The 72,089-nt window shown below is 39.8% G+C and overlaps 2 pseudogenes; one reads left to right on the forward strand and one right to left on the reverse strand.

Moving 5' to 3' along the window:
• The first annotated feature begins 27,507 nt into the window (after window positions 1-27,507).
• LOC123649015 lies at window positions 27,508-33,822 on the forward strand (annotated as a pseudogene).
• A 29,353-nt stretch (window positions 33,823-63,175) lies between these two features.
• LOC123649017 lies at window positions 63,176-69,357 on the reverse strand (annotated as a pseudogene).
• Between the last annotated feature and the right edge of the window lie 2,732 nt (window positions 69,358-72,089).

Genomic DNA, 72,089 nt, shown 5'->3' on the forward strand with positions numbered 1-72,089 from the left:
TGAAATATCATTAGATGTTCTTAGGTTTAGGAAGACGCCATGCATTTGTATAAAATTAATGAGTCTGAATTTCTGTAGGATCACCTCTGAAACCTTAGAATTGGAAATCATGAGGCAGAAAATGTGAAAATCTGTCCCTAGTGTTTCTAGCATTACTGAAGCAAATCATAATATCTCCACTATTGCCTTTTACACGTTTCAAAAATGAGGGAACAAAAGGAACTTAAAAAATGGAGCTGGGTATGGTGGATCACAACTATAATCCCAGCACTTTGGGAAGCCAAGAAAGGAGGATCAGTTGAGGTCAGGATCTTGAAACCAGCCCCAGCCACATAATGAGACTGCATTTTAACAATAATAATAATAATATGAATAAATCAGCTGGCCATTGTGGCTCATACCCATAGTCCTAGGTACATGAAAGATTGAGGTAGTAGGATCCCTGGAGCACAGAAGTTTCAGTTTGCAGGGAGGTATGATCAACCACTGTACTCCAGATGGAGAAGCAAAGCAAAATGCTGTCAAAAGATGCTTTAAGGTAGAGGTCTTCAAAATATGTACAGATATTCCCATATCTCCCCGAACAATAGAAGTGTTTACAGATAATATAGTCTCTTATAAGCCATGACAAGAACTTTGGCTCTCACTGAATTCAAAGGAATATCACTGTAGGGGTACAGGTCTTAGAGAGTTTAAGACCATGGGACAGAAGATGTCCTTCTGGAAGAGAAAGAAAAACATACACAGGCTTCTCAAAAAACATTTCCAATAGAATGGAGCATTCCAAACCACGTTTTTATATTTGCCTTTCTCCTTGAGCTTTGGCTTTCTGACACTTGTTACCTGCTTTAGTGAATCTCACTTACTTGTATATTTAGCTGTTTCCTCTTTCTTCATAATCCAGGGCTCTATCCTTTGCTCCAGACATGTGATCAGCTCTGGCTTTGAGACAGCAAGACCTGTTTTATTAGAAAGAATTCACATAACTCTTGCTGAAGACTCTCTAGTTACTAATCTTATAAGTATTATACTTATGGACAGAATATTATGGAAGATTATAGAAAACTGTTTTCCAAAATATTGTTTTCTCACAGACAATGTAGAATGATAAGAAATTATTCCAAATTTATGGCCCCAGAGCAACAATTCCCACTAGCACCAAATAAAAAATAAGGGCTGGAAATTGTAGTCTAAGGTGCAGGCAACAATGATATATCCTGATTTCTAGAGGAAGCACTAATCTAGAGTGAAGTATACAAATCAGCTCAAGAAAGGAAAAAGTTCATAAGAGGAGACATCTAGTGATTTTATTTTCTACACCAAAATCCTTCAAATTTTCTTTAAAAGCAGGGACATAAAATTCATTCATGTAAAGTAGAAACTTCCAAGAAACAATCTACAAAAATAAAATCACGTCCTTAGTGTGGAATAGGAATTGTGTATTGAAGTGATCCTCACCAAGGGAGACCAGGTTTCCGTAGTTCTCTAACATCACATCCCTATACACATTGCGCTGAGCATTGTCAAGGCATGCCCACTCCTCTGGAGAGAATTCTATGGCCACATCCCTGAATGTCACCAGTTCCTGAAAAAAGACACATATTTCCCAAGTTGCCAAGGAAAGAGTTCTTAATTTGACTACAAGGAAAATGAAAGTTATGAGAACTGCTTCTGACATATGGGTGACCGGAATTATCCAAAAAGCTATTTTTTAGCACAGTGGAATTCTTGAACATATTCTCTAATTCTCAGTTATGAAGATCGTATAACATGTATGAAACTAGTGTGCATATGATACTGTTTTGTATGATAAAGTATTTAATATAAAATTAAGGGCCTCAGCCAGGCGTGGTGGCTCAAGTCTGTAATCCTAGCACTCTGGGAGGCTCAGGCGGGCAGATTTTTTGAGCTCAGGAGTTTGAGAACAGCCTGACAAGACCGATACCCCATCTCTACTAAAAATAGAAAGAAAAGGAGAGGAAGATGGCGGAGTGGAGGTGACCTCCTAGATGCGTGCTCCCGGAGAGGAAGGCATGGATCTCGACCTGCCACAACGCTAGAGGATCACTCCCCCGCAGGAACAGCGGTGTGAACCCACGGAGAATCACCGTGGGTCACAGAGAACAAGAAAAAACAGAGGCGAGTGGGAAATCAGACCGAGATAATTTGGAGAGTGCGGGACAGAAAATAGACAGCAGAGTGCGGGACAGCTGTACCCGCATCACCAATGAGTGAGGCGAGTTCAGCCCCACCGCAAAGCGGCTTGTTTTCCCCACTGACCTCCACACCCACTCAATCAGGGATCTGACTGAAGTTGGGGCAGAATCACCGTGGGAGACATGGAGCTCTGAGGACAGGTGACATAAGCAGGAAGGAGCTTAGACTCTGGGGGGTTTCCGCGGCAATGCAACTCTTAAAGGAACAGGTGTGGAACTGCGCTGAGGCGAGGGACTGCAATCGTGAAATTATAAAGTGGGTTTTTTTTTTCTCTTTTTCTTCTTCGGCGGCCCCCCCGGCCGGGGAGCTGCTGTGGGCTCTGGCGCCTGCGAGGCTCTGAACGTTCTCCCCCAGAACCGGCGACCGGCGGGTGCACGGTAGGCATCTTAGGACCCACAGAGTAGCCGCTGCGGATACACAGGGGGCCACGCGGGTCCCTGTGCAGCTCCCTTTTTATAGTCCGTGACCCCACGCCAAGAGCTGTGACTTTATATGAACTCTGTGGACAGGAGACATCAGCAAGAAAGAGCTAAGATTCTTGGTCGCGGAATAACAGGGTTTTTTTTTTCTTTTCTTTTCTTTTCTCTTTTTCTTTTTATTTTTATTCATATTGATTTTTTTAAATATTATTATTATTATTTTTTTTTAATTTCAGCTCTTCATGGGGGTACAAAAGCTCAGGTGATATACATTGTCCATGTCCCGCCCATCCCCCTGAGTCAGAGCCTCAGGCATGTCCATTCTCCAGACAGTGCGCCTGGCATTCACCATGTAGTCATACCTCGATCCCCTCCTGACCCCACCTCCCCGAGTCAGCACCTTCAAGTATGACCATTCCCCAGACGGTGCGCAATGCACTCATCCTGTAGGCACACATCCATCCCCTCCCCTCACCCCGCTACCCCACATGTTAATCTGATATCCAATTGGTATCTTTCCCCAATGTGCATTTAGGTGATCATCAGGGAAACCAGTTTTCTGGTGAGTATATGTGATGCTTGTTTTTCCATTCTTCGGATACTTCACTTAATAAAATGGGTTCTAACTCTCTCCAGGAGAACCAAAGAGATGTTGTATCATCGTTATTTCTTATAGCTGAGTAATACACCATACTATACATATACCACAGTTTACTAATCCATTCGTGGATTTATGGGCACTTGGGTTGTTTCCACATCTTTGCAATTGTGAAGAGTGCTGCTATAAACATTCGGGTACAGGTGTCTTTGTTATAGAATGACTTTTGTTCTTCGGGACATATGCCTAATAATGGGATTGCTGGATCGAATGGTAGGTCTACTTGAATGTGTTTAAAGTATCTCCATATTGATTTCCACAGGGGTTGCACTAGTTAGCATTCGCACCAACAGTGTATGAGTGTTTCTGTCTCTCCGCATCCTCGCCAACCTGCATTGTTTGGGGATTTTTTGATAAAGGCCAATCTCACCGGAGTTAAGTGGTATCTCATTGCGGTTTTGATTTGCATTTCCCTGATGATTAGGGATGTTGAGCATTTTTTCATACGTTTTTTAGCCATTCTTATATCTTCTTTTGAAAAATTTCTTTTTTTTTTTTTTGGTTATATCTGTTTTTTTTTTTTTTTTATTTCAGCTCATCATGGGGGTACATAAGTTCAGGTCATATACATTGTCCTTGTCCTGCCCATCCCCCCGAGTCAGAGTCCCAAGCGCGTCCATTCTCATTCTCCAGACACTGCGCCTGGCACTCATCATGTATTCATACCTCCATCCCCTCCCCCCCCCACCTCCCCGGGTCTGCACCTTCAAGCATGACCATTCCCCAGAGGGTGCGCAACGCACTCGTCATGTAGGCATACACCCATCCCCTCCCCCCACCCCACATCCCAGTCTGATATCCAATTGGTATCCTTCCCCGATGTACATTTAGGTGATGATCAGGGAAACCAGTTTTCTGGTGAGTACATGTGTTGCTTGTTTTTCCATTCTTTGGATACTTCACTTAGTATAATGGGTTCCAGCTCTCTCCAGGAGAACCAAAGAGATGTCGTATCATCGTTATTTCTTATAGCTGAGTAGTACTCCATGGTATACATATACCACAGTTTACTAATCCATTCGTGGATTGATGGGCACTTGAGTTGTTTCCACATCTTTGCGATTGTGAATTGTGCTGCTATAAACATTCGGGTACAGGTGTCTTTGTTAAAGAATGACTTTTGTTCTTCTGGGTATATGCCCAATAATGGGACTGCTGGATCAAATGGTAGGTCTACTTGAATCTGTTTAAGGTATCTCCATATTGCTTTCCATAGGGGTTGCACTAGTTTGCATTCCCACCAGCAGTGTATGAGTGTTCCTGTCTCTCCGCATCCACGCCAACATGTGTTGTTTTGGGATTTTTTGATAAAGGCCATTCTCACCGGAGTTAAGTGGTATCTCATTGTGGTTTTGATTTGCATTTCCTTGATGATTAGGGATGTTGAGCATTTTTTGATATGTTTTTTGGCCATTCTTATGTCTTCTGTTGAAAAATTTCTATTCATGTCCTTTGCCCATTTTTTGATAGGATTGTTTGATTTTTTCTTGCTGATTTTCCTGAGTTCTAAATAGATTCTTGTTATCAGTCTTTTATCTGATGTGTAGCATGCGAAAATTTCTTCCCATTGTATAGGCTGTCTGTTTATTTTCATGACTGTTTCTTTGGCTGTGCAGAAGCCTTTTAATTTAATCAGGTCCCATTCATTTATTTTTGTTGTTGCTGTGATTGCCTTAGGGTTTTCTTCATAAATTCTTTGCCTAGACCAATGTCTGTAAGAGTCTTTCCTACATTTTCCTCTAGAATTCTAATCCTTTCCCATTTAAGGTTTAAATCTGTTATCCACCATGATTTGATTTTTGTGAGAGGTGAAATCTGTGGGTCCTGTTTCAGTCTTCTGCATGTGGCTATCCAGTTTTCCGAGCACCATTTTTTGAATAGGGATTCTTGTCGTCAGAGTATGTTTTTGTTTATTTTGTCAAAGATTAGATGGCTATATGAGGATGGTTTTATATTTCGGTTTTCTGTTCTGTCCCACTGGTCTGTGTCCCTGCCCTTGTGCCAATACCAGGCAGTTTTAAGGACCTCAGCTTTGTAGTATAGTTTGAAGTCTGGCAAATCAATACCTCCCATTTGGTTTTTATTGCTTAAAGTTTCTTTTGCTATACAGGCTCTTCTCTGATTCCATCCAAAGTGCATAATTATTATTTCTAAATCTGTGAAAAATGATGTTGGTAATTTAATAGGAATTGCATTGAATCTATAGATTACTTTGGGTAGTATAGACATTTTAACAATGTTGATTCTTCCAATCCACGAGCATGGTATGGATTTCCTCCTATTTACGTGTTCTGCAATTTCTTTCCTTAGTGTTTCATAATTCTCACTATAGAGGTCTTTTACCTCTGTAGTTAAACATATTCCTAGATATTTTATTTTCTTTGTTGCTATTTTGAAGGGTATTGAGTCCTTAATTTTGTTCTCCAATTGAACGTTATTGGCAAATATGAATGCCTCTGATTTGTGTGTATTGATTTTGTAACCTAAGACTTTACTGAATTTATTAATTAATTCCAGGTGTCTCTTGGTTGAGTCCTTGGGGTTTTCCGGATACAACATCACATCATCAGCAAAGAGTGAGTGTTTGATCTCTTCTGTCCCTATTTGGACACCCTTGATTCTGCTCTCTTGCCTGATAGCTCTCGCAAGGACTTCCAATACTATGTTGAAAAGTAATGGGGACTTTGGGCAGCCTTGTTTGGTTCCAGTTCTGAGTGGGAATGCTTTCCTTTTTTCCCCGTTCAGTATGATGTTGGCTGTGGGTTTGTCATATATGGCTTGTATCATGTTTAGGTAGGTGCCGTTTATGCCTATTTAGTTAAGCGTTCTTATCATAAAAACGTGTTGAATTTTTTCAAATGCTTTTCTGCATCTATTGAGAGGATCATATGGTCTTTATTTTGCTTCTATTTATGTGGTGAATTACATTTATAGATTTTCGTATGTTGAACCCCCCTGCATCTCTGGGATGAAACCTACTTGGTCGTGATGAATTATTTCTTTAATAAGCGCTTGGATACGATTTGCTAGGATTTTGTTGAGAATTTTTGCATCTATGTTCATGAGAGAAATTGGTCTCTTGTTTTCTTTTTTTGTTCTGCCCTTTCCTGGTTTTGGTATAAATGTTATATTGGCTTGGTAATATGTACTGGGGAGAATTCCATCCTTCTCGATATTGGAGAATAGTTTATGTAGGTTGGGCACCAGTTCATCTTTGTATGTGTGGTAAAATTCAGGTGTGAAACCATCTGGACAAGGGCTTTACTTTTTTGGAAGGTTTCCTATTGCTGTTTCAATTTCAGTTCTTGATATTGGTCTATTCAGGAATTCTGTTTCTTCCTGATTGAGCTTGGGAAGGCTGTGTGTTTCTAAATATTTGTCCATTTCCTCTTCATTTTCCAAATTGTGTGCATAAAGATTTTTGTAAAATTCATAGATGATGTCATGTACCTCTGTGGCATCGATCGTAATTTCTCTTCTCATGATCCTGATGGAAGTTATTAGAGATTTTTCTTTTCTGCTCTTGGTTAGTCTAGCCAGTGGTGTGTCTATTTAATTTATCTTTTCAATGAAGCAACGTTTTGTTTTATTAATTTCCCTTATAGTATTTTTGTTGTCCTTTTCATTTAATTCTGATTTGATCTTAATAATTTCTCACCTTCTGCTGGGTTTGGAGTCAGTCTGTTCTTCTTTCTGTAGCTCTTTGAGTCTATTCATTAAGTTCTCTATTTGTAAGTTGTCTGTCTCTTTGAAATAGGCATTTATGGAAATGAATTTTCCTCTCACGACTGCTTTCGCTGCATCCCATAGATTTTGATAAGTTGTGTCTCCTTTGTCATTTAATTCAAAGAATGTTTTGATTTCTGACTTGATTTCTTTCTTTACAAAATAGTTATTCAGGAGAAGGTTGTTTAGCTTCCAGGACTTTGAGTAGGAATGAGAGTTCCTGTTAGGGTTCATTATTACTTTTATTCCACTGTGATCTGAGAAGATCCATCATATGATTTCTAATTTTTTAAATTTTTTAAGACATGCTTTATGTCCTAGGATATGATCAATCTTAGAAAATGTCCCGTGAGCTGATGAAAAGAATGTATATTCAGTGGATGTCGGGTAGAATGTCCTGTAGATGTCAGTCAGGCCCATTTGTTCTAGCATTCTGATTAAGTCTACTATTTCTTTGCTTATTTTCTGCTTGGAGGATCTGTCCTGTGCTGTTAGTAGGGTGTCAAAGTCTCTAGCTATTAAAGTATTGTTGTCTATCATTTGGTTCAGCTCAAGTAGGGTTTGCTTCATGAATCTGGGTGCGCCTAGGTTGGGTGCATATATATTAATTATGGTTATGTCTTCTTGTTGAATTGTGCCTTTCACCAGCATGTGGTAAACGTCTTTGTCTTTTGTTACTTTTGTTGGTTTAAAGACTAAGTTATTGGAAATTAAAACTGCCACACCAGCTTTCTTTTGCCTACCGTTTGCTTGAAATATCGATTTCCATCCTTTTATTTTCAGTCTAAATGCATCTTTGGAAGTTAGGTGAGTTTCCTGAAGGCAGCAGATACTTGGTTTGTGTTTTTTTATCCATTGGCCCAGTCTATGTCTCTTGAGTGGGGAATTCAGGCCATTGAGATTTAGTGAGAGAACTGATAAGTGGGACAGATTTCTGTTCATCTTATTGAGTAGAACTTCATTGCTATGTTTTCTCTCTTGAGCCCTTGTGGTGGCTGGAATTTGATCTTTAGCTCTTGAGTGGTTTTACATTCGTGGGTCTTTGTTGTGATCATCTGTGTGTAACTCTCTTTTGAGTACTTCTTGGAGGGGTGGTCTTGTCTTGGTGAATTCCCTCAGTCCTTGTTTATCTGAGAATGTCTTAATTTCTCTTTCATATAGAAAGCTTAGCTTAGCTGGGTACAAGATTCTAGGCTGGGCATTATTCTGTTTCAGAAGAGTGAGAATGGGGCCCCAACTTCTTCTTGCTTGTAAAGTTTCAGTTGAGAAATCTGGCATAATTCTAATGGGCCTCCCTTTGTATGTTACTTGTTTCTTTCTCCTTACAGCTCGAAGAAGTTTCTCTTTAGTGGATATTTTGGTCAGTCTGATGACTACGTGGCGTGATGTTTTCCTATTTGCTATGAATCTCCCAGGGGTTCTTTGAGCTTCTTGAACCTTTATATCTAGAGTTTTAGGAAGGGCTGGAAAATTTTCCTCTATTATGTCTTCAAATAGTTTATCCAGCCCTAACTTATTATCTTCTTCACCCTCAGGGATGCCGATAACTCTCACGTTAGGCTTCTTCACATAATCCCACATTTCTTGAAGACTCTGATCTTTTCTCTTATTTCTTTGCTCTATCTCTGTGACTGACTTATTTAATTGGAAAGAGTTACCTTCAATCTCTGAGATTCTTTCTTCTGTTTGATCTACCCTGTTCTTGAGACTTTCCACTGTGTTTTGTAGCTCCTTGAATAAATTCTTCATTTCTAGGAGTTCAGTTTGGTTTTTCTTCAATATTTCTATTTCCTTAGTGAATTTTTCTTCCAAATCCTGGATTTTTTTGTGGTTTCTTTGTGTTGGTTATTCATTTTTTCTTGTATATTATTCAGCTTATTTATAATCCATAACTGAAATTCTTCTGGTAACATGTTGGTATTTTGAATCTGGTTTGTGCCAATTGGAGGAGAACTGGTATTTCTCTTTGGGGGCAAGGTTTCCATTTTGTTTTTTGTGCTCCCCATATTTTTCCCCTGAGCCCTTCCCATCTGGCTCTATTGTTAGATCTTTTCTCACAGCTTTAGTCTGTCTAACAGCACGCCTTTTACTCTGTTCTTAGGCTGTGAAACAATCTAGGTATGTTGCTTCCTTTGTCCAGAGGGGGAGACTGTTGTGTGTTGTTTAGAGTTTTTTCTATCCCAGGTGGGGGACTGCTTCTGATGGGTCCACCCCCAGAGGATTGGCTTTACCTAAGAGCGGTTTGGCAAGTTAAGACACTGTGTTGTGGACTTTCAGGTAGCAGGCAGGATTCACAGTATTTGTAAGCAGAAAGTCTCTCTCTCTCTCTCTCTCTTTTTTTTTTTCCTGTCTTTTGATTCTTCCTCTAGATGTGTCGTTTCTCTCTCTTACTGCAGGAAAGACACTGGCTAGGGGGAGCAGGTGGTGCCCTCACTCACTCAGTGCCCCAGTTCCTGCAGCTCCCACGGGCAAATTTCTACCCTGTCCCAATGTCCCCAAGGTCCACGGTCTACACTCTTGCATCTGGGGAAGCACTCAGTGTTCACTCCTGGGAAGGGGACCTGGAGAGGGTCCATGGACCAGGGGATGGAGCCTCCCGGGGAGCCGCCTGGCACCCTATGTCTCTGCAGCAGCTAGACCTTGGACTGCACAGTGGCGTCTGCCCTCCTGCAGATCACTGGCACTGGGGGGCAATTTTCAGGGTCCGGTAGGAACCAGAGCTGGGGCCCTGGAGAGCTCAGGAGTATACAGTAGCTCCTGGGCTAGAGGGCCACCAAAAAGGAGAAAAGAAATAGAAAGAAAGGAAATATAAATTAAACACTAATAATAATAATAATAAATAATAATAATGTTTTAAAAAACCAATATGAATAAAAATAAAAAGAGAAAACAAGAAAGAGAAGAAAAAGAAAGAATGAAAAAAAGAAAAAAAAAAAACCTGTTATTCTGCAACCAAGAGTCTTAGCTCTTTCCCACTGATGTCTCCTGTCCACTGAGTTCATATAAAGCCACAATTCTTGTCATGGGTTCATGGACTATAAAAAGGAGCTGCACAGGAACCCCCGCGGCCCCCTATGGATCCGCAGCAGGTACGCTGTTGGACCCAAGATGGCGATTGTGTGCCCGCTGGTCACTGTCCCTGGGGGGGAATGTTCAGATCTTGGCAGGCGCCAGAGTCCACAGCAGCTCCCCGGCCGGTGTGCCGCCAAAGAAGAAAAAGAGAAAGAAAAGGAAATGAAAAGAAAAAAGAAAAAATAAACAACCAAACAACAACAACAAAAAACCTCCACTTTATAATTTCACGAGCACGGTCCCTCACCTTGGTGCAGCTCGGCCCCTCTTCCTTCAATCTCTTTGTTCCCGCTGGGATCCCCCAGGGTCCAAGCTCTTTCCTGCTGATGTCTCCTATCCACAGAGTTCACACAGAGCCACAGCTCTTGGCGTGGGGTCACGGACTATAAGAGGGAGCTGTGCGGGGACTCGCGTGGCCCCCTATGGATCCGCAGTGACTTCGCTGTGGGACCTAAGATGGTGACTGCGCACCCGCCGGTAGCCGGCGATGGGGGAGAATGTTCAGAGCTCGGCAGGCCCCAGAACTGAGGGCTCGTCGAGCACCACAGCCCACAGCAGCTGCCTGGCCAGGGGGCTGCTGAAGAAGAAAAAGAGAAAGAAAAGAGAAAAAGAAAAAAGAAAAAAATATCCACTTTATAATTTCATGATCACGGTCCCTCGCCTTTGCGTAGCTCCACCCTTTTTCACGTTAATTGCTGCATACTGCGCGGATCCCCCAGAGTCCAAGCTCTTTCCCGCTGATGTCCCCTGTCCATAGAGTTCATACAGAGCCACAGCTCTTGGCGTGGGGTCACGGACTATAAAAGGGAGCTGCTGGGGACCCACGTGGCCCCCTATGGATCCGTAGCAGGTAGGCTGTGGTGCCCAGATGACGACCGGGCGCCCGCTGGTCGCCGGAGCTGGGGGAGAATGTTCAGAGCTCGGCAGGTGCCAGAGCCTACAGCAGCTCCCTGGCCGGGGGCTGCCGAAGAAGAAAGAGAGAAAAAAGGAAAGAAAAGAAAAAAAAAGACCCACTTTATAATTTCACGATCGCACAGCCCCACCCCTTTTCCCTTTAATCACTTCATTCCTGCAGGGATCCCTCAGAGCCCAAGCTCTTTCCCGCTGATGTCTCCCATCCACAGAGTTCACATAGAGCCACAGCTCTTGGCGTGGGGTCATGGACTATATAAGGGAGCCACGCGGTGACCCGCGCGGCCCCCTATGGATCCGCAGTGGCTACGCTGTGGGACCCAAGATGGCGACCGCGCGCCCATCGGTCACCGGTGCTGGGGGAGAATGTTCAGAGCTTGGCAGGCACCAGAGCCCACAGCAGCTCCCTGGCCAGGGGGCCGCCAAGGAAGAAAAAAAAGAACCAAAAACCCAGCTTTAATATTTCACTATCGCGGTCCCTCACCTCAGTGCAGCTCCATGCCTGTTCCTTTAAGTGGTAGGTCGCTGCGGAAACCTGCCAGAGTCTGAGCTCCTTCCCGCTTAGTTCACCTGTCCTCGGAGCTGCACGTCTCCCGTGGTGATTCTGCACCAATTTCAGTCAGCTCTCTCATTGAGTGGTGTGGAAGTCAGCCGCTTTGCTGTGGGGCTGAACCCGCCTCACTCATCGGTGAGGTGGGTACAGGCGTCCCGCACTCTCCAAATTATCTTGGTTTGAATTCCCACTTGCCTCTGTTTTTCTTGTTCTCTGTGTCCCACAGTGATTCTCCTTGGGTTCACACCGCCGTTCCTACGGGGAAACAATCCTCTAGCATTGTGGCAGGTTGAGATCCATGCCTTCCTCTCCAGGAGCACGAATCCAGGAGGTCACCTCCACTCTGCCATCTTCCCAGCTGCTATTATTATTTTATTATTATTATGATGTGTTTTTTTGTTTGTTTTTTGTTTCTTTTTTCTTTTTTGGTTTCTCTTTTACTTTTTCTTTTTATTCCTATTTTTATTGTTATTTTACTTATTTATTTATTTTTCTTTCTCTTTCTTTCTTTTTCTTTTCTCCTTTTCGGTGGCCCTCTAGCCCGGGAGATACTGGATACTCCTGAGCTCTCCAGGACCCCAGCTCTGGTTCTTACCAGACCCTGAACATTCCCCCCCATTGCTGGTGATCTGTGGGTGGGAAGTCGCCATTGTGCGGTCCAAGGCCTAGCTGCTGCAGAGCCATAGGGTGCCAGGCAGCTCCCCAGGGGGTTCCATACCCTGGTCCATGGGCCCTCTCCAGGTCCCCTTCCCAGGAGTGAACACTGAGTGCTTCCCCAGATGCAAGAGTGCGGAGCCTGGACCTTGGGGACATTGGGACAGGGTAGACCTTTGCCCGTAGGAGCTGCAGCAGCTGGGGCACTGAGCGAGAGAGGGCACCGCCTCCTCCCCATAGCCAGTGTCTTTCCTGCAGTAAGAGAGAGAAACGACACATCTAGAGGAAGAATCAAAAGACAGGAAAAAAAAAAAGAGAGAGAGAGACTTTCTGCTTGCAAATACTGTGAATCCTGCCTGCTACCTGAAAGTCCACAACACAGTGTCTTAACTTGCCAAACCGCTCTTAGGTAAAGCCAATCCTCTGGGGGTGGACCCATCAGAAGCAGTCCCCCACCTGGGATAGAAAAAACTCTAAACAACACACAACAGTCTCCCCCTCTGGACAAAGGAAGCAACATACCTAGATTGTTTCACAGCCTAAGAACAGAGTAAAAGGCATGCTGTTAGACAGACTAAAGCTGTGAGAAAAGATCTAACAATAGAGCCAGATGGGAAGGGCTCAGGGGAAAAATATGGGGAGCACAAAAAACAAAATGGAAACCTTGCCCCCAAAGAGAAATACCAGTTCTCCTCCAATTGGCACAAACCAGATTCAAAATACCAACATGTTACCAGAAGAATTTCAGTTATGGATTATAAATAAGCTGAATAATATACAAGAAAAAATGAATAACCAACACAAAGAAACCACAAAAAAATCCAGGATTTGGAAGAAAAATTCACTAAGGAAATAGAAATATTGAAGAAAAACCAAACTGAACTCCTAGAAATGAAGAATTTATTCAAGGAGCTACAAAACACAGTGGAAAGTCTCAAGAACAGGGTAGATCAAACAGAAGAAAGAATCTCAGAGATTGAAGGTAACTCTTTCCAATTAAATAAGTCAGTCACAGAGATAGAGCAAAGAAATAAGAGAAAAGATCAGAGTCTTCAAGAAATGTGGGATTATGTGAAGAAGCCTAACGTGAGAGTTATCGGCATCCCTGAGGGTGAAGAAGATAATAAGTTAGGGCTGGATAAACTATTTGAAGACATAATAGAGGAAAATTTTCCAGCCCTTCCTAAAACTCTAGATATAAAGGTTCAAGAAGCTCAAAGAACCCCTGGGAGATTCATAGCAAATAGGAAAACATCACGCCACGTAGTCATCAGACTGACCAAAATATTCACTAAAGAGAAACTTCTTCGAGCTGTAAGGAGAAAGAAACAAGTAACATACAAAGGGAGGCCCATTAGAATTATGCCAGATTTCTCAACTGAAACTTTACAAGCAAGAAGAAGTTGGGGCCCCATTCTCACTCTTCTGAAACAGAATAATGCCCAGCCTAGAATCTTGTACCCAGCTAAGCTAAGCTTTCTATATGAAAGAGAAATTAAGACATTCTCAGATAAACAAGGACTGAGGGAATTCACCAAGACAAGACCACCCCTCCAAGAAGTACTCAAAAGAGAGTTACACACAGATGATCACAACAAAGACCCACGAATGTAAAACCACTCAAGAGCTAAAGATCAAATTCCAGCCACCACAAGGGCTCAAGAGAGAAAACATAGCAATGAAGTTCTACTCAATAAGATGAACAGAAATCTGTCCCACTTATCAGTTCTCTCACTAAATCTCAATGGCCTGAATTCCCCACTCAAGAGACATAGACTGGGCCAATGGATAAAAAAACACAAACCAAGTATCTGCTGCCTTCAGGAAACTCACCTAACTTCCAAAGATGCATTTAGACTGAAAATAAAAGGATGGAAATCGATATTTCAAGCAAACGGTAGGCAAAAGAAAGCTGGTGTGGCAGTTTTAATTTCCAATAACTTAGTCTTTAAACCAACAAAAGTAACAAAAGACAAAGACGTTTACCACATGCTGGTGAAAGGCACAATTCAACAAGAAGACATAACCATAATTAATATATGTGCACCCAACCTAGGCGCACCCAGATTCATGAAGCAAACCCTACTTGAGCTGAACCAAATGATAGACAACAATACTTTAATAGCTGGAGTCTTTAACACCCCACTGACGGCACAGGACAGATCCTCCAAGCAGAAAATAAGCAAAGAAATAGTAGACTTAATCAGAATGCTAGAACGAATGGGCCTGACTGACATCTACAGGACATTCTACCCGACATCCACTGAATATACATTCTTCTCATCAGCTCACGGGACTTTCTCTAAGATTGATCATATCCTAGGACATAAAGCATGTCTTAAAAAATTTAAAAAATTAGAAATCATATGATGGATCTTCTGAGATCACAGTGGAATAAAAGTAATAATGAACCCTAACAGGAACTCTCATTCCTACTCAAAGTCATGGAATCTAAACAACCTTCTCTTGAATAACTATTTTGTAAAGGAAGAAATCAAGTCAGAAATCAGAACATTCTTTGAATTAAATGACAAAGGAGACACAACTTATCAAAATCTATGGGATGCAGCGAAAGCAGTCCTGAGAGGAAAATTCATTTCCATAAATGCCTATTTCAAAAAGACAGAAAACTTACAAATAGACAACGTATTGAATAGACTCAAAGAGCTAGAGAAAGAACAACAGACTGACCCCAAACTCAGCAGAAGGTGAGAAATTATTAGATCAAATCAGAATTAAATGAAAAGGACAACAAAAACACTATAAGGGAAATTAATAAAACAAAAAGTTGCTTCTTTGAAAAGATATACAAAATAGACACACCACTGGCTAGACTAACCAAGAGCAGAAAAGAAAAACTTCTAATAATTTCCATCAGGAACATGAAAGAGAAATCATGACCAATGCCACAGAGGTACATGACATCATCTATGAATTTTACAAAAACCTTTATGCACACAAATTGGAAAATGAGGAGGAAATGGACAAATTTTTAGAAACACACAGCCTTCCCAAGCTCAATCAGGAAGAAATAGAATTCCTGAATAGACCAATATCAAGAACTGAAATTGAAACAGCAATAAAAAACCTTCCCAAAAAGAAAAGCCCTGGTCCAGATGGGTTCACACCTGAATTTTACGACACATACAAAGATGAACTGGGGCCCATCCTACATAAACTATTCTCCAATATCGAGAAGGATGGAATTCTCCCCAACACATTTTACCAAGCCAATATAAAATTGATACCAAAACCAGGAAAGGATGCAACAAAAAGAGAAAACTACAGAGCAATTTCTCTCATTAACATAGATGCAAAAATTCTCAATAGAATCCTAGCAAATCGTATCCAAGTGCTTATTAAAAAAATAATTCATCATGACAAAGTAGGCTTCATCTCAGAGATGCAGGGTTGGTTCAACATACGAAAATCTATAAATGTAATTCACCACATAAATAGAAGCAAAATAAAGACCATATGGTCCTCTCAATAGATGCAGAAAAAGCATTTGAGAAAATTCAACACCCTTTTCTGATAAGAACACTTAAAAAAATAGGCATAAACGGAATCTACCTAAACATGATACAAGCCATATATGACAAACCCACAGCCAACATCATATTGAACAGGGAAAAATTGAAAGCATTCCCACTCAGAACTGGAACCAAACAAGGGTGCCCAAAGTCCCCATTACTTTTCAACATAGTATTGGAAGTCCTTGCGAGAGCTATCAGGCAAGAGAGCAGAATCAAGGGTGTCCAAATAGGGACAGAAGAGATCAAACTCTCACTCTTTGCTGATGATATGATATTGTATCTGGAAAACCCCAAGGACTCAACCAAGAGACTCCTGGAATTAATTAATGAATTCAGTAAAGTCTCAGGTTACAAACTCAATACACGCAAATCAGAGGCATTCATATATGCCAATAACATGCAATTGGAGAACCAAATTAAGGACTCAATACCCATTAAAATAGCAACAAAGAAAATAAAATATCTAGGAATATATTTAACTGCAGAGGTAAAGGACCTCTATAGAGAGAACTATGAAACACTAACGAAGGAAATTGCAGAACACGTAAATAGGTGGAAATCCATACCATGCTCATGGATTGGAAGAATCAACATTGTTAAAATGTCTATACTACCCAAAGTAATCTATAGATTCAATGCAATTCCTATTAAATTACCAACATCATTTTTCACAGATTTAGAAAAAATAATTATACACTTTGTATGGAATCAGAGAAGACCCTGTATAGCAAAAGCAATTTTAAGCCATAAAAACAAAATGGGAGGTATTAATTTACCAGACTCAAACTATAATACATGGCTGTGGTTCTTAAAACTGCCTGGTATTGGCACAAGGGCAGGGACACAGACCAGTGGAACAGAACAGAAAACCCAAATATAAAACTATCCTCATATAGCCATTTAATCTTTGACAAAATAGACAAAAACATACTCTGGGGACAAGAATCCCTACTCAATAAATGGTGCTGGGAAAACTGCATAGCCACATGTAGAAGACTGAAACAGGACCCACAGATTTCACCTCTCACAAAAATCAAATCACGGTGGATAACAGATTAAACCTTAAATGGGAAACGATTAGAATTCTAGAAGAAAACGTAAGAAAGACTCTTACAGACATTGGTCTAGGCAAAGAATTTATGAAGAAAACCCCTAATCACAGCAATCACAGCAGCAACAAAAATAAATGAATGGGATCTGATTAAATTAAAAAGCTTCTGCACAGCCAAAGAAACAGTCATGAAAATAAACAGACAGCCTACAGAATGGGAAGAAATTTTCACATACTACACATCAGATAAAAGACTGATAACAAGAATCTATTTAGAACTCAGGAAAATCAGCAAGAAAAAATGAAACAATCCTATCAAAAAGTGGGCAAATGACATAAATAGAAATTTTTCAAAAGAAGATATAAGAAAGGTTAACAAACATATGAAAAAATGCTCAACATCCCTAATCATCAGGGAAATGCAAATCAAAACCACAATGAGATACCACTTAACTCTGGTGAGAATAGCCTTTATCAAAAAATCCCCAAACAACACATGTTGGCGTGGATGCGCAGAGACAGGAACACTCATACACTGCTGGTGGGAATGCAAACTAGTGCAACCCCTGTGGAAAGCATTATGGTGATACCTTAAACAGATTCACGTAGACCTACCATTCGATCCAGCAATCCCATTATTGGGCATATACCCAGAAGAACAAAAGTCATTCTATAACAAAGACACCTGTACCTGAATGTTTATAGCAACACAATTCACAATCGCAAAGATGTGGAAACAACCCAAGTGCCCATCAATACACGAATTTATTAGTAAACTGTGGTATATGTATACCATGGAGTATTACTCAGCTACAACATCTCTTTGGTTCTCCTGGAGAGAGTTGGAACCCATTATATTAAGTGAAGTATCCAAAGAATGGAAAAACAAGCATCACATATACTCACCAGAAAATTGGTTTCCCTGATCATCACTTAAATGCACATCAGGGAAGGATACCAATTGGATATCAGACTGAGAAGCGGGGTGGGGGGAGGGCATGGGTGTATACCTACATGATGAGTGCGTTGAGCACCGTCTGGGGAATGGTCATGCTTGAAGGTGCTGACTCGGGGAGGTGGGGGGGAGGGGATGGAGGTATGACTACATGGTGAATTCCAGGAGCACTGGCTGGAGAATGGACACGCTTGAGGCTCTGACTCAGGGGGATGGGCGGGACATGGACAATGTATATAACCTGAGCTTTTGTACCCCCATGAAGAGCTGAAATTAAAAAAATATAGAAAGAAATTATATGGACAGCTAAAAATATATACACCAAAGTTAGCCAGGCATAGTGGCACATGCCTGTAGTCCCAGCTACTCTGGAAGCTGAGGCAGAAGTATCACTTGAGCCCAGGAGTTTGAGGTTGCTGTGAGCTACGCTGATGCCACAACACCCTAACCTGGGCAACAGAGTGAGACTCTGTCTCCAAAAAAATAAAAAATAAATAAATAAAATAAAATTAAGGGCCTCAACACAGCAATATAATTTTATGTGTGCTATATTTACATCATATGAAATAAGTTGTGCATATTTCTCACACAGAAAAACAGTGAGTTAGAAGGTATCACCCAATTTTCATGTGTACAATAATGAACTGGAGATCTTGTTAAAACACAGATTCTAATTCAGGAGATCTGGGGTGGGGTCTGAGTCTCTGCATTTCACAGAATATGACCAGTGAAGCTGGTCCTTCTAACCTAAGGACAGTATTTTGTCAACATCCAGTAACTGGTAGACTTTCAATTTATTTCAGTTCATCTGACCAGAAGACACAGATAAGAGCCTTCATTTTCCAAAGCAAGCTATAAGAAGAAAGGGGAGCTTCCAATGTAAATATGATGGTTCATGCACATCAGTCAGTAAATCTCCAAAAGACAGTTAATAACAAAGAAAAAAGCAATTAACTTTACATTGGATGAATCTGTTAGAGAGCACCTTAACCAAGTGAATGAAATTAACATCAACTGTAGTGGGACAAATTGGTATTAGACACCATTGCACAGAGGATAAAAATATCAGTGCTGGGATGGTAGTGCCTAACAATATGTAACCATGAACAATCATCATTTTTATGCAAAGTTCAAGTTATAGATATTTCCCATGTTTTGTCATCTTTAATAATGTATGTAAATACTTTTGCATTATACAGAGAAAGTCTTCTATTTTTTATTTTTCCATAGTTTTCTTGTTATCCTAGGCAATCAATGCTATCCTCTTTCTACATTTTCCAAATACTATTTCACATACAGATGATGAAAACATCCAGATCAAACCTTGAGAGTACATGTTCCCCTTCTTCACTCAAATACAAAGACCCTATCCCATCCCCAATAGGAATCTCAGATATCCACACTATTGTAAGCTGACCTGTCACAATGGGAACATTTTCAATATTACATATCACACATTTATTATGAAACTTGATTATTTTATTAAGAAGCTTGGGTGAAGAGAATGTAGAGCAGGTTTTTTTACATAGGGAGGAAGGATTTTCCAGGGCTCCTTGACTATCATAAGAAGAAATGAAAAAAAAATGTAGTGGGAAAAAACTCATTAGGCATAAAGATCAGAAGTAAAGAAGTAAAGGTTTACAAGTTCTAAAAATTGAAGCTCTGAATGACATTCCAGGAGGAATAGTGGACGCAGCCCCTAACCTGGGACACACTTACCTGAAAACCAGCCATTTCTCCTTCTCCTCCTCCTCTGAAATTTCTTTTCAGGTGAGATTGAGTAGAACCATTAGAATTACATCTTGAGACTATGCCCTAGGAGTCAGCACAATTTCTTCACCTGTTTACACAGCATCCACAAGCAGGAGGACCACAAAATGCAGAAAAGGCTACACTCACTGGTTCTTAGTCACAGGAAACAGTCAGGTATGATGTCTCCTCATGGAGACTAAAATGTGAGGTTCTCCTGTCTTTCCCTTGGTGACCTCCCCCTGCCCCATGTGCCAGGACTTTCTGCTACAGCAGTGGGAATCTGGACCACACTGATATGCCCCTACCAAACCCTAAACAGCAGGCCCTGTGACTTCTCTATGGAAAAAGTCTAAACTTAATTTCATGAATGTATTTGGGAGTTCTAATGCTTGACCCTGGTATCAAATTAGAATTATTTGGGGCACAATTAAAACCACATGGATGTTCCCACCCAGCCCAATAGACAGGTGATGGTGTTTCTTTCAAGCTAGCCAGGTGATCCTAATTGAAAGCCTGGGCTGAGAGGCAATTACTTAAAAATTATCTCTGAACCATCAGTGTGAATATAAATCATGTCATATTGTGGGCCTCAATCTAAGAAATGTGATCTGCTGGTGTGGAAGGGATACCTTAATTGGCTTCTTTATCAAGTCCGGTTTTAGTGCTGATGTTGCTCAACCTAGATCCATTATTAGTAGCACTCAGCTAGAGACAGCAAGCACAGCATACAGAGTGTCTTATGCCCAACAGTCATCACAACACAGATACTTATTTTCCAAAGTGAAGACCAGCATAATGCAATGTCTACTGAGCATGTACTGTGTGCTCATAAGTATGGTATGCTGCACTGGGAAGAAGCCTTTACATTGTGTGACTTAATCCTTATAATGCCAGAAAAGGTGAGTACTAAAAAGGTGATTACAGAAAAATTTAGATGTGGTGCTAGCCTTTCTATTCTTCTTTTCACACAACTATAATAGGATTCAAGAATGGAAACTATATAGCATAAAATACAGAAAGAATTATATCCTGAATTGTTTCAGAAGTTACCCAAGCCTGTAGGTACATACACATGAGAGAACTGAGGAAGACAGACACTGTGAGTATATAAGAGGCATGGGTGAAAAAAGGCCTTTCTTCACTTTCTGGTTGGAAATTTGAGCACATTAGAAAATGTGCAAATATATAACATGGGCATTAAGGTAAAGCAGCCACCACAAACTGCTATGGCAGAGGCAATAAGTAAGAGCACATTGCTGAAGGGGTCACAGCAAGAGAGCCTCAACAGAGGGGGGACATCACAGGAGAATTGATGAACCACAGAAGGGCAACTGGAAGGTGTTGACAGTGTGCATGTCTGCATAGAAGAGACCACAGAATATGGAAGCCAGTGTTATTCAGACACAAAAGTGGTGGTATATGAGGACTGGGGAATGGATGGGCTGGCAGATGGCCACACAGTGGTTGTGGGCCATGATGGTGAGGAAAAGAAACTACATACACACAACAAATGTCCAAGAAGATCTGAGTTGTACACCCATCCCCTGAGAGGGCCCTGTTTTCAGTGACAGAGTTAACACAGGCATTGGAGGCAGTGATAGAAATATAGCACATATTCACAATGCACAAATTCCTCAGGAATACATGGGCCTGTGGAAGGTTCTGGTTGACAGGGGTGAAAATGATGATGAAAAGATTCCAAAACAGGTTGCCAAGTACTTCATAGGAATAGCATGGAGTGCAAGAACCTCAGTTTCCAGCCTTTAGCAAAGCCCACGAAGAGGAACTGAGAAATCATGGTGGAATTGACCATTTGCTAGAAATTCTGGTTGACTGGGAAGGCAGAAAGATAAAAAGTAGGAAACATAAAATGATAAAATCCACTTCATATATTTTTCTTGAAAGTTTTTATTTCTGTCTTACACAATTGGTTTTTGTGTATAGGTCTACTATTGGTCTTTTGATTTGCATAACCACACCTGAGTTGATAATATATCAAACTGCTAAGGATAAAGTATTTCAATTAGTTATCTGAGCAAGACCTACAGAAGTGTAATTCACTTACTTCTATCATATTCAGCCTATGATATTTATTGTTTTAATGAAGATTGAATTACTTGATATGTGTAAAATCCCTGTAAGGGAGTAAATTTCAGTAACAGTTAAGTTTTATTAGGAGTCGGACAACACATTCAGCCTGGATATTGATATGTAGCAGAGATCTAACAGTTGTCTTCATTAGGTGGTCTGTTGTTATCATGAACAGTCATGTCTTAACATTTCTCTTCTTCAGATACGTGCAGATATTGAGATCAATAGTTTCCACATCTTTATAACACTTGACAATGTCATACCATCCAAGCATGAGATCAGTAAAGCATATTGTCTTGAGTGGCACAAGTTCAGACATAACCGGCTCTATGTATGGTTGTGTCTTTCCGCAAGTCCAGACTTTTACTGATGCTATTTTAATGATAAAAGCCGTGAGCTACATGGAGTTTCCAAAAAGAATATTCTCTTTAGTACAACTGGCTCTCTCAGTAGTCAGAGCCATTGGTACACAGGTGCAAGTGAATCCACAAGTCTGTGAATATTGCAAACCATACATAGTAGTATACTTAATCAATATGTACATGTTATAGATTAAAATTTTCATATCCAACCAAGTGACATTTAACATCAAAAGAAAGAGGACATGAAAAGGAGTTAATGAACCAGTCCAAGGAGAGCAATATGGACAAGAAGAGTATCTTGGGCCAATCTGCATGATCATCAACATCTTTCAAGGCAGAGTCCTTGACTTAGGCATGCCTCTGGCAGAAAATGCCAGGTGCTGACCACAAGTGACAGCAAGATGGTGTCTATAGAGATGACCTCACCTAGCTGGTGAAGCCCTGCTCTTTTTATGGCCCTTCAGTCCTCTGGTGAGGACTGGTAGTAAAGGGTTACATCCTTATCTGGTTGGGTGTAGTCTCTGAACATCTGGTCCCTGCTGACATTATACCCTTTGATATACTAGATGAAGTCTTTTTCTTAGATTGGTGCAAAAATAATTGCAGTTTTGGGCCATGAATTTTAAATCATTATAACACATTTATTGATCAAAATAGTAACCATCACAATCAACACGTTTTTGCCAGTGAGGAATAAGTTTGTTTTTTCCTGTAGTGTAAAAAGCCATGTTTTGGGATTCCACAAACTCTTGGAAAGTATTTTCTGCATCCTGCTGGTTGTGGAAGCATTTTTCCTGCAAATAGTTGTTGAGATGCTTGAAGAGGTGGTAGTCAATTGGCAAGAAGTTAGGTGAATATGGCAGATGAGACAAAACTTCGTAGCCCACTTAATTCAACTTTTGAAGTGTTGGTTGTGCCATGTGTGGTCAGGTGTTGTCGTGGAGAAGAATTGGGCCCTTACTGTTGGCCAGTGCTGGCTGCAGGCATTGCAGTTTTTGGTGCCTCAACTTGAATCTGACTTATTTATAGCTTAAAACATTTTCCACAATTCCACATTTGCCTCCCATGATTCCACTTCAATCCTTCTCAATACTAATATTTCATGACCCTTGCCCTGTCCATCATTGCCCAGGTCATCTCCACTTACTTTTTTTTTTTTTAATTTTTTTTTTAAATTTTTTTGAGACAGAGTCTTGCTTTATTGCCTGGGCTAGAATCAGTGCTGTGGTGTCAGCCTAGCTCACAGCAACCTCAAATTCCTGGGCTCAAGCAACCCTCCTGCCTCAGCCTCCCCAGTAGCAGGGTCTACAGGCAAGAGCCACCACACCCAGCTAATTTTTTGTTGCTATTTTTAGTTGCCTGGCTAATCTTTTCTACTTTTAGTAGAGACAGGGTCTCTCTCTTGCTCAGGCTGGCCTCAAACTCCTTGGCCTCCCAGAGTGCTAGGATTACAGGCATGAGCCACGTGCCCAGACTCCATTTACTTATTTATTTGCCTTTTCCAGCAGATTATTACAAAATCCTTAAAAGCCTCCAGCAAGGATCGATTCTGATTCTATTTTTTTGTTCTGTTTTGTTTTCCTAAAGCTCTGCTTGTCATAATGTTTCTTACTTCATGCTTTTACCTGCATAAAGTTTAAGATTCCTCTGTCTGTAAAATGGTTTTTCTTAGTCCTGACCATTCTTTTCATTACATTTTCTTTTTCTTAAAGGTATCATCTATATATCATAATAATATTAATATAATAGATTTTTGGCACTACTGATCATACCACTTTTGAAAGAGCTCTTACCAGTTAAATCCCATGAGTGACATAAATGGTTATATCCCCCACCTTATCCAACCTTTTTCCTCTTCAGCATCTTCTCACATTAACCACAATCTCCCTAAGGAAAGTCCCTTTTCTTATCAGCTCTCTAGATCATCTCTGAAAATGCATGCATTCCACAAGGCTCTATGTGTGAGTAGACAGCCCAAGTTCTTTATAAGTTACATTTCACGAGACTGGAATATTTTTTGTCTTGCAAAATCTATATGCAATATATTTTTCTATCCCTAATTCTCATTCTTCTCTATACAAACCTGAAGTCCTCACCTGAGTACACTCATTCTCAAAATAAACCTAAACTGGTCTCTGACTGTGCCACTTTCCTTCTTTGTCCGTAATATCATGCTCTTCCCTTACCTTCTATCTAGTCTTTAAATCCAACTCAAATACCGCTTTTGCTTTGAACCTTCCTAGTAATTTCAGATTTATTCTTCTACCTACATTTTGTTTAAAATTTAAATTTTGTATTGAATTACAGGAATTTTGTATGTGTTTATCACCCACACATTTGTGTAAATTCTTTGAATTTTTGACTGTATTTTTTTTAACTTTTAGTACCAAGTACATGTCTACACATGTGACAGTTAAATAAATGCCTTTTAATGTAACTGATTGGCCACTAAAATTCTTCCTTATCCTACTTATTTACAAATGACTAGGTCCAAAATAAGGTATGTTCTTTCCCAATCTCCATAAATCAATATATTGAATGTAGGTTTGAAATAATAAAACTCACATCCTTTGTGAGAAGTACAGGCTAAAGTCTTAGTTTTTCAAAAGATATTTACTGATTACACACAACCATCTAAAAGCTGTTCTGACAGTGAGGTTTCAGTGGAAGAAGAAAATTATTACTATTTTTAATTGCTTGTTTTCTGTGAGGGAGAAAATACTACAATATATAACACAAATAAATGTAAAAACTTTGGTTAGTAATGGGTGACAAGAAAAGCAAATATGTTTAAGAACCTGCAAGACTTTTTACTCTATCAAAAATATTACATGGAAAGGTCAGATATGTCTTTAAAACCCAGGTGGTAGCATAGAGCTATGGAGACATTTTCTTTTTTTACACTGAACTGCCTACAACTTTTTTGTTTCACTAACAGAACTTAGTAAATTGTCCACTAGCTAGTTTGAATTAATTAAACATAATTGATGTACTTTTTTGTTTATACGAGCAAGTTACAACTTGGAATTGCTTTTTTTATTTATTTGACTTTGTTTTCCATGTATCATTCTTACAGGGAAACTCTAGCTTACAAAGCAACAAACTAAAGTCATATGTAAAAACCAATTTGCAAATTACCATCCAATTCTTGCACAGGACCTCCAATAATTTTGACAAATAAAAATATAACTACTTTATGAACATGTATTTTTTTTAATAAAAATATACTGACTTTTGAAAATTCTTAAAATTTTGACCATGATATTTTTAGAGAGACTTATGGAACTTAAACCATCTTAGGTATAAGGCATGACAGATATTTATTGAAAATTTCCTAGCACAAGCAGTAAGGAGGAGTTACAAATAAAACAAAGATTAAATAGAAATGAAAGAAAGATAGCAATAAGGAGAGGATAGCGTATTCCTGAATGCCACAAAGATTCGAAGGGATTTTTAAAAATGTTTTCCTCTGTACTTGGTAAGAGTGGAAGGTTTACACTTTTCCTGTTGTTGTTATTGGTATTTGTAAATAAGAAAATATTCAATATTCTTTACAAAAATTAAAAAGGATTATTTTAGTTGTGATATTAAAGATTGCAACAATTTTCTAAATTAGATTTGCCACATTAAAAATATTAACTAGTGTTATCCATAAACCTTTTGTTAGAGCCGGTTTCCCTCAGCCCCGGGAACAGAAAGACAGAGTCACTGAGGCTGCAAAGGCAAAGGAGTTTTATTTTGACTAGCTCGAGCTAGGGTCCAGGTCCCAGAGCACCAACGCAGTGGTCTCTTTACGAACCAGGACCCCGCCCTGGGGTAAAAACAAAGCTTTTATACTTTTTTTTTGCTGGAGTCTGTTGCTAGTTATTTTTGATAAGAGACTCTTTCCCAAGAGAGTCCCTCCCAGGACATTCTCTCCCCAAGGACACTCGCCCTGCACAGCCGCCTCCCTATCAGGAAGCCACCTGCGGTGCGGGTTTTTTTTCTTTTTTTAACTGCATTTGAGCATGGTTTTAGCTCTTTATCGTAATCAAGCAATAAGCAAGCAAGCTTTGTGTACAGAAGTGGAATTTGGCTGTTAGCTAAGAGCAAAAACAAGTCACCATCAAACAAACTAAAATATTGTTTTAGTCCTACTCTACACTTTGAGAAATATTTAGGTACACTTCATTACATACTGACACTATTATTCTCAAATATTTATAAATTGTACACACTTTCATGCCCACACACCCACATAATACACTTTTAGTATAAAAATATTAAAATGGTTGGAAAATACAAAAGGATAGTGATCAAAACTAAAAAGTGAAATTGATTCATTACATTTCAATAAATTTTTATAAAATATAAAAATGTTTTTATTTATTATATCTGTATCTACCTACAAACTGTTTTTCAGGTTTTTTTTGCTTTAATATGGGTGTTCTTGTCTTTCTGGAACTTCTACATACATAGTTCTGTGTGCTTTTCAAGTTGATGTTAAGTAAAGTTTTCTTTAAAAAATAAGAATTGTTAATCAGTAGAGGCAGCATAAAACAATCGTCAGCCATGATTTATTTTTATATAAAAATAAAAATATTATAAGAATTCTGCCTACTTGCTATTTGCTTCAAAGAATTAACTATTTCCTTACTAGTTTGACCTACTCCCTTAATGAAATTTTTTAATTGTTTCACAGAATAAAATAAATCTGTGACATTGCATTGAGACTCTAACCACAAAGTATTTCCTGGTGAGTAATGTATGTTCTTAACCTGGGGAAGAGAACAAAGTTTCTCTTTGTAGCTTCTCCAAGTCAAGGTCTGATTAATGGTTTAAACAAATTTTCTACGTAGCCATTTTTAAGAATGTCTTCAGATGAAAAACGTACCATTCTTATGTTGTCTTAAAAGGTCAATTATGTTGTGCTTTATATAAAACGTGGCATGTCCATGCCATCACCTGCAAAGCCTCTGGGAACAAAGCCTTGAACATCCAGTGACAGGAATATGCCCAAGGATCATCTCAGACAGAAAAATGTTTGTCAGAGTACAGGTGATAGGGGACCCAATTAAAACACAAGTGGGGTTGAACACACAGAAATACATTTACCTTTGCATGAGTGTAAATGATTCATTTTGAGTCAATTTTGTACAGGTTTGTGCTGGGAGTCCAGCTTCATTCGTTCTGCATGGTTGATACCCAGTTTTTCTAGCACTATTTGTTGACAACTCTTCCCCCCTCCCACTGAAATGTATCTACACCCTTGTTCACAATCAGTTTTTATCTCGGGCTCCCAGCGGAGCCGCTGTGACCCTTGCTCTGCTGGCCGGATGCTGCTGCTGCCTCTTCGCGCCGCAGTGGGACTCAGCTAGCGTCCAGCAGGAACATAGTGAAAAATATAAAACGACAAAAATATAAAACCTGCTAAATACCTCTCCGAATTGGAAAAGAGCCTCTTGCTTGCTTTAGTAGAAAATTCTGAATATGTGCTGGAACGTAAGAAAAGTGATGCGATATCGGAAATATTGCCCTCAAGCAACGCACCTGGCCAGCGCTTGCCACGCATGCAACTCTTAGCTAAATGCGAGGAGGGTACCACGGCGGGATTCCACACAGCTGAAGTGCTGGAGAACTTCAAGCCTGGCACCAAAACAATTACAGGGTGTGAAAGGAAACAAAGTGAAGCGCAGTGTCAGCCCACTTCCGAGTACCCACATCCTGGGGAAGGAGAAGATTGCCAGCACGATGCCCTTGAGCAGCTCTACTTCCTGCAGAGTCAGGGATGGGGGGAGGAAGAGGCCAAATACCGCCCCATGCTACAGCCCAGAATCATTTGCTGCATCTTATAGAGCACTGTGCAATGACGAGAAAGAGTTCGTTGCTTCCCAGTATGTGAGGGGACTGCTCCACCTGAAATTCAGCTGTTAGAATAACTTCCAATAAAAACCACAGGAGCAAAATCTCTCAGGAACGTGCTTTTAAAAAGATGCGTGAGGAAGAACCCCATCAACCAATTTCCATCTCACAACTGATACAAATGAATGAGGTGCGGGTGGGCAAAATACAGCAGGTAGAGCCAGAGTGTGAGATGGCAGAGGAGGAACACAGGATAAAAAAATAGAAGTTCTCAATAAAAAGACACATTGGGAAAGGAAACGATGAGCTTTTACCAGGGAATGATAGCCTGTTTCCTCATTTAAGCAGCCCTTTCCCAATTCACCCTAAGACTTTGGAGGTGCCTCTTTTGTAAGTAACCTGTTGGCAAAGAAACTCTGGAACATGAACTAGCAGTCAGTAACCTGGATCAGAGCTACAGCTAGGCAAATTAGAGTGGTGCAGTCTCTTATTTAAGAATACATTCACGTAAACACCTGCACCCTATGTACCCCTTAAATGGTAAAGAAGCTCTTAGAGTCTTCTGAAAATTATCACCGAGTATTATTATTCTGAAAGTAATGTTTCTTAATTAGAATTCATACAGGAAACGTGTGCATATTTTTGTATTTTTTTAAATCAAATGCAAGTGTGAGTATAAAAAAATCAATTGACAATAACTATATGGGTTTATTTGTGGACTCTCAGTTGTATTCCATATATTTATTTTTCTACCCATTTGCCATTACCACAGTTTTGATTCTGCAGTTTTGTAATATATTTTAAAACTGGAAAGTGTGAGTTCTCCTACTTTTTTCTATTTTTCAGTATTTTTTTTGGCTATTAAGTGTACAATTCCATATGTCTTTGAGAATATGCTTTCCCACTTCTGAAAAGACAGGCACTTTTAAAAATAGAGAATACATTGACTATATAGATCACTTTGTAGAGTATCACCATCTTAACAATATGAATTTTTTAATCCATGAACACTGGGTGCATTTTCATTTATTAGGCTGTTCTTTAAGTTTTAGAAATATTTTGTACTTTTCAGCATTCAATTATTTCACCTCCTTGATTAAAATTATTCCATAGTTAAAGAGTATTTTCTATTCTGTGGAATTGTTTTCTTAATTTTTGCTTCAGGTTGATTATTGCTGGTATATAGAAACATCATGGATCTTTGTGAGTTAATTTTGTGTCCTCTAATTCTACTTAATTGTTCATTAGCTCTGATAAGTTTTTTATGGATTATTTGAATTTTTCTAAAGGCAGTATCATGCCATATGTAAATAGCAATAATTTTACTTTTTCTTTCTCAATTTGAATGGGTTTTATTATTTTTCCTGCCTAATTTCCCTGATTATGTCTTCTAGTGCAATGTTGAATAAAAGTGGTGAAAAGTGAACATCCTTCTCTTATTCCTAATCTTAGGTGGTGTGGAGAAATTTTACCCTTTACCCATTGACTTATTAATTTTTTTTAAATAAATGCTCTTTTTCGTATTTCTAGTTTGTTGACTGCTTTGATCAAAAATGGTTTTTTTGTATACCATGGAGTACTACTCAGCAATAAGAAACAATGGTGATATAGCACCTCTTGTATTTTCCTGTATTTTGCTCCCCTAGACTCAAGTAATCCTCCTCCCTCAGCCACCTCAGTAGCAGGGACTACAGGTGTGTGCAATCGTACTGGCTAAGAGATTTTGTTGTTATTTAAATGCTTTTTCTGCATTTGCTGATTTGCTGTGTTTTCTTCCTCAATTCTATTATTGTGTTATTAAATTAATTGATTTTCTTATATTGAATTAATCTTGCATTCCTGAAATAATTCCACTTACTTTTTGTGTATCCTTTAAATATACTGTTTGATTCAATTAGCTAGTATTTTGTTCAGGCTCTTTTGCATCTATGAGCATAAGGAATATTGATCTCTAATTTTCTTTTCGTGTCTTTATCTGTATTTCAGATCAGGGCAATTCTGGCTCCACAGAATATATTTGGAAGTGACCTTACCTCTTCTATTTTTTGTAAGAGTCTGAGGAGGATTTTTAAAAATTCTTAAATATTTGGTAGACTTAACCAGGAAAGCCATCTGGTACTGGGTTTTTCTTTGTTGGGAGTTGCTTTAATATGTTTGATTGATTTTTTTCTGATTCAATCTCTTTATATTTTATAGGTTTGTTCCTATTTTCTGTTTCCTCGTCAGTCATTTTCAGTAATGTATGTGTTTATAGAAGTTTGTTCATTTTATTCAGGTTATCTCTTTGTGCAACTGCTGATAACATTCTTCTATAATCCATTTTATTTCTGTAAGGTATTTATTAGTGTCTCCACCTTCGTTTATGATTGTAAATGTTCCTCTCCTCTCTGTTATTTTCTTAGTCAGTGTATCTACATATTTATCAATTTTGTTAATCCTATCGGAGAACTAACTTTTCGTTTTGTTCATTTTCTCTAATGTTGTTCTCCTCTCAATTTTATTTGTCTTCACTGTAATATTTATTAGTCCTTTGTTCTATTAGGCTTGGGTTTCATTTGCCTTTATTTTTCTAAGCCCTTCTATTGTAATGTAGGGTTATTTGAGACATTTCTTCTTGTTTCATATAGGCATTCACTGCTTTAATCATCCCTCTTAGCACTGCATTCACTGAATCTATGTTCTGTTATATTGTGTTTTCATTTTTATTTCCCTCTCAGTATTTTCCAATTTCTTTTGTATTCTTTGTTTCATTGATTGCTTATGACTGTGCTGTTTAATTTCCTATTTACGAAGTTTGCATTTTTCCTTTTGTTATTGATGTCTGGCTTCATTCTATTGTGATCAGAGAAGATACTTTTTATAACTTCAGTCTTCTTACATTTATTGTCACTTGTTTTCTGCTCTAATATGTGGTCTAACCTGGAGAATTTTCCATGTGGGCTTGATAGAAATTGCATTATGCTCTGTGGAGGAATTTCTTTATGTCTGCTCTATTTGGCTGGTTTATAGCACTTTTAAAATCTTCCTTTCCTTACTGATCTTCTGTCCAGATCATCTATCCATTACAGAAAATGGGGTATTAAAGTTTCCAACCTGTATTGTAGAATGATTTCTCCTTTTCATTTTGTCAATACTTGTCTCATATATTTTGGTGTTCTGTTGCTTGGTGCATAAATGTTTGTATCTTTTTGATGAATCAATTGTTTTTTCAATAAATAATGGCCTTTATCTTTTATAAAAGGTTTTGGCTTAGAGTTTATTGCGTCTGATAATAACATAGACACCTAATGTTGCATGGAATATGTTTTTCTATCCTTTCAACATATATACATATATATATCTTTGAATATAAAATGTAGCTTTTGTAGATAATGCATACTTGGATCCTTCTGTTGTTTTGTTGTTTTATTTTTTAAAATATCTTCCTCCAATTTCTGCCTTTTCATTGTAGAGTTTCATACGTTTACACTTAATTAATTACTGATAAGGAGGAACTTATCTATGCTATTTTACTATTTGTTTCCTGTGTACCTCTTAGCTTTTTTTTCTTTATTCCCTCCATCAATTCCTTCTTCGCATTTAATACAGTTTTGTAGCGTACATTTTGATTTCCTTCTCATTGGCTTTTATTTGTATTCTGTTGAAATTTCTTAGTGGTTTATATGTGCTTGAATTTAACATTATAAATTTATTAAATCGAGATTGAGGCCACTAGCCGCTGCTAATTGGCTCGTTCCCTGTCAAACCGGAGGCCTCTGCTCTGGCTCCTAGCTCCCAGTGAGTGGTGGTGGACTCCCACTCAGGCCGATGGCAGTGGCTTCAGCAGCGCCCCATCACGGCCGCGGAGCCAGGGGTGGTGGTCCCAGCCAGGCTGCGGGGAAGTGGCTCAGCTGGAGGGCTGCAAGTTCGAGTACCTAATTACCAAGCGCTGGGTGACCATCAAGTGCATCTCGTGGCAGGGCTCAGTGGACGTGAGCATGGGCCACTCGAGTTTCATCTCCCAGTGCCACCTCGAGATCTTGATGACCCCCAGCGGCAGTGCTGGCAATGACTGGACAGCTCAGGCCCCACCGCCTGCACAGCCCAGGCCCAAAGTGGTGATTTCCAGTGGCATTGCCTTGGCCAGAACAGCGTGTTTGTGGACAGGTGTTGCAGAGGCACTGGGTGCCGCTGCTGCAGCTACCAAGCTTCATGCACCAGGCTTCCAAGCACAACCTTCAAAGTAACTTTCACTGCCCTATCCAGCCAGAAGAGGAAGAAGCAACAGGCGCCTGAGTCCCCAGCGAAGGCTGTGCAGCCGCACCTCTCGCCTCTGACCATCAACATTCCAAACACCATGGCCCACCTCATCATCCCCCTTCCCTCCCCAGCGGGAACCGTCAGTGCTGCCAACTCCTGCCCATCCAGCCCCGGGGAAGTGGAGTCTTCAGGTTTCAAAATGGGCCCACTAATGCCATCTGACCTCAATTTAGTGGCTGAAAACTCGCACCCAGAAAATGAAAAGGAAGCTTCCGGTGGAGGAAGCCCAAAGGCTGATTCAAAGCCACCTTATTCCTATGCACAATAGTACAAGCAATTACAATGGCTCCCAGTAAACAACTCATGCTAAATGGAGTTTATATGCACATTACTAAAAATTATCCATGCTACAAGACTGACAAGGAGTGGCAGAATTCAGTTCCCGGCAATCTCTGTCTGAATTGTTATTTCATCCAAGTACCACATTCCCAGGAAGAACCAGGCAAAGGCTCATTCTGGAAGGTAGAGATCCTGCCTCTGAAAGCAAATTAACAGAGCAGGCTTTCAGGAAACGGCAGCCTAGGAGTGTACCTTGCCTTAGAACCTCTCTGTGACCACTGTCTTCTAGGAGCTCTCCCAGTCACGCTGGAGTACTGTCTGCTCACTGCAGTGGCCCCGGAGCCCTGAGAGCCTGTGGAGGGAACTTTGCCGGCCCATCGGGAGCCTGAGCCTGGCAACTCACACCCCAGACTTGCCATCATCCAAGAAGCCTGGTTTGCCCAAAGCTCACCAGAGTCACCTCTGTCCAGCCAGCCGGTCTTAATCAGCATTCACTGGCAGTTACTACAGGCGGTTAAGCCTGTTGCCTACATTGCTGCCACCCTAGTGACCACTGCAAGGTGGTGACCTAGTGACCTCCCAGCCACCCTTCGTGCAAACAGTTCACGTCCTCCACCAGATACCAGCAGTGTCAGTCACCAGCATGGCTGGACTGGCCCCAGCGAACACCTACACTGTCTCAGGACAAGCCGTAGTCACTCAGGCAGCTGTGTTGGCCTCTCCTGGGGCCCAGCTGCAAGAGAATAGAAATCACAGGGAAGTAAAAGTAGAACCTGTTGCTGCAATTAGCCATGGCACATTAGGTGCTGCTAGCCAGATCACTCAGATGTCACAGAACACCTCTGTCCAGATGGTCACTGTAGTAGTGTTATGGCAAGTGTTACAGTGTGTGGTTCCAAGGACAAACCAAGCGGCACACAGGGAGTCAGAGAATCAAGATTTATTTGCTGGCGGGCTCAGAGGGGAGTTACCACCATGTTCTGAGCCCGTCGACGGGTTCTTTTCCACTTTTATTAGGTTGGGGTGGTCCGAGGGGTGGGGTCTCAGGTGGCTGATGCAATAGGTAAGCGTGATTACAGAAGCCAGGTAATAGGTTAGTATTAGATTGATGAGGATCTTCGTTATCAGTACAACAGACACCTCTAGGTCAACACCAGCTACCAGTAAAAACTGTAACGCAAAACAGGACTCTTGTGGTAGCAGTCCCCACTGCGGTCCACTGCCAGGTGAACAATGGCGCGAGGAGTCCTTCACACGTGCTGGAGACCCACATCAGCATCTGCCAGGACAGCAACCAGCCTGGGCAGCCAGAGCTGAAGCAAATCAAACCAGAAGACGGCCAGAGTGTCGTCATCACCCTGAGTGTGGACACGTCACAGGCAGCTGTGAGGAAAAGGGTGTCTAAAATTAGTGACTGGGAAAGTTTTTCTTACTTTAAAATATGAATGTTGTGGTGACAAAAGGGGACATTGCCTCTCACCAATACTAGGAGTGTGCTGTCTCTCAGTGGGTAAAGGGCCCTGCATTTGGACTTCACCTCTCAGTACAGAAAATACAAAACCCAGGTAGACTGAAAACTCCTTAATTTACAGACAGAAGTCACACTTGAACAAAAACCACACACAACAAAACCTGGTACCTAAGACAGTGTCTCTCCTGCTGAGCACTCCCTGGGCTGCTGCCTTTGAGTGAAGCTTTTAACTACCAGTGAAAAACCATGGCCCTTCCTGGAGGACCAGGCATCTCCGTGTGAGGATGGTGCAGCGTGGTCAGCGGTCAGGGGCAGGTGCCAGCGGACCTCCAGGGACTCGGCCGCCTGCAGAGACCAGGCAGGACCACCCTCCCATCCGTCCCCCACAATGGCCCTCGCAGTACTCACTGCTGGTACTGGCAGGCAAGACAGTATTTTGTTGTTCACATGTGTAATTAGAATATTTCGAAGTGCACTTTCTTTACACAATAATGAGGTCTGTGACATTTCACATCACTCCATGTGTACTCTGGAAATTTTGTAAATCACACAGGACCTTTCGTGTGGATTTCATTTGGGGAAAAGAAACAAAGTAGTTTTGTGTTTTTGTTGTTTTCAGCCTGTGGAATGATTTCTTCATCTTGTTCAGGTGGAGCTACGTTATGACACTTGCAGATTTTCCATGTTAGAGCAGTTGCTTGGTGAATTTAATCCACCTCCATTTCAGCGCGTAGGACAGAAGACTAATGCTGAGGCTGCATGTGACCGTGAGAATTCAGGGACAAGCTGGTGACGGGAAAGAACTGCCCGGTCTCATCTGAGCTGCACTTAACTTTCTCTTTCTTGCTGTTTTTTGTTGTTTGTTTCTTTGTGTTAACTTTGTCCCTGGAAAAATTTTCCATTCTAAGTAAAACCAGTCTCCTAAGTACTGTGTATTTAAAACAACAGAGCCATTACCACTACATTTGGGGGAAAAGACTCAGTCTCTTATCACAAGCATTTTCAAACAAAGATCACAGATTTCTCCATAGTGTGTTATTGCAGGTTTAGTCGCCAGCTCAAGGCATCATCTGACCAGCTGTCTTAGTTATATTGCACTTGTCCCCACTCCAGGTGGAAGCAGCCATGCCAATGGAGCGGGAGCTGAATGTTAATTCTAGGGTCTAAACAGGCACCCTGTGATTAAGCACTGGAAACATTTAGGTTGTTTTCTGATTTGCAGTAAGAAACTTCCCTGACCTTTCAGAAATGAATTCAAAACTAAGGCTGACTTATCTCCTACCCAAATTGAAAAGGAGAGGAAAGAAAACAAGTAGGAGAATGAGAACTTCCAACCTCCCCCCACCCCCAGCCTCAGCCCAGACTCCTTAGGAAAAAACCATTCTCCTTTCCAGACCTTTCCAGAGTGTTCTAGGGGTCAGGACAGAGCAGCAGTGCAAATAGAAAGAGGATGTTAGTCTTAGTTTGAATTTTTAGTGCCATTATCATAATGTTATTTATTTAAATGTAGTTATTTTGGTATTTAACTTATTTATTTATTTATTTATTTTCTTGAAACAGAGTCTTGCTCTTTTGCCCAGGCTAGAGTGAGTGCCATGGCGTCAGCCTAGCTCACAGCAACCTCAAACTCCTGGGCTTAAGCGATCCTACTGCCTCAGCCTCCCGAGTAGCTGGGATTACAGGCATGCGCCACCAGGCCCAGCTAACTTTTTTCTATATATATATATTTTAGTTGGCCAGATAATTTCTTTCTATTTTTAGTAGAGATGGGGTCTTGCTCTTGCTCAGGCTGGTCTCGAACTCCTGACCTCGAGCGATCCACCCACCTTGGCCTCCCAGAGTGCTAGGATTACAGGCGTGAGCCACCGAGCCCTGACCAGTATTTAACTTTTTTAAAGAGAGGAAAACATACCCGTATCTTCCTGGTGGAATGAAATGGCTCAGAATGGTAAATTTACACAATTTTAGAAATGTTTATCATTTACATAAAGACAAAATGTGATTTAAAAAATCTAGGTTGATTAGATACCCACTTAGCATTGGTAGCATGCAAAAGCTCTGCTTCTTACAGATCCACCTTAGGTTATTGTTGCACAAGTGACATTGTCATTCATGGTGTGCCTATTAACATGAATTTATAAATATTCATGTTTGTCTTTTAAATAATATAGGAAATGATAAAAAAAGACTAGTTATAAGCCAAAAATACAATAGTATAGGCTATTACATTTACCTTTGTAGTTTATTTCTCTGTTCGTCACATTACTTTGAGTTTCTGTCTGTTGTCCTTTCTTTTCTGGCCAGAGGACTCCCTTCAGCATTCCTTGTAGGGCAGGTGTACTAGCAAAGAACCACTTAAGTTTTATCCATCTTTGAGTATCTCAATAGCTTTTTTTCATTTATGAAAAAGGATAGTTTTATTGGATATAAAATTCTATATTGATATATATTTTTTTCTTTCAGCACTTTACAAATGATATTCACTCCCTTCAGACCTTGCTTCTGATGAGAAATATGCTGTTAATCTCATTGAGAATAATTTGTATAGGATGATTCTCTTCTGTCTAGCTGCTTTCAAAATTCTGACTTTCAACAATTTGATGATCATGTGCGTTGGTATGAATATGTGTTTATTCTCTTGGAGTTTCTTGAACTACTTGATGTACATATTTTCTTATTTAAATTATGGTATTGTCTGTAATATGTTAACAGCTTTAAAACAACTAACTTACGTTCAAAGAGATTTGGCATTTCTAGTATTTTTGTTACTGATTTTCTAGGTAAATTATATTAAAGTAAAGAAAGTACACTCTATAATCAATTTAAAACATTTGGAATTTTTTAAGGCTTACTCTCCTATTCATCATAGGATTACAGGCGTGAGCCACCGCGCCCGGCCGGTATTTAACTTTTTTAAAGAGAGGAAAAAATACCCGCATCTTCCTGGTGGAATGAAATGGCTCAGAATGGTAAATTTACACTCAATTTTGGTAAAATTTCCATGTACATTCAAAAAGATTGGATTGTTCAAGGGTGCTATAAAAATATATATCATATATATTTATGTTTTATGTTGAGTAAATAAATGTATTTAATATATTAAAGTATACATGTATTTATGATAATATATTACATATATTTTAATGCCTATTTAACAAGTATTTAATATACTTGTAGAAGCAATAATAAAAAATCTTCCATCAAAGAAAAGCCCAGAACCTGATGACTTCACTTCTGAATTCTACAAAACATTTTTAAAAATTAATACAATCCTATTGTAACTATTTCAAAAAACCAAGGAATAGGAATACTTTCAAACTCATCCTATGAGGCCAGTATTACCTGATACCAAAATTAGGCAAAGACACAACAACAACGACAGGCCAATGTCTCTGATGAACATAGGTGCAAAAATTCTCAACAAAATATTAGCAAACTGAATTCAACACACGAAAAAGCTCATTCATCATGATCATGTTGAAATACAGCCCAGGGATGTATTTTTTTTTTTTTTCACTAGAGCTAACTCTCCTATCAATGCAGTCAATCCCATCCCACTTCTGCAGAACACTGTTCCAACAATTACCTCTTTTTGAAGACTTTCCCCCTCTCTGCCAGAGATTTTCCCCAAGATGAATGTGTCCCCTTTGTTCCCATCCCATTTCCCACAACTCCCGAGATGTTTCCGCTCATTTGCTCACAGAATCATGCTCTGGTGCCAGCTTCTCATCTCCTGTCTCTTCTTAACCCACTCCATCTGCCCCCTGTCACTGTCACTCTCTTGAGACTCCCCTTGCCAAGGTCCCTCGTGTCTTCTCACTTCTAAAGCGGAGCTCTTTTTCCAAACACACAACTCCCCAAGTCTGTCCTAATAATGGAAAGGGCATTGCCATTGACTGGTTGCTGGGACAAATACCTACATGACTTACCCTGCTCCAACCTGTGAGCAATTCCTCCATCAGGAGTCTGTCCGCATTTCATTCTGAGCCACCATTTGTCACTGCTCAGTTTTATCACCAGAGTTTCTTCCTAACCCTCTTCTCTGCCTACACTCTGACCCCCAACTATGTTCTACTCTCCCCTGAGCAGTCAGCATAACCTCTTAAATTAAGGCACTTCACTCCCCTGCTCAAGATCTACCAAAAGTTACCCATCAAACTGGAATAAAAACCGAACTTCTTCCCATGCCCTGAAAGGGACAAGGCCCTGTGAGCTACGGCAGGGGTTCCCAACCTATAGTGAATTGTATAATTATTTCATTACATATTACAATGTAATAATAATAGAAATAAAGTACACAATAAATGTAATGCATTTGAATCATCCAAATACCATTATGCCCCCACCCCCACAGTCCATGGAAAAATGGTCTTCCATGAAAATGGTCCCTGGTGCCAAAAAGTTTGGGGACCACTGAGCTACAGCATTGCCCATGTGACCTCCTCTTCTCCTTCTTTCCCTGATTCCTTGCTCTCACCCCACTGGCCACCTTGCTGTTTGTTCCTTGAACACACATGAAACACATTCTTGTCTCAGAATCTTGGCACTTCTTCCACTGAGTGTAATGCCAGAGCTCCTTACCTTCCTCGCTTTGGTCAGGTCACTGTTCAAATGTGGCCTCTCGGGAGAGGCTCTTTCTGATGATTCTACCTAAAATATTCAGTGCCTCCAATCACCATATCTCATTCCCTGCTTTGTCTTCTTGGTATTTCCTACAACCTGCGATATTTGTATACCTGAAAAAATACTTAATGTCTTCCTCACTAGATTGTAAGCTCATAAAGGCAAGAACTTTGTTCAACCTTTGCTCTCCTCTACCCCATCACTTAGCAACTTCTTGGCAGCATTAGCATTATGACCATAGCTTCTCTTATCTTGTCTCCTTTTATCACTCTCTCCTAGTTTTCCTCCACCCACTCTAGCTGCCCCTCTGGGGACTTGTCCCTTAAATTATGATAGTCCTTACAGATCTATATTCTGTCCACTTTTATTCTATAGACTTTCTCTACATGTGAACAGCTACTCTTACTCATCATTCCTTACCGCTAGCTCGGATTCCTGCTCCAGTCTCATATATCTAAATGATGACTACACAGGACCCCTCTGCTACCTCATAGGCACATCAAGCTTCCCCTGTCTGCAATGAAGTTCCATGTCTCCCAACCCAGCTCTCCCTCTTGCATTGCTTATCTCTCCGCATGTGGAAGTACCACTCAGGCTTCTCTGCAGCAGGTGCTAAGTGTCCCCAAATGACTTGCAGCTTCATGAAAAGGCCTGTGTCTGATCCAGTGCCCACTGAGGGGTTTCTATTCAAGTGCACAGCAGAAGCCTCCTCTTCCAAACCCTTGCTGGATGCAACAGGAGTAGGTACTGACCTAAGTATTCTTTCCCTCTAGGTCATGCAGTTTGACTTCTCATTACAGGTTTGCTGTGGGGAGGAGAAAAACAATCCCAAGTACTTGAATAGGATTTGTTATTCCAAATTATGAAGACTTAATACAGGAAGTCTGCATAAATGATGCAACTGTCAGGACACAGCTATAGTTTAGCAAGCTAACTAGCAAAGTCTTTGTCCAAGTCCTACTGGTACCATATTCCTGGGCAACTTCCTGAGCAGCCACAAGATGTCATCAGGAAAAGATTAACACCCATGATCCAAAGAACAAAGACTTTACGGAAGGAGTTCTCAGTCACAACACACATCGGAATAGCCTGGGGAATATAGTCTGTGACTCAGCTTAGACCTACACTATACTCAGTCACTGCCCATGGAGCAGATGGTTTTATTACTGCTCCCCATCCCCGCAGCATGCTGTGTGTGTGTGTGTGTGTGTGTGTGTACTGCAGGTGCATTTGGGCAATGGCTTGTTGGAGGAGAATTCAGAAATCTCTCTTGCTGTACTTAATAGCAATTGTTTTGTGATGAGAAAAACAATGGCAACATCTTAAACCATAATGATTATTAAACTCGTATGCATGTATTTACTTTCCTTTGATAGATTTTTTCTTAAAATTTAGATGTTAATTTCAGGAATCTACTTTTATTTCTAAAGATGCTTTATAAATAAGAAATATCTTACAAAAGGTATCGATGCACCTGGAGCTGTTAGCTTTGTGTCACTGAAAAGAATATGAACATATGTGTAAATAAGTTTGTGTTCAAGATCATGCTTGAAGTATTCCTGCAGAACATTTCCTCACAGAAAGAAGAAAAGATGCAATTTAAGTATCTATTGAAGAAAAATATTTAAGTACTCTTAAGACATCAGTTTTCACATTTCCGCCCTTGTATCCCTTAGAATGATTTTGGCTGGGTGACATGTCTTTTAGGCTTTTATTTATTTATTTATTTATTTATTTATTTATTTATTTATTTATTTTGAGACAGAGTCTCGCTTTGTTGCCCGGGCTAGAGTGAGTGCCATGGCATCAGCCTAGCTCACAGCAACTTCAAACTCCTGGGCTTAAGCGATCCTACTGCCTCAGCCTTCCTAGTAGCTGGGACTACAGGCATGCGCCACCATGCCCGGCTGATTTTTTTTGTATATAAATTTTTTAGTTGGCCAGATAATTTCTTTCTATTTTTTAGTAGAGACGGGGTCTCGCTCTTGCTCAGGCTGGTCTCGAACTCCTGAGCTCAAGCAGTCCACCCACCTCGGCCTCCCAGAGTGCTAGGATTATAGGTGTGAGCCACTGAGCCCGGCCTCTTTTAGGCTTTTAAATAAAAAAACTGAGAACTTAAATACTATAATGAGTCAATGCTCATCACCATTCATTGGAAACTGGCATTAGACATGCCCAAGAAATTGGCATTGAGCATGCTCAGAAAATTTTTATGTTCCTTTTTACTTCCTTCTGACAGAACCTATGGAAATTTAAGCTATTTTTAGGCTCAAAGTCTTATATTGATCATATGTCATGCTTATCTTCAATAAACTTTGAAAAAAACATTTTTAGTTTCCTGTAACCACCAGGCTCTAAGCCTGCACTGTCCAGTACAATTGTCTCTAGGCACATGTGTCTACTGAGCACACAAAAGTGGCCACTATGAGCCTGAGGAAGTGAATTTTTAGTTTTCATCATTTTAATAGATAAATTATTTTCTAATTCCTTTTATAGATGTAATTCATGTTAGGACTAGTGATAAATATTTATATTGTTTGATGTTATTGAAAATTATCTTTTAAAAAGATACATTTTCTTGAATTTGGATGGTACATGTACTCACTTAGCTCCATAATTAAAGGAACCTACAAGTCAGTTCTTACTCTAGCATATCCTTTTTATAGCACTCCTTTTATAAGATGATTATGTACCACATGAGTTGGGGAAGAAGACTTAAAGAAAGATGATTTTGATTTCAGTATGGTATAAACATACAACTCTAGGAGAGAAACATATAGCCTCAAAAAAGTAATACTTACTGTGAGTGGCTGTGACTTCTCATGAAAAGTATCTATTTGCATCTCCATAAAATAAGAATGTTCACTTACAAATTAATCCAGGAATTGTTAATATCTTAGTAAAATATCTGCTGGGAGTGAGGTGGAGTGGAGGGAGATGCCTAATCTCAAACAAAGCAAACAGCTTTACAAATTCTCCTCCTGGCTTCTGGCCTCGAGAGGGTTCCTGACCTCTTTTTACTCAGCACATCAAGTCCTGTTCTCTGGAGTCTTCTAAGGTGACCTGCCAGAGTTGCCCTTAAGTATTGACCCTCCCTGACAGGTAATGGTAATAAACCAAATATATTTTCACATCTCTAACCTTGCACTGGAACACCAAGAGCATTTTACAAAGCAGTAGTGTTGGGCAATAAAGTCTTCAGAACTTTATTGAATCTGATTATGAGATTCAGATATCCCAGGTTTTTCCTCACTTTAGTTTTATTATATTCTTATCATGGATTTATTGTTTCTTTTAAGTAGTCTGAGTTAAAAACTTAAATGCTTTTTTCATTTTAAGAGAACCATCTTTGATGAACTTTAAAAGTTCACAAAACTAACATATGAGCATTATTTTAAAGCATTCACTTAAACCAGTGATTCTCTGATTGTGGTGTGCCAACCTCTGGGGATCCCCTAAACCCTTTCCCAGGAGGCCCATAAGGTCAAAACTGTTCTCATAAGAATGACAAGACATTGCCTGCTTATTCACTGACATTTGCAATGACTGTATAAAAGTATACATGGGTAAAACTGTTGGTTTCTCAGCATGAATCAAGGCAGTGGTACCAAGTTACACTAGTCATTCTATTCTTCACTCCCCCTTGCAGTAAAAAAAAAAAAAAAAAAAAGCCTGCTCTATTTAAGAATGTCCTTTATGAATTAGTAAAAGTTAACGATGTTATTAAATCTTGACCTTTTTAATATTCGGAATAAGTGAAATGTTCACTTGAAGCACTCCTGCATGCTGCAGCATGGCTGTGTTAAGCAAAAGTGCTTGTGGAGTTTTGTTGTAATATTAAAAACCCCACAATCATCTGAAAGCTTTAAAAATACACCTTTTTCCCGACTATATATTTGCATGAAGCTAGGTCATCATCTTATTGTCTCCTCAAAACAAATTGCAAAGACAGGTATGAGAATCCAGCTGTCTTCTAGTAAGCCAGACACTAGAGATTTACAAAAAATGTAAATAAAACACACTTTTTACCAATTTTTTGTTGCAGAAGAAAAGTTATTTTTGTGACAAATATTATTTATGTTAACAATGTGGTTGTCAGTCATGGGTGATTTTGTCCCCCAGGGGACATTTTTTGTTGTCACAACCTGGGGGAAGTTACTACTGGCTCCTAGCGGTGCTTCTAAACATGCTACAATGCACAGGACACATTCCACAAAAAAGAATTATCTAGCTTAAAATATCAAGGATCCCAAGGTTGAGAAAACTAAATTAAGCATATTTTTTTTAATTCTGAATTTTAATTTCTAATACAGTAAATACCAATATAATTGACATGAAAAAATTACTCTTTGTGATCCTCAATAATTTAAGTGCTAAAAGAATCTTAAGGACCAAAAACGCTGCAAATGGTTTGCTTCAGTACTCTAGTAAGCACACTACAGCCTATGTCTATAGTTATGACCTACTACTAAACTTGATGTCATGCGAAGTAATTAGCTGGAAAAATAAGACAGGTTAAAAATTTCACTTGTTATTTATGTGATAATGTATTACTAAAGTCACACTGTGCAGGAAAAAATATTTTTAACAACATATTTTATCATTTGTTATGTCTGAAGACAATTTTTAAAACGTGGTAGGGGGAACATTCCCAGGGGCTCTACAATTCTCTACTTTAGAACAGTACTGTGTGGGCACTTTCCCCTTTGTTTTAATTCTTTGGCTTTTAGCAAAAATGGGAGAGCCAACATGCTAGGCAATATGCTGTTAGAAGACAGGTTTCTGTTGATTATTTTAATATATTAATTATTACTTATTTTCCCTGTCATTTGCTCTTCTATCCATAGAATTTTTCATCCTGTGAAAGTTATATCTATTTGTACACATGCTTAAATTTAAGTCATATAGCAATTTTGTTTAGTTTAAGTTGTTAGGCCTTCAATTTCAGATGATTTAGTTCACTATCACTTACCTTCTTGTTTTCCATTTTGGCTCTAAAAGTAAATAATGAAAGAGCTTTATACCAAATAAAATCATTTAATGTCACTTTTGCAATAATTATTGAAAAATTTGTTAGTAAATATAAGTGGGAAAATATAAGTGCAAAATCAATGACAGATATAGCTATCCCGAAACAAGCAGTGTTAACAGTGCAGCATAATGCTGCACAGTATAATATTAAGGGTAGCTATTTCCCAAATATTTTAAATGAAATATTAATGAACAGAGACAACTCACTCTGTTACTGTATTTCTGTTATCCACGGATGTTGTGTGTTAGAAAACAAAGGGTTCCCTTTGGTAAGTTATATGTTTCCATTTGCCCCCAATGCCTAAAATGAGGCTCAAAATAATTGAGGGAAGGCAAATCAGATTGTTAAAAGTAGGTCTATGTGCTGTTAGCACTTTTTAAAAAGCCTGTTACATTATTAGCATATAAGATGGACACTTTTATTAATATAATGCTTCCAGCAGTTTTGTCTCCAAATTGATTTGAAAATCACAGAATTTGAAGTTATAAGATGGAAAGGATCACCCAACCTCACATGACATTTAACTCAACTCATTTTACAGGTAAGGAAACCAAGGCTTCAAACTGACCTGCCCAAAGTCCCACTGATAGAAACAGTTCATCCTCCTACATCCAAAGTAAGCAGGATTGTCCCTCCTTTACTGCACACAGAAATTATCTGAAGAACTTTAAAAACAGCCTGACTTTCAACTTGAGGCATTCTGACTTAGTTGGCATTGGATATGACTTGGGCATCAGAATTATTTTAAAGTTCCCAGGTGATTCCAATGTACAGCAAAGCTTGGGAATGATTGCGTTAGGGTTGAGATCAGAATCACCTGGCATGCTTTTGTTCATGTAATTATGCCTCACATTCTTCCCGGTCTTCCTAAAGGTCTTGTGAGTGCCTAGACATGGAGGGAAGGTAGAGGTGGGAAGATGCATATTTGCAGGTACGTATTTTGAAAATTGTTACATAAGTGATTCTAATGGCTCACCTCTCCCACTGAGAACAAGCAATACTACCCCCTCACACATTTTTCAAAATCTTTCCTAAAAGCCAATTTTCCCTATTAATTTTCTCAATAAAAGTTTCTTTCGCCAATAATGAATATGTCATACAATCATTTCTAAAACTTAATGACAGCAAATTAAAACTTACTGTACTTCCAAAGGGAGACTTCTAAAAATTAGACTAAGTTAGGGGCAAAAAAAGCATAAAATGTACTTGTTTGAGCAAGGTTAATCTTTGAAACTACTTTTGTATCACATATGGAAACATCAGAATCATCTGAATTAAAAAAATGCTGGGACTCTAGCCAAAGTACCGTGGTTTTTTACTCATAGATTTACGGCCTTGTCTGAACAAAAGCATTTAGTGATTATTTAATAAGGTGCCAAAATCCATCACTTTGGGCAGAGTCAGAGTCCACTTTTATCTGAAACACAATTTGATCATGACTATTGTTATAAGTGAAAGAGGAAAGTGACATTCTTATGAGTGTAAACTTGCAATTTTTAATTCAATGTAGAAGTTACAGATAATTTAATTAGCAAAAACCTAGTACATTAGAAAGAAAATTAGTTTATAAGCTAGTTATGTTTTTTAACTGTAAATTGGGGATAAGGACATTGATATTCTAAAGTAGCATTTTCCAAACTGTGTTCTGAAAATCAACACTTGTAATCCAACGTGTTAATAATGTTCAAAGGACAACCCAATGGAGCTTATTTTTGTTGTTAATGCCTTTTAAATAAACTTGAATGGTTCATCTTAGGGTGTTTTGAAAGTATATCTGTGATTGTACACCTCAAAGTTGCTCATGCTTGATTAGGGATATTTCAATGCAGATACATTTGGCTGCCAATATAAGACAAGCTGTTCCTTCTTCCAAGAATAGTTTCCGAAGTAGTATACATTACTTCAGGCCTACAACTCATAAAGAACTATTTTTTCTTCAGAAACTTCCAATAAAAAACAGCTCTCCTTTTCATTATGCTCAACATTATCTTAAGGTAAATGCATCACATAAAGAGCTACACTTTTTTTCTGGAATTGCTTATTTGGAAACTGGCTTTCCCTTCCTCTACGCAGTCTAAGATTAAAACAGAAATTGAAAATTCATACTTAGGCCCTTGAAATTAATATATAATTGATATCAATTTCTCAAACTGATCCCTGAAGAAGGAGCGCCAAATGGCTGAAATGACTGAGGATGGCTGCGATGCTTTTAGTATAAGGAGGTCTGTCAGTCTGCCCTTGGCAGCCTAGTTGTACTCACTATTTTACGGTTGTTCTACGGTTAGGCTGGTTGACTGCATTGTTTTCTAGACACACCATTGAGCATGAGCTGTCCTTTCTAATAAGCTGCCCTGGAGATACCTGAAGGGAAAAAAGAAACAGAATAAAATATCACAGTAAGTTAAACCTATAAAAGTGTGGTTTTTTTCTTTGATTAAAATGTCAAGTGATAACGGTAGTAATATTCTCCAGGGAGTAGGGGGCTAGGGGAGGTAAACTCACAACTAATGGGCATGAACATGGTGAGCACTGTAGAGGGGAAGGGCATGCCTCTAAACCTCACTTGGGCGAGGCAAAGACATAAAATGTAACCAGAAGACATTTGCACTTCAGTGTTTATTGCAGCATTATTCACAATGGCTAAAATGTGGAATCAGCTTGAGTGTTTATCAAGGGACGAATGGATACGAAAGATGTGGTGTATGTACACAATGGAGTGTTATTTAACCATTAAAAAGAAGGAAATTTTGTCATTTGCAGAAACATGGATGGATCAGGAGGACATTATTTTAAGTGAAATAAGCCAGGCACAGAAAGACAAATATTTCATTTTCACACTCATATATGGGACCTAAAAATAATTGATCTCATGGAGGTAGGGAATAGAATGGTGGCTACTAGAGATTGGTAAGGGTGGTGGGAAGGAGTAATGAAGAGGTATTGGTTAGTGGGTAATACTGTTAAATAGAAGGAAAAAGTTCTAGTGTTCAGTAGTGCAATAGGGCAACTATAGTTAACAACAATTTATTATATTTCAAAATAGGTAGAAGTCTTCAAATGTTCCCAACATAAAGCAATGATAAATGTTTCAGGTGAATCATGTCACAATTACCCTGATCTGATCATTATATGTTATACGCTTGTATCAAAATATAACATGTACTCCATGAATATGTACAATTATTATGTATCAATAAAAAATTTTAAAAAATGTCAAATGTTAAAGCATTAAGATATTTGTTATACTCCAAAAACTGACTGTGTGGTATCTATGTGTGGCTCTATAGGAAACCTACTAAAGGCTCTTAACTTCCTCGGACAATGTTTGAAGAATGGGTTATAAAATGCTGCCTTTGATATAATACCTATAGTCAAATCCAGCAAGAATCTATTGTGAGTTCCATTTATAAATAATTTTAAAAGTTTAAAATAAGAGTTCAGGTACAAGTGCAGGGACACAGACCAGTGGAATAGAACAGAAAATCCAGATATGAAACCATCCTCATATAGCCATCTAATCTTTGATAAAGCAGACAAAAACATACTTTGGGGAAAAGAATCCTTATTCAATAAAGGGCGCTGGGAAAACTGGATAGCCACATGTAGAAAACTGAAACAGGACCCACAGCTTTCACATCTCACAAAAATCGAATCACGGTGGATAACAGACTTAAACCTTAGGTGTGAAACTACTAGAAATCTAGAAGAATATGTGGGAAAGATTCTTATAGACATTGGTCTAGGCAAAGAATTTATGAAGAAGACCCCAAAGCCAATCACAGCGCGATAACAAAAATAAACGGCACCTGATTAAATTAAAAAGCTTCTTCACAGCCAAAGAAACAGTCACGAGAGCAAACAGACAATCTACAAAATGAAAAAAAAATTTCACATGCTACACATCTGACAAAGGACTGAAAACTAGAATCTATTCAGAACTGAGGAAAATCAGCAACAAAAAATCAAACAACCCTATCAAAAAGTGGGCAAAGGACATGAATAGAAATTTTTCAAAAGAAGATAGAAGAATGGCCAACAAACATATGAAAAAATGCTCCAACATCTCTAATCATCAGGGAAATGCCAATCAAAACCACAATGAGATATCACTTAACTCCAGTGAGAATGGCCTTTATCAAAAGGTCTCCAAAGAATAAATGCTGGCGTGGATGCAGAGAGATAGGAACACTCATATACTGCTGGTGGGACTGCAAACTAGTGCAACCCCTGTAAGCACCACATGTACTCACCAGCAAATTGGTTTCCTGATCATCACCTAAGTGCACATTTGGGAATATCACCAATTGTGTGTCGGGCAGATGTGGGGGGAGGGGAGGGGATGGGTGTATACCTACAAAATGAGTGCGATGCACACTGTCTGGGGAATGGACACGCTTGAAGCTCTGACTCGGGGGGATGGGGTCATGGGCAATATACGTAACCTAAACTTTTGTACCCCAATAATATGCTGAAATTAAAAAAAAGAGTTCAATGTTTTTTCTTAAGCAATAAAAAACTGAGATTTTTAGTATTTATTTATTACAGTAAAATGTAATGCCTTCAATGATATAGGGATAAGAGAAATTTATTGCAGTAAATTAAAGCCTAATATAAAGTTTACTAATTTGCTCACACTAAATGTATTAGTTCAGGAGACAGTGTGATGAAACAAATGTTTTAGGGACACAGGCCCTTTGTGCCAGGGCTGCTCAATCACCAACAAATGAGGGGACTGTAGGTCCCCCTGGGGCTGTTTCCTTAATGGAAGATAAAATTATTACTTGAAGACTCTCATAGGCAAAGAATGGAGGACAAAAACAACTTTTTTAGTTTAACTTTCACTTGATGTTTAAATAAGACTGCCATTATATTACTCAAATGAGAACTTTAGAGAATATCTTCCACTCATTTCAAAATTTTATTAATTTTATTCTATAAGCTATTTGACATACGTCATGGCACTTTTCTGCCTCACTCTTGCTGCTCTCTGACTGGAATGCCTTTTCCTTCCTCCTGTCCCAGCAAACTGGACCCACCTACCTTCCAGGATACCTTTGCCAGCCTCCACACCACAAAACTCTTCCCTTTGTGTACACTCATATGTTTATGCACCACTTGTTACATGGTAACAGTTGCTTGCAGGACAGCCCCCTCATAAAAAAGCCAAGCTTCTACATGGTAAGTGGGACTCTTACTCCTTCGACCTCCAGCTGCTGAGCACAGAATTTGGGACAAATTAGTGAGAACAAGTGTTTGACAAATTATTATTTAAAATAAGTTACAATTTGGAAGATAAATCTTGCTACAGACACAAATTAGTGAGAATTTATCTGTAATGATATCAGAGGTTAGAATAAACTTTTTGAGCCCTGTAGAAAATAAACTATGTTTAAAACACTTTATAAGTATCCATTTAGTTGCAAAGAATGCAACAGTCAAATAATGAAATATCCTAAACAATGTTAAGACAGCTCTCTTCCTTAAAAATGAAATTAGCAGGCTGGGCACAGTGGCTCACACCTGTAATCCTAGCACTCTGGGAGGCCGAGGCAGGAGGATCGCTTGAGGCCAGGAGTTCGAGACCAGCCTGAGCAAGAGTGAGACCTCGTCTCTACTAAAAATAGAAAGAAATGATCTGGACAGCTAAAAATATATACAGAAAAAAATTAGCCAAGCATGGTGGCACATGCCTGTAGTCCCAGCTACTTGGAAGGCTGAGGCAGAAGGATTGTTTAAGCCCAGGAGTTTGAGGTTGCTGTGAGCTAGGGTGACACCACGGCACTCTAGCCCAGGCAACAGAGTGAGACTCTGTCTCGGGAAAAAAAAAAAAATGAAATTAGCTACCAAATAACAGTGACTGAATAGCTGGAAGAAACAACAGCATTCTTTAAAACCACACAGTACCAATGATTTTAATGCATTTAAAAAAACTAATTCAGAGGAGCCTTCTTTCCTCCTATTAATATGATAGTTTTTAACATGTTGTCACATTCTCCTATCAGTAGCCCCCACAAATACATGAAAGACAGGGCAGGGAGAAGATCTACTTGTTGCATTTAAAACTATACAGCATTTAAAACTTGCCAGTAACCGACAGTAAGAAATATCCATACCATCTAACACCCTTTTGTTTGTTTCAGTTGTTTCTACTGCAAAATCACTTATTCCTTATTAATAAAAAGTCCCATACTTATATTTTTGAGAAGTATTACTGTTTGGAGGGCCGAATTCTCCTTTAAGTTAGAAATGTTTTAATTCTATCTAACTCTTTTGTGTTTCTTAACCTCATTCGGTTAATGTGTACATATTAACTCTCTGTGTTAATGTGTATACTTTTATAATCTCAAAAAACAAATGCAGCATGAAAAATGAAAACTAACTCATTCAAATACTTTCATTCCAAGTGGAAGAAGGTATCTTTTAAGGTCACTACTGTTAGGTGCTAATATGGCATACACTACACCATAACAAAAGTTAGTTGTTATGAAAAACATATACATGAGAATAAACAGAACAGAGAGGAAATGGACCAAAATGCAGACTAGATTGTAGAACTTGACATGATGATTTCTTCAATTTTTGTCTCTTTAAGATTTTTCTGTCATGAATGTATATGGTTTGTCTCTGAAAATATTAATGCTAAAACCTTTAAAACTTTGAATTAGATGTGGCTTTTAGTGAATCAGCAACTTATGGGAGCTCATTTAGTGAATCAGCAACTTATGGTCTACTGGCTAGATCCAGCCAGAGAAACATGAAACACTTCCCCATCAGTCCAGCCTTACTCTAGACTCCGGCTTGAAGACAGAGGATTTATTTAGTCCAGAAAAATGGCCATTTCAACTTGCTTGCTTTTTTCCCACAACCAGGCCATTCCCAAATTTCAAGATGATCAGAAAAAGATAGATGTAAAAACTCTCTGCTAACAAGTACACAGCAAGAGACATACAGCAAGTGTCTGTAATTTCAGCTATTCAAACTTTGCAATATCAAGAGCATCCCTTTGTCTCTTGAGACTAGAGGGTGGCAGAATTAAGTTTCTGAGCAAATCAATTATAGCTTCTAACAGGTAATATTCTCCTCATCTTGCTTTAAAACTTGACAATTGCCCTTTATGGCTAAAGCCTTACCATTGTCATCTTACAATCACAACAAACTATACTGACAAACTTAAGGATATGAAATGCAAATACTAAAAAAAAAATTAAACAGCAAAAACTCTACCAAGAGTTTAGTGTTCATAGATATTATTTCAGGTAGTCACAAAATAGACAGGGACAGAGAATTGCATTTATCATCAGTCAGCACAAATACTAGAATATAGAGTTTTATAGTCCTTAACAGGAAAGGAAAGAGGGTACTTAGTAGATTTACAGTTGAATATCAAAGACTAGAAAACAATACCTAGTAGTCACAACCCAAGCCTTACCATAAAAGGTCAAGTACCCGCTGAAATCGTGTCCCCACCCACTGACTTTTTCCATTGTGCCTACTCTCCCTGATTTTAAACCTATTAAAAAAATAAAAGTGAACTAAACTTTTTCTCTGACTTTTTTTACAAGAAAGACTTTGGAAATGTTTTTTTTTTAAAGAATTGATGACTTCTCATTCACTTAAAGATATCTAACACTGTGCACTCTTGAAAAAAGCTCCATGTATGTTGCACAGTGATGGGACCATATGGCAGGGTGCAGAGTTGGAATTCAATTACTAAATGAGGGCTTAGTAGAAAAGTGTAATATGATTATTATAGGAATAACTAAAACTTGCCTGAACTAATATTATTAATCATATTGAATTTAAACTTAGATTTATACTTTAAATATAGCTTCTAAATTTGGGTTTAATGGGTGGACCATGAATTTATTTTCTCTCCCTCCAGGAATTCAATAGAATTAAAGGCATAAAATAAAGGTTGTATACAAGACCAGGAAAAAGGATTGCCAGCAGATGATTGTTAATATTGAAAGATAAAAAGGTGACAAAGGAGTGGTATGGAAGCACAACTTTGGTGCACACAGAGAGTGACCGGAACAGTCTCATTGAACTCAAGGCAGTCTCAGAATTCAGAAGGCACATGGCACTGTGGGAGGTAGGTGAAACAAAACAAAAGCCAACAAAGTCAGTTCAAAATCTGTGGTTAGGCCGGGCGCCGTGGCTCACGCCTGTAATCCTAGCACTCTGGGAGGTCGAGGCGGGTGGATCGCTCGAGGTCAGGAGTTCGAGACCAGCCTGAGCGAGACCCCATCTCTACTAAAAATAGAAATAAATTATCTGGACAACCAAAAATATATATATAGAAAAAATTAGCCGGGCATGGTGGTGCATGCCTGTAGTCCTAGCTACTTGGGAGACTGAGGCAGTAGGATCCCTTAAGCCCAGGAGTTTGAGGTTGCTGTGAGCTAGGCTGACGCCATGGCACTCACTCTAGCCCAGGCAACAAAGTGAGACTCTGTCTCAAAAAAAAAAAAAAAAAAAAAATCTGTGGTTAGAGCCCCGCCTCCACCTGTGCCCCCATCTTATAAGGAATTTAGATGTGTTATTCTGGGAGCTATAAACCTGAGTGTTTCTTGGCTCAGGGGTACCAGTCTCAGAGATACCAGGACTGAAATTTGGAAAATGGGAAAAGTCCATTCACTGAAAAATGTACAAGTAGCCAAGCTTGCACTCCCCAGGTAGAAAGTGGGGAGCTCTTTCTCTGAGGAGACTGAACTGTCCTAGAGAAAAGACCCTCAGGTAATACATTGAGGTCCCCCAAATGAAAAGCCGGCTTGTCCTTCAAATCCTCACAGTGCAAGCCATCAGTTAACAAAAGTTCTGCTCATGCCTGGTGTTTCCAGTTAGAAAAATATAGGGACCACCACCACACATTTGAGGGAAGGCTCCAACAAGAGAGAACAAAACAACAGGAAAGGCTGGGCGCGGTGGCTCACGCCTGTAATCCTAGCCCTCTGGGAGGCCGAGGTGGGTGGATCGCTCGAGGTCAGGAGTTCGAGACCAGCCTGAGCGAGACCCTGTCTCTACTAAAAATAGAAATAGATTATCTGGCCAACTAAAAAAATATATATAGAAAAAATTAGCTGGGCATGGTGGTGCATGCCTGTAGTCCCAGCTACTCGGGAGGCTGAGGCAGTAGGATCGCTTAAGCCCTGGAGTTTGAGGTTGCTGTGAGCTAGGCTGACGCCATGGCACTCACTCTAGCCTGGACAACAGAGCGAGACTCTGTCTCAAAAAATAAAATAAAATAAAATAAATAAGAGACGGAGAGAAGATGGCGGAGTGGAGGTGACCTCCTGGATTTGTGCTCCCGGAGAGGAAGGCGTGGATCTCCACCTGCCACAATGCTAGAGGATTGCTTCTCCACAGGAATAGTGGGGTGAACCCATGGAGAATCACCGTGGGACACAGGGAACAGGAAAAAACAGAGGCGAGTGGGAAATCAGACTGAGATAATTTGGAGAGTGCGGGATGGAAAACAGACAGCGGAGTGCAGGACGGCCGTGCCCGCCTCACCGACGAGTGGGGCAGGTTCAGCCCCACAGCAAAGCGGCTTGTTCTCCCCACTGACCCCACATCCACTCGGTCAGGGATCTGACTGAAATCGGTGCAGAATCACCTCGGGAGACGTGGAGCTCTGAGGACAGGTGACATAGGCGGGCGAGAGCTTGGACTCGGGCGGGTCTCCTTGGTGCCCTCTCTCTTAAAGGGACAGACGCGGACCTGCACCGAGGCGAGGGGCCGCGAGTGTGAAATATTAAAGCCGGACTTTTTTTTGCTCTTTTCTTCCCGTACGGCGGCTTTCCGGCCGGGGAGCTGCTGTGGGCCCTGGCGCCTGCCGAGCTCTGAACGCTTTCCCCTGGCGCCTGTGACCGGGGACGCGCGGTCACCATCTCGGTTCCCACAGCTAAGCGGAAAGGACCTTGGACTCTGGTGGGTCTCCGCGGTGCCCTATCTCTTAAAGGGACAGGTGAGGACCTGCACCGAGGCGAGGGACCGCGAGCGTGAAATATTAAACCAGGATTTTTTTTTTAATCTCTCTCTTTCTTTCTTTCTTTCTCTTTTCTTTCTTGTTTTCTCTTTCTTCTTCTTTTTATTCGTATTGTTTCTCTCTTTTTTTTTTCTTTTTTCCTTTCTTTTTCTTTTCTCCTTTTGGGTGGCCCTCCAGCCCAGGAGCTACTGTATACTCCTGAGTGCTCCAGACCCCCAGCTCTGACTCCTATCGGACCCTGAAAATTGCCCCCCAGTACCAGTCATCTGCGTGTGGGCAGCAGCAATTGTGCGGGCCAAGGTCTAACTGCTGCACAGCCATAGGGTGCCAGGTGGCTCCCCAGGAGGCTCCATCCCCTGATCCATAGACCCTCTCCAGGTCCCCTTCCCAGGTGTGAACACTGAGTGCTTCCCCAGACGCAAGAGTGTGGAGCCCAGACCATGGGAAGACTGGGACAGTGTAGACCTTTGCCCGTGGGAGCTGCAGCAGCTGGGGCACTGAGTGAGTGAGGGCACTGCCTCCTCCGCCTAGCCAGTGTATTTCCTGCAGAAAGAGACAGAAACCACACATCCAGAGGAAGAACCAAAAGTCAGGGGGAAAAAAAAAAAAGAAAAAGAGAGGGAGAAGAGGCTTTCTGCTTGCAAATAGTGTGAATCCTGCCTATTAACTGAAAGTCCACAACACAGTGATTTAACTTGCCAAACTGGTCTTAGGTCAAGCCAACCCTCTGGGGGTGGACCCATCAGAAGCAGTCCCCCAATTGAGATAGAAAAAAAACTCTAAACAACACACAACAGTCTCCCCCTCTAGATAAAGGAAGCAACATACCTAGACTGTTTCACAGCCTAAGAACAGAGTACAAGATGTGCTGTTAACTAGACTAAAGCTGTGAGAAAAGATATAATGATAGAGCCAGATGGGAAGGGCTCAGTGGAAAAACATGGGGAGCACAAAAAACCAAACGGAAACCTCGCCCCCAAAGAGAAATACCAACTCTCCTCCAATTGGCACAAGCCAGTTTCAGAATACCAACATGTTACCAGAAGAATTTCAGTCTTGAGTTATAAATAAGCTGAATGATATACAAGAAAAAATTGATATCCACCGCAAAGAAACCGCAAAAAAATTCCAGGATTTGGAAGAAAAATTCACTAAAGGAATAGATATATTGAAGAAAAACCAAACTGAACTCCTAGAAATGAGGGATTTATTCAGGGAGCTACAAAACACAGTGGAAAGTCTCAAGAACAGGGTAGATCAAATAGAAGAAAGAATCTCAGAGATCGAAGATAACTGTTTCCAATTAAATAAGACAGTCACAGAGATAGAGCAAAGAAATAAGAAAAAAGATCAGAGTCTTCAAGAAGTCTGGGATTATGTGAAGAAACCTAACGTGAGAGTTATAGGCATCCCTGAAGGTGAAGAAGATAATAAGCAAGGGCTGGATAAACTATTTGAAGACATAATAGAAGAAAATTTCCCAGGCCTTGCTAAAACTTTAGATATACAGGTTCAAGAAGCTCAAAGAACCCCTGGTAGATTCATAGGAAATAGGAAAACACCACGCCACGTAGTCGTCAGACTGACCAAAATATCCACTAAAGAGACCCTTCTTCGAGCTGTAAGGAGAAAGAAACAAGTAACATACAAAGGGAGACCCATTAGAATTATGCCAGATTTCTCAACTGAAACTTTACAAGCAAGAAGAAGTTGGGGCCCCATTCTCACTCTTCTGAAACAGAATAATGCATAGCCCAGAATCTTGTTCCCAGCTAAGCTAAGCTTTCTATATGAAGGAGAAATTAAGGCATTCTCAGATAAACAAGGACTGAGGGAATTCACCAAGACAAGACCACCCCTCCAAGAAGTACTCAAAAGAGAGTTACACATGGATCATCACAACAAAGACCCATGAATGTAAAACCACCCAAGAGCTAAAGATCAAATTCCAGCCACCACAATGGCTCAAGAGAGAAAACATAGCAAAGAAGTTCTACCCAATAAGATAAACAGAAATCTGTCCCACTTATCAGTTCTCTCACTAAACGTCAATGGTCTGAATTCCCCACTTAAGAGACATAGACTGGGCCAAAGGATAAAAAAACATAAACCAAGTATCTGCTGCCTTCAGGAAACTCACTTAACCGGCAAAGATGCATTTAGACTGAAAATAAAAGGATGGAACTTGATATTTCAAGCAAATGGAAGCCAAAAGAAAGCTGGTGTGGCAGTTTTAATTTCCAATAACTTAGTCTTTAAACCAACAAAAGTAATAAAAGACAAAGACGGTTACTACATACTGGTGAAAGGCAAAATTCAACAAGAAGACATAACCATACTTAATATATATGCACCCAATCTAGGCGCACCCAGATTCATAAAGCAAATCCTACTCGATCTAAACCAAATCATAGACAACAACACTTTAATAGTTGGAGAATTTAACACCCCACTGACAGCACAGGACAGATCCTCCAAGCAGAAAATAAGCAAAGACATAGTAGACTTAAACAGAATGCTAGAACAAATGGGCCTGACTGACATCTACAGGACATTCTACCCGAAATCCACTGAATATACATTCTTCTCATCAGCTCACGGGACATTCTCTAAGATTGACCATATCCTAGGTCATAAAGCAAGTCTTAAAAAAATTAAAAAAATAGAAATCATACCCTGCATCTTCTCAGATCACAATGGAATAAAAGTAATAATGAACCCTAACAGGAACTCTCATTCCTACTCAAAGTCATGGAAGCTAAACAACCTTCTTCTGAATAACAATTTTGTAAAGGAAGAAATTAAGTCAGAAATCAAAACATTCTTTGAATTAAATGACAAAGGTAACACAATTTATCAAAAATCTATGGGATGCAGCTAAAACAGTCCTGAGAGGAAAATTCATTTTCATAAATGCCTATTTCAAAAAGACAGACAACTTACAGATAGACAACTTAATGAATAGACTCAAAGAGCTGGAGAAAGAAGAACAGACTGACCCCAAACCCAGCAGAAGGCGAGAAATTATTAAGATCAAATAAGAATTAAATGAAAAAGACAACAAAAATACTATAAGGGAAATTAATAAAACAAAAAGTTGGGTTCTTTGAAAAGATAAATAAAATAGACACACCACTGGCTAGACTAACCAAGAGCAGAAAAGAAAAATCTTTAATAACTTCCATCATGAACATGAAAGGAAAAATCACAACCGAAGCCACAGAGATACATGACATTATCTATGAATATTACAAAAATCTTTATGCATACAAATTGGAAAATGAGGAGGAAATGGAGAAATTTTTAGAAACACACAGCCTTCCCAAGCTCAATCAGGAAGAAATAGAATTCCTGAATAGACCAATATCAACAACTGAAATTGAAACAGCAATAAAAAACCTTCCCAAAAAGAAAAGCCCTGGTCCAGATGGGTTCACACCTTAATTTTACCATACATACAAAGATGAACTGGTGCCCATCCTACATAAACTATTCTTCAATATTGAGAAGGATGGAATTCTCCCCAACACATTCTACCAAGCCAATATAACATTGATACCAAAACCAGGAAAGGATGCAACAAAAAAAGAAAACTACAGACCAATTTCTCTCATGAACGTAGATGCAAAAATTCTCAATAAAATCCTAGCAAATCGTATCCAAGTGCTGATTAAAAAAATAATTCATCACAACCAAGTAGGCTTCATCCCCGAGATGCAGGGGTGGTTCAACATAAGAAAATCTATAAATGTAATTAACCACGTAAATAGAAGCAAAAATAAAGACCATATGATCCTCTCAATAGATGCAGAAAAAGCATTTGAAAAAATTCAACACCCTTTTATGATAAAAACACTTAACAACATAGGCATAAATGGGACCTACCTAAAAATAATACAAGCCATATATGACAAACCCACAGCCAACATCATACTGAATGGGGAAAAATTGAAAGCATTCCCACTCAGAACTGGAACCAGACAAGGCTGCCCACTGTCCCCATTACTTTTCAACATAGTATTGGAAGTCCTTGTGAGAGCTATCAGAAAAGAGAGCAGAATCAAAGGTGTCCAAATAGGGACAGAAGAGATCAAACTCTCACTCTTCGCTGATGACATGATGTTGTATCTGGAAAACCCCCAGGACTCAACCAAGAGACTCCTGGAATTAATTAACGAATTCAGTAATGTCTCAGGTTACAAAGTCAATACACACAAATCAGAGGCATTCATATATGCCAATACCATTCAATCGGAGAACTAAATTAAGGACTCAATACCTTTCAAAATAGCAACAAAGAAAATAAAATATCTAGGAATATATTTAACTAAAGAGGTAAAGGACGTCTATAAAGAGAACTATGAAACGCTAAGGAAGGAAATTGCAGAACACGTAAATAAGTGGAAATCCATACCATGCTCATGGATCGGAAGAATTAACATCGTTAAAATGTCTATATTGCCTAAAGTAATCTATAGATTCAATGCAATTCCTATTAAATTACCAACATCATTTTTCACAGATTTAGAAAAAATAATTTTACACTTTGTATGGAATCAGAGAAGACCCCGTATAGCAAAAGCAATCTTAAGCAATAAAAACAAAATGGGAGGTATTGATTTGCCAGACTTCAAACTATACTACAAAGCTGTGGTGCTTAAAACTGCTTGGTATTGGCACAAGGGCAGGGACACAGACCAGTGGAACAGAACAGAAAACCCAAATATAAAACCATCCTCATATAACCATCTAATCTTTGACAAAATAGATAAAAACATACTCTCGGGACAAGAGTCCCTATTCAATAAATGGTGCTGGGAAAACTGGATGGCCACATGTAGAAGACTGAAACAGGACCCACAGATTTCACCTCTCACAAAAATCAAATCACGGTGGATAACAGATTTAAACCTTAAATGGGAAACGATTAGAATTCTAGAAGAAAATGTAGGAAAGACTCTCACAGACATTGGTCTAGGCAAAGAATTTATGAAGAAAACCCCTAAGGCAATCGCAGCAACAACAAAAATAAATGAATGGGACCTGATTAAATTAAAAATCTTCTGCACAGTCAAAGAAACAGTCATGAAAATAAACAGACAGCCTACAGAATGGGAAACAATTTTCGCATACTACACATCAGATAAAAGACTGATAACAAGAATCTATTTAGAACTCAGGAAAATCAGCAAGAAAAAATCAAACAATCCTATCAAAAAATGGGCAAAGGACATGAATAGAAATTTTTCAACAGAAGACATAAGAATGGCCAAAAAACGTATCAAAAAATGCTCAACATCCCTAATCATCAGGGAAATGCAAATCAAAACCACAATGAGATACCACTTAACTCCAGTGAGAATGGCCTTTATCAAAAAATCCCAAAACAACACAAGCTGGCGTGGATGCGGAGAGACAGGAACACTCATACACTGCTGGTGGGAATGCAAACTAGTGCAACCCCTATGGAAAGCAATATGGAGATACCTTAAACAGATTCAAGTAGACCTACCATTTGATCCAGTAATCCCATTATTGGACATATACCCAGAAGAACAAAAGTCATTCTTTAACAAAGACACCTGTACCCGAATGTTTATAGCAGCACAATTCACAATCGCAAAGATGTGGAAACAACCCAAGTGCCCATCAATCCACAAATGGATTAGTAAACTGTGGTATATGTATACCATGGAGTACTACTCAGCTATAAGATATAACGATGATACGACATCTCTTTGGTTCTCCTGGAGAGAGCTGGAACCCATTATACTAAGTGAAGTATCCAAAGAATGGAAAAACAAGCATCACATGTACTCACCAGAAAACTGGTTTCCCTGATCATCACCTAAATGTACATCAGGGAAGGATACCAATTGGATATCAGACTGGGATGTGGGGTGGCGGGAGGGGATGGGTGTATGCCTACATGACGAGTGCGTTGCACACCTTCTGGGGAATGGTCATGCTTGAAGGTGCAGACCCGGGGAGGTGGGGGGGAGGGGATGGAGGTATGACTACATGGTGAGTGCCAGGCGCACTGTCTGGAGAATGAGAACGGACGCGCTTGGGACTCTGACTCGGGGGGATGGGCGGGACATGGACAATGTATATGACCTAAACTTATGTACCCCCATGATTAGCTGAAATAAAAAAAATAAATAAAAAATAGATAAATAAATAAATAAAAACAACAGGAAAAAGGAATTTATAGAAGTGGTAAAAATTCAGTAGAAAGTAAAAACTTTTAAAAATTTCTTAAAATACTCTCAAAAAGACAAAATTTTTAATAGAACTGTTAGAGTATACAGTCAAAGAATACCCAGGAAGTAGAACAAAAAGACAAACTGGAAAAAAGTGAAGGGGTAATTAAAGATCAGTGCAGAAATACTGGTCTAAGAGGCCCAACATTTGAATAAGTATATAAGAAAAAAGAAGAAACAGAAAAAATAACAAGGAAACAAAACTCTCTAGAAGAGATGGTCTGCAAACTACTAGGTTTGCAGACCCAATAAAATGAAAAAATCCCCCCCAAACCATATTACAAAATTGGATTAATCCCAGGGATAGGGAATGCACTAATATTCTTTCAGAGAAGGAATGGGGGGAAGATGACAAATTGGTTGTATATAATATAATCACACAATGGCAACAGATTCAAGGACAACACTAAATTGAGAACACAATAGACAAATGTCTTCAGATGATGAAATTTAGTTTCAACCTAGAATTTTGTGTTCTATCAAATGGGAGGGATTTTCAGACAGGGTAGATCTCTAAAAATGTCTGCCCATGTGCCCTTTCCTGGGAGAATGTGCTCCAGTAAAACTAGGGATTATGGCCAGGCGAGGTGGCTCAAGCCTGTAATTCCAGTACTTTGAGAAGCCAAGGTAGGAGAATTGCTTGAGGAAAGAAGCTTGAGACCAGCTTGATCAACACAGAAAGACTCCATCTCTGCAAAAAAATAAATAAATAAAATAAAAATTAGCCAGGTGTGGTGTCATATGCCTGTAGTCTCAGCTATCTGGGAGGCTGAGACAGGAAGATTGCTTGAGCCCAGGGGGTTGAGGTTGCAGTGAGTTAGGATGATGACACTGCACTCTAGCCCGTGCAACAGAGAAGACCCTATCTCAAAAACAAAACAACAAAAGACCCTCAAGGAATATACCAAGACATGGGAAACACAGAACCTATGGCATAGGGGATCCGACACAAGAGAGCCATTATGTGAGGTCCCAGAGGACTTCAAAGAGATGTCCCAGGGAAACAGGTTAACAAAGCAGGACTAGCAAAACAAAGCAGTCCACACTGGAGGAGAATGACAAAAGGTTGAGAGGAGTTGTCTCCAAGAGAAAAATGAAACAGATATGTTTTAGCAGATGGAAAATATTTAGATAGGCATGTGACAAATGTCACAAAATTTGGGGGATCAATAGCTGTTAGAAAACAGGCAAATAAATATAGTCAGGAAATTAATTCCACAAGAAATAGAAGGATGTGAAAGCAGGGAGACCAGCCGGTGACTACTTACTTGGTTGTGTGAGCTAATGTAGGCTAAGAAAAGGCAATCATCTGGGAGAAGAGAGGTGCTCAGATTTCAGAAATATTTAAGAGAAAGAATGAAGGGTGTGCAGAAGAACAACAGCAAGAAAATTGTATGACTCAGCAACAAACAATACTTGCATAGTCATAATAATGCAAATATTAATTACTCATTTAATACAAAATGTGATACATTTGTCAAGGAAATGGAGGGAGAGAAATAAGGTCATGTGGAGTGAGGAAGCTCAGCTTTTGCCTGCTATGACAGGAAATCAGCAAAGTGCTAAAAATGAACTTAGCTATTATCACTGTTACTTTGATTAAAAAATAATTTTAAAAAATTAAGGCAAAAATGTTTAAGGCAGATCTTTATACCACAACCAAGTTATTGAAATGTAGCTGAAATGTTAGAAACCCTTAAAAAATTGGCACCACTCAAAGGCTTTTCCACATAAATTTGATACTTAGGAAAATAGAAGAGATTTAGAAAATCCACAAAAAAGAGTTCCACGCTAACAGTATGTGGCCCCCTTTATATTTTTAAGGAATCATGACAGACATACTTTTAATTCAAACTATTAATGTCTTAATTTTTCAACTGTTTACTTACATGCTTTAAATGGTTGCTCTTCCTTTTTTCTTGCCCTCAAAATAATAAAAAAACAAAGTAGTTGCTAGTTATCTGATGAATTACCAATATACAAAATCAGATAAAATTCCATTCTTTTAAAAATAATTTTCTGCAAACTTCATAATTTAAATCACCTCACAAGATGAATGTCATAAAGTAAAATCTAAAATGTTAGTGTTACTTTTGGATTTAACAGATATTCTATTATATGCAGGCCAGGTGCACTGGCTCACACCTGTACTCCTAGCACTTTCCAAAGGAGGCCGAGGCAGCAGGATCACTTGAGGCCAGGAGTTTGGGACCAGCCTGAGCAACAGGGAGACCCCATCTCTACAAAAAATTAGAAAAATTAGCCAGGCATGCCTGTAGTCCCAGCTACGTGGGAGGCTGATGCAGGAGGATTGCTCAAGCCCAGGAATTTGAGGTTGCAATGAGCTCTGATGACACCACTACGCTCTAGCCTGGGTCACATAGAGGAAGATCTTGTCTCAAAATAAATAAGAAATAAATGAAAATCTATTACATATGCCTACATGACGAGTGCGTTGCACACCCTCTGGGGAATGGTCATGCTTGAAGGTGCAGACCTGGGGAGGTGGGGGGGGGAGGGGATGGAGGTATGACTACATGATGAGTGCCAGGCGCACTGTCTGGAGAATGAGAACGGACGCGCTTGGGACTCTGACTCGGGGGGATGGGCGGGACATGGACAATGTATATGACCTAAACTTATGTACCCCCATGATGAGCTGAAATAAAAAAATAAATAAATAAATAAAAGGGAAATGTTAAATACTAAAAAAAAAAAACACAAAAGAATCCTCATGTACAAAGGAGCAAAATAAATTAGGCCAGATGAGAAATTTAGCTAATCAAAAAGTAAACCTGTTGCATATTTGAACCACTACCCATGCATCTGAATCCCTGGAAGCATACTTATTGGTGATCTACTAATATGTCACTGAAAAATAAATTGGTCTTTACGTAACTGGAAAGTAACCTAGTTGAAACTGAAATTTTAAAATGAGTGTGCTAACTGCATTGAACATGCTACCTACAGAACACAAAATAATTTTGTTGTCACAAAGGTCAGAAGAGTAAATGCCCCAAGAGGGACTTTGGCTGCACTTTATTTCCCACACTGCCTCCTCCTCTGAGCCTGGATGGCATTTTAGGCACACATTTCTCACCGCTGAAGAGAGGGGGGGATGGGATAGTTTTCTTCTGTTTCCACACGCTCTACATGAGAGAAGCTCATGGCTCTGCAAGAAACGGAGAAATACAGCGATCCTAACCAGAAATTATTGGTTCAAGACACGCAAAGTTCGCACAAACTATGGAAATGCAGTATAGACAGACACCCCATTTCTTCATTTCTGAAGGATAGGGGAAAAAAGAAACCCCTATTTTTTATTGTGCCTCATTCCTTTTTTTTTTTTTTTTTGGTCATAATCCAGTTTATTATGAAAACAGGCTGGTGCGGGGACATGGGACAGACAAGTGCATTTAGGTCAGGTGGCCCAGGTGAAGTCGTGGGGCTCCTTCGCATCGATGCCACACTCGCTGAGCGCAGCGGCCAGGTCCTGCGTGGTTCCAGTGTGCTTGCGGTCCTTGCTCTTGCTCCGGGAGCTGCCGGAGGCTGTGCCCTTCGTTTTGCAGTGCTGTGGGGCATCGTTGGCAATGTCTGAGATGACTTTCTGGGCAGCTAGGGAGATGAGCCGAATTATGCGTGGGTCTGAGGCCTGAAAGCCAGCAGGGTTCAGGGAGCAACCAGTCACTGCGTCAGGGACGCTGGGCGAGTAATCCTGCAGCCGCGGTAAGAAGTCCACCAGCGGCGGGCTGGACGCCGCAGGCTTCGCGTCCCCGCGGGCCGCGCTCCGCGGCAGGTAAACCGCGCGCCGCCCGCCCGCACCTGCGCCGCCCGGCTGGGCTGCCTCCCGCCCGCGCAGCCAAGGCTCCCGTGCCCCCCGCCGCGGCCCCAGCCCCAGGGCCCGCTGCTGGCCCTGCGGGGCCGGTCGGTTCTCCGCCGCGGGGCGGCCCCAGTGGGCGGCGCTGCGGGAGCGGAGAGCAGGGGCGCCGGGCCTGGGGCCAAAGCGGCGGAGGCCGGAGCCAGTTGGGTCTGCGTTAGAGCCGCTGCGGCTCAGATGACCCGTGGGAGAGGCCGACTTCTAACACTCTGACCTAATACAGCCCTCACTTCTTGTATTCTTGCTGTTGAGATCAACTGAAAAACCTGGTTGTAGATGGCTTTTTAGCAAATAAACTAAGATTTAACATAACATTAAGCTAAAAAGGCAGGAGGGCAGAACAGTCCTAGGGTTCTGATTCTCATCCTAAAACAAGCAGGACTTGGAAAATTGGCAGTAGTTTCACTTGCTGAGGCCAACCTCTGAGAAATACCTCAGCGCATGTTTATATTACATTAGGATGACAAGGTTTTGAATAGCGTAAATTTCTGAGCAGGACAGATGTGGATGTGACAAGATCATCTGGTTAGATCACTGTGTTAAAAGGGGCCAAAATCACAGTTTCAATCCCCACATGTAAACAACTGAGTTTTTTTCATTTGCTCAAATAAAAACCTAACTGCAGGCTAAATCCAATCGTTCATCTTTAAAGTGTGTTCTTTGGAGCAGGGCAAGAAGGGTAAAGAAATGTGGAGAAATGGGGATAAATCTATGACCACTTCTAAATCACGGGGGCAATTGTGTTCATAAAGAGGTGGCAAATTGTATAAACAAAAAGTCTAGCTGTTCTCAGTGAAACAGTGACAACTAAAGGCAAGTGTATCAAATGGCAAAAGGACAGGTGAATAAATGAAAAGTTGAAAATTTTAAAGTAATTATGAGTTCTTCTAAGTACTTTCTATAAGGCATTCCATAAAAAAGAAACAGTTTTTAGTCTCTTCTTGGAGGAAAAAAATATTGTCTTACCATCCATTTTAGATTTGCTCAAAAAAATTGCTCCTGCCCTTGGATGGTCAGCTGGATTTGATTCCAAAGTTAAATCTGTAGATGAAGAAGAGGAAAAAGACGTGATAATTTAGAAGAATGAAAAAGATGCTTTTAAGAACAGATACACATTGTCATTACAGGCATACGGGCTCATGCCTATAAGCCAGCACTTTTGGAGGCTGATACAAGAGGATCATCTGAGCCCATAAGTTCAAGGCTGCAGTGAGCTATGATTACAACACTGCACTCCAGCCTGGATGATAGAGTGAGATTCTGTCTAAAAAATAGCTACACATTAATTTTAATCACTTTTAGCAGTCTTGGAAGAAGTCTGTAATAATAAATATGAAGAAATATAATGGCAACAATATAAAAATTCTACTGGGAAATGCAACGTGGTTGAATCTTTCCATATATGTAGACTAAAACTAAGCTACGCAACTTTTTTTTTTTAACTTGTACCTAAATAATCTGATGCAACTAGTAGATGAATCATATACATGACCTCCTCCTTGTACTTATCAAATAGGAACACTATCACCCTCCTCTATGCTGATATGACTAGCACATTTCAGGATCCGTCTCAAGTAGCAAGTGATGCTGTGGCCAATTACTGTCAGACACCAGCTCAATATATCAAATATGCTAAAACAAAGAGGGTGGTTTTTGGCAAGCATTCTTTAGATAATCAAAGGCTAATTTTAACTCCATTCAATAAATGAACTTCTTTATTTAGCTGTGATGTATCTGGGATATTCATCATGGCAGATTTAAGAGGGCTGCATAAAAAGTTTAATTTTCTAATCTACAGGAACACTTTCATGACAGAAAGTGAGTTTTTTAATTTTGCCCTCAATATCCAAAGCTAAACTCTCATGTTTTTCTTCCCACAGCATGATTAATTTGGGGATTCATCAAAATTATCTTCTGGAGCAGGTCATAGAACGGCTTCTAAAAAATTTTGATCCTACCTATGCCTGCAGGTCACCAAAGTGGGATAATCTCCTTTTTTAGTGAGACTACAAAACAGACTATTGAATTTCCATAAGACAAACTTTGCCATCATATGGGATAATAAAAGTTGTCATGAGAGGAAACGATAAACTAATTAATTAAGGTAAACATCCCTCAGAGGAAAAAGTCCTTGAGACACCTCACTAACATTGAATACTGCTTTTCCTCTAAGATTCTATTAGTTGTAAGATCAATCTCAATTGCACAGATGTTAAAATGTAAAAATATATGTAGCTTAGAATAAATGAAATGCATTATTAAAGGCTAACAGTATTAAAATTATACAATTGTAAACTATCAAGAAATCATTTTCCTTGCAAAATATTAAAGGGAGAGGGCAATGACCAAGAAATTAATCAAAGAACCAGCACATTTCAGAGAAAGTGATTGATTTCAACATTGATTGCAGTATATCCCAATTAAATAGAAGCAGTTTCTGGGCCAACTGCTGGGCACCCATTTATGTAAAGGCTCATTGCATTTACTGACCTGCTCTGTCATCCCTGTACTGCACATTGTATTAGTTTTATGGCCCATAACACAAATATTTTAAGTCTCTCAGTTTTTTGTCTGTCTCTGCATCAACTCTCAGTCTTGCCTTAACTTTTTTAATCCTCAATTTGTTTTAGTGACTGTGACTGAGCTGTGACAATTCATAAACTGTGGTATGCCTTTCTTCATTTATATATTTCTTAAGAGCACTTAACTCCATTTCTTAGACTTTTAAGAACATTTCTGCGTTACTGGTACCTCTGTTTCATTTATTTTCTAATGTTACTGTTTTAACCCTAAAGCTTAATTACTTTAGTACACTAAAAAAAGGTGAGAAAAAATGTAATATCCAAAGAGGCTCATATAAGTCATTCTATAAATTTTGTTCCTATATGCCATGTGTCTGGAAATTACATTCTTGATCTACCAAGTCTTATTTAAAATCTTGGAAACTCAATTTATACTTCTCAGAGCCTGTCTTCTCGTATGTAAAACAGATATAATTTCTATACTACCTAAATCAAAACATTGTGAGGAGTGAATGAAATGCAAGAGCAATATATTTACTATATTATGCACAATAAATTAAAAAACAAAGGTTTCACTAACTCAAAAACAAAAAGTAAATATTTGACATTCATTGGAAAACCCATACCAAAAGAATATCTTGGGCAAATAATCACTTTGGCTACCTACTAAAGTTAAGAGCAAAACAGTCACATACACAAAAAAATTCCTTTCAGTGTTTTTTTTTAAATAAACAAACACATATTTCCCCTGCTTTCTTTCATGTAAGTTAATGTATGTTCCCCCCCTTGCTTTTTCATATTACTTATCCTAGTGATGACTCCATTGCAGTAAAGAGAGATATTATTATTTTTATAGCTCATAGATCTCCTTTGTGTGGATGTACCAGTTTATTTTACAAGTCCATTGCTATACACTTAAATACTTTCCAACAGTGCAAGCCAGGCATGGTGGTTCACACCTATAATTCCATCACTTTTGGAGGCTGAAGAGGGAGGATTGCTTGAGGCTAGAAGTTCATGACCAGGTGGAGCAACATAGCAAATTCTATCTCTAAAATTTTTTTTTAAAATACCTGGGGAAATATTAATATGATGTATTCCTCAGCTTTTAAATTTTTTTTAAGAACCAAATTTGGCATATCTGCCACCTCCACGCCAGTCTGAGGACTTAGAACTTTAGTGTGGCTCAGTAGCTGTCTTACACAGTCATTTCAGATCTTTAAGTCCTTGTTGCTTCATAAGAAATATAGAGAGAATATACACAGGCTTTATTTGTATTTGGAAGGGCCAAATAAGATGTACATGAAAATGTGTTGTACATCCTAAAGAATGATATAAAGAGACTATTTTGGACTCTCATCCTATGCTACCCATCTACTAACTGTTTTGTAAAATCACTCACAGGCTTATTTTAAACCACCAAGCAGAGCAAAAATTTTCACAAGTACTTACATGCTTTGTGTATAAAGGTACAATCAATTTATTCACATAATATATTTGTTAATTCTTTTGCAATTTTTGAATATTCTGAAAAGTGAGTACAGGAGCACTTCCCAATTGCAAAGGCACATCCCTCATTTAATTATTCTAACTTTTAAGTGAATTAAGACTCTAATCAAAGTTTCAATAGAAGAGCTCTAAGGCTTTTTTCCTCTATAGCAATGAAGCCACTGGCATTTAAATGAAACAAATAAGCCAGCCACATGTAAACATCTTTGTGATACAATGTTTTCTATTTCAAAGCACTTAGTTTTTATCCACAAACCACCTTGTTATCCTAAATTATTTTTACCTAGATTCATCTCTTTCCAAAATTCTAGAAGTAAAAATTCAAGTGCACATTTGAGAATAACACTAATCAGATGTCAGGCAGATGTGGGGGTGGGGAGGGGATGGGTGTATACCTACATGATGAGTGTGATGCGCACTGTCTGGAGAATGGACACGCTTGAAGCTCTGACTCGGGGTGGGGTGGGGGGGCATGGGCAATATACATAACCTAAACTTTTGTACTCCCATAATATGCTGAAATTAAAAAAAAGTATAAAAACCAAAACTCAAATATTTCTTCCTTTTCCCCCTCCCATCTCTGCCCGCCCCCCCGAGTGGTTTAGAGTCTTAAGAACTTTTACCTCAACATTCTTATCTTTGAACAGGATTTTACTGGGGGCTGGAGGATGGGAGCCATGGAAACAGTCTTTTACAGGAAGGGTCTGGCATTTTAACTCCCAAACCTTTATACCACCTCTCCTTTAGAGCAGGAAAATGAAGTCTTAAGTCACTGAAGATATATCTGTGTCAAAGTTAGAATTTTAAAGTAATCACAAATCCATGGGTAAACTACTTCATGTTAAAAAAAATTCTGCAACTTTGGCAATAACATTTCACACTTTTCAGTTATTTTAAGCAGCCCCCAAATTTCTTTCTTTGTGTTTGAATTATAGTTGGAAGGAAAAAAAAAAGCTTTCATCAAGGCAACAGAAAACCTGTATTAAGAATACCATATAGAGTCTCCTATGGCAACTTGTCTTTTGAATTTAAATAAGAAATCCTCCAATATTTGGGTGTGAACTATCCTGAGTATCAGCTACCTTAATGAGAGGGAGGAAGGAACAATGAGGCCCTTCCCTGGCTCCTTCCCTTAGGATGGGGAAGGATAGAGAATGGGATGAATACTCTAAAAGTGGGGGTAGTTGAATGTTCATTGAGAAATGGGAGAGAATATACCAAAAAGTTTTATCAGTTCCTACAGGATGATGAAGAGAGCTACAGACTAAAGGAGGTGTGGGCTTCAGGCTCCCATGTGGGGTTGGGGGAATGGAGAGAGGGGGCAGCAACTGGGCATTTGGGTCAGGAGGAAGGAAGGAAACTGGCCAGACAAGGTGGGGAAAAGATAAGGGGTGGGGACATGAGGCAGAGCCAGCCTTCATCCCTGGTACCCACCCTGGAAAAGCAGCTCCAGGTGGGAAGGAGCCTGGGGTAGTGGATGCCTCCCAGGAAACCCTGGGGGAGGCAGAAGCCACAGATGTGTCTGAGGTGTGCCACTTCCCTACTTTTGGGCATCCCCTTGTCACTGATGTGCTGCAGGTGGGAACCCTCACCACCTCCAGAATCCAGTTCAGCAGGCTCCATGGCAGCAGGTGCAGAAGCCACTACCACCATGTCCCCGGCTGCCGCCAGGGAGATCTCAGACTCATAGTCCATCTCAGTTGGATGGATAGGCCAGCCCAATGTGGGGCTGGTACTGGGAGACATGCAACAGCCCAGCATGTTCCCCAGGGGCTGCCTCTGCTGCTTCCCCTTGTTGCCTTTTGCCTGTACCTTTGCTGGCCCCCAACTCCTCCTCTCTCAGCAGCCTGCTGACCCTGCAGCCCTGCTCTGAGCAGGGTTCCAGCCTCTGCCACACCCCCAAACCAGGGCAGTCGCTGCCTCCCCCGAGCTGAGGGGTAAATATCCAAAAAAATACTGAGTGGCACAGCCACTGCTAGGAGAGAGCTCAGTCAGACCTCGTCCTCTTCTGTCACCACCTCCTGACTGAAGGCCACTTGCCCTGGTAGGCACTTGCCAACCAGAATGTGTCCTGTGGTAATTTGGTTACAAGGAACCAATCACACGCTGAGTCCCACCCCCAACATGCCTACCTCAGAGCCCACGCACGTGACTCACAATGTCCTGCCCTTCCCTGCCCCACCCCTCCCACGGTGAGTACCGGACTCCAGTTTTTCTTCATTCCTGGCTACTGGGAACTTTCCAGTCCCGTGGGAAGCACAGTGGGCGTTTGTTCCTCAAAGCCATCCTCATCAATGGGCCCTATAGAAAGCCCCTTTCAGTAAAGAGCTGGTTTCATTAACAACTCAGTTTTTCAGAGTCCAACAGCTTTCATTTGCTCACCAAACTTATAGCCAAATTTGTTCTTGTAACTAAATGTTCTCCTGTCTCCCCAGAAGTATTAGTTTTCACCTGTGACATCACCATAACAACCCCCAGGGAACTGGTCCTACTCTCAATAAAGATTGCTGCTGTGTGTCTTGAATGAGACCTGAGGATACATCACCCTCCACTTCATTGTCCATAAAACGGGGATCAGACTCATCCCTCCCAGCTCTGAATTTCTGGGACTCACCAACTTCCTTTTCTCACCTTTGTTTCTTTCTTCCAAGGCAGCAGTTTCCAGATTTTCCTTCTTTTACTAACAACAACACATAAAACACAATTTCCTCATGCAAAATTGGAAATCACACTGTGGGGTACCACAGTCCTGATTCCATGAAGATGAATAGTTAACATTTGGCAGGCACTATGTGCCCTATATTATTCCAGCTGTGGTGTACTCATTTAACCCTGCAAACAATGACATGTCAGGTTTTGTTAATACAGAAGAAATTGACATGCAGAAGTCAGTACCTTCCCTAAGGTCACATGACTGCTCTGGTGGTGAGACAAGGATTTGATCCCAGGCAATCTGGATTCCTACGAGCGCCTGATCCTGATTATTAGAAAATAAAGGAAAAAGTCAAGTATACTTTTTAAAAGGAGAATAACTTTTTGATGTCAACTTTAAAATGCTTTGCCTTCCTTTAACTGGATGCATTAAGCCCCTTCTATGTGCCAGGCAGTGTAGGTATGAAACAGTCGCAACCATCAGTGCGTTCAGGCAGATGAGAAAACAAAGGCTTAGAGACTTCTGTCATCTGAGGTCACACTGCTGAACAGTGCTTGAATCTGGGATACAAATCTAGATCTATGTAACCCCAAATTAGATGCCGGGGTATAGTTTTAATTTTATCCTTGAAAATGAGAGGTATTGAACCCTGTAAAGTTGAAGAGGCACTAGCAGATGTGTTTGTAGTGAGGTCACTTGCACAGTAAGGAGGGATTGAAAGAAGCAACAGGACAACAGACTTTATGTTCATCTAGGAGGGGGGTGAGGATTTAATCTAAAGGCAGTATCAGCGACTGAAGTGGAGGGAAAGGATTTGTGGTCATTTAGGAGATAGTGTAGGAAGATTGGTGATTGGTGTGGGAGAAAAGTAGAAGTAGGTGGAAACAGCGGCAGCTAAGGCTTTAGTTTGGGGACTGGGTAGATGGCAGTGCCTTTCTCCTAGACAGAAAATGCAGGAAGAGGAATAGGTTTGTGGAAGGAGATAGTTTTTGACTCTAAAAGGCACATTAAAATGGCATTCTCTGGTTGAAACCACTGTAGGCTAAATCCTTTTTGTGACATCCCAACTTATGTTTTCAAAAACTACACAATAAATCAAACATTAAGAGTAATTGGGAAAATTTCCTTAACTTTATATGTTAAGCATATCACAATTTTTGTGACATAGGGTCTCATTCCAGGCTAGAGTGCAGTGGCATCATAATAGCTCACTGTAACCTCAAATTTCTGGACTTAAGTGACTCACCTGTCCCAACCTCCTGAGTAGCCGAGACTACAGGTATGTGCCACTATATCCTGCTATTTTGTGTGTGTGTGTTTAGAGACAAGATCTTGTTATGTTGCTCAGGCTGGTTTTGAACTCCTGGCCTCAAGCAATGTTCCCACCTAAGGCACTCAAATTGTTAGGGTTACAGGCATGAGCCACGCCCAGTTGAATATCATATTTTTAAGTGATTACTTTCACGGAATAACTTCAAATCTATGGTTTTATCAAATGAGGTATTTTGTATAAAATAATGTTGTTAAATAAAAAACAATTTAAAATCGTGTTGTCATCAGAGCATATAGAAAGTGATTGAAGCCATGGATATAGAAGTGATTACCTTGAGAAGTTGTGTATAATAATGGGGGTTGAAAAGGAAAGAGACTTGGAGAATAGGCAAAGTTAAGAGGATTAAGTGAAGCCTGCAAAACTGAGCAGTGAAACCTGATCAAGTGAGTCCCATCACAATGGGGATGACATCTGCTCTTCTCATTTCTGTAATGGCAGCAC

The sequence above is a fragment of the Lemur catta genome, chromosome 13 (assembly GCF_020740605.2).
Source record: "Lemur catta isolate mLemCat1 chromosome 13, mLemCat1.pri, whole genome shotgun sequence".
In the NCBI taxonomy this organism is placed as follows: domain Eukaryota; kingdom Metazoa; phylum Chordata; class Mammalia; order Primates; family Lemuridae; genus Lemur; species Lemur catta.